Source organism: Notamacropus eugenii, chromosome 6 (genome assembly GCF_028372415.1).
Source record: "Notamacropus eugenii isolate mMacEug1 chromosome 6, mMacEug1.pri_v2, whole genome shotgun sequence".
NCBI lineage: Eukaryota > Metazoa > Chordata > Mammalia > Diprotodontia > Macropodidae > Notamacropus > Notamacropus eugenii.
Window position 1 is genome coordinate 374568300 of NC_092877.1, and position 72089 is coordinate 374640388.

A 72089-nucleotide genomic window follows, 5' to 3' on the forward strand; every position below is an offset into this window, starting at 1 on the left:
GGACAGATCATCTGGAAGGACACAGAAGGCTAGGCTTCCTTATCTCTCTTGCTCATCCAGCCATTCCCCTTAATCCTTTCTGAACTGCAAAGATGAATAAGCTTAAGCACTGTCTCCTTGTCTGCAGGAAACAGTCCACAAACCAGCTGAAAAGGATGCCTTCTAGGATATGACTAGACTTGGAACTGGGCATCCAAGACCCTTGTTTGCCCTCCTCCTAAGAGCAGGCTACAGCCTGGTGAGGCTATTGAGTTTTGGAGAATTAGAAAGTCAAAGCAAAGTGTTTGTGGATACTTGGATTGAAGGAGGCAAGCAGGCAGAGCAGCCAGGATGAAGGGATTTCAGGTACTGTTTCATGCCTGCGTTTTCTCTCCTTCTTAACATTCCCAATCCTCTTCTGTTCTGTGTTCCTTCTTTTCATCATTACTATCCTCTCAGGCTATCTCCGGCATCCATGCTCTCATCTTCATCCATTCTTAACTAGAATCAGCAAGTTAGAGGGTGGTGCCAAGATGGCAGAGTAGAGTAGAAAGTAGAGTAGAAAGATGCATATACTGTAGCTCTTCCCCTACAGCCTGTAAAATACCTGTAAAGAATGACTCTCAACAAATTTTAGAGCAGCAGAAGCCACAGAATGATGGAGTGGAGGAGACTTACAGCCCAGGGTGACCTGGAAGGGCAATGGGAAAGGTCTATTGCACCAGACTTTGACAAGAGCCCAGCCCAGCCTTGACCATGCAGGTCAGGAAAGACTGGAGCAGGTCTCTGGGGCGGAATCCCCAGAAGCAACAGCAGGCTTTGCAGATCCCTCAACCTACAGGTGCCAAAGATCAGTGAGAGGGCTTTTTCAGCTGGTGAAGAAGGAAGGATCCAGCTCCAGGCATGGTGGCAGGCCTCATAGTAAAGCCCCCTGGGGGAATTGAGTAACTGATCTTAATATCACAGTGAGTGGCAGCCCTTCCCCCGACTAAGCACCTGGGGGAATTGAGCAGCTGATCTGAACTTCAGCCCTGATTGCAGGCATGGCAGAACTGGAGGTGAGGCTATTGTAGAGAGGAAATTCTAGTACTCACAGATTCTGGGCACAAAACTTTCTGGTTGCTCCCAGATCAGTGTGCAGTCTCCATTGTACTACCTTGGAGACACATTACAGGTCGTCAGAGTATACCCTACTCTTGACAAAGAACCCAAAAGTCAAGTAACTAGTTGGGAAAATGCCCCAAAAAGGGGAAAAAAATAAGACTACAGAAGATTACTTATAGAAGGTTACTTTCTTGGTGAACAAGTATCTTCTCTCATCCTTTCACAGGAGGAAGAACAATGCTTACCACCAGGGAAAGACATAAAAGTCAAGGCTTCTGTATCCCAAACATCCAAAATAAGTATTCAATGGTCTCAGGCCTTGGAAGAGCTCAGAAAGGATTTTGAAAACCAAGTTACAGAGGTGAAGGAAAAATTGGGAAGAGAAATGAGAGAGATGCAAGAAAATCATAAAAAGCCAGTCAACAGCTTGCTAAAGGAGACCCCAAAAAAATGCTGAAGAAAATAACACCTTTAAAAATAGGCTAACTCAATTGGCAAAAGAGGTTCAAAAAGCCAATGAGGAGAAGAATGCTCTAAAAAGCAGAATTAACCAAATGGAAAAGGAGGTTCAAAAACTCACTGAAGAAAATAGTTCTTTCAAAATTAGAATGGAACAGATGGAGGCTAATGACTTTATGAGAAACCAAGAAATCACAAAACAAAACCAAAAGAATGAAAAAATGGAAGATGATGTAAAATACCTTATTGGAGAAACAACTGACCTGGAAAATAGATCCAGGAGAGACAATTTAAAAATTATGGAACTACCTGAAAGACATGATCAAAAAATTAGCCTAGACATCATCTTTCATGAAATTATCAAGGAAAACTGCCCTGAGATTCTAGAACCAGAGGGCAAAATAAGTATTCAAGGAATCCACTGATCACTGCCTGAAAGAGATCCAAAAAGAGAAACTCCTAGGAACATTGTAGCCAAATTACAGAGTTACCAGGTCAAGGAAAAAATATTGCAAGCAGCTAGAAAGAAACAATTTGAGTATTATGGAAATACAATCAGGATAACACAAAATTTAGCATCTTCTATATTAAGGGATCAAAGTGCGTGGAATGATATTCCAGAAGTCAAAAGAACTAGGACTAAAACCAAGAATCACCTACCCAGCAAAACTGAGTATAATACTTCAGGGGAAGAAATGGCCTTTCAGTGAAATAGCATTCTTGATGAAGCATTCTTGATGAAAAGACCAGAGCTGAAAAGAAAATTTGACTTTCAAACACAAGAATCAAGAGAAGTATGAAAAGGTTAACAGGAAAGAGAAATCATATTACTAAAGTTGAACTGTTTACATTCCTATGTGGAAAGATAATATTTGTAACTCTTGAAACTTTTCTCAGTATCTGGGTAGTTGGTGGCATTATACACACATACACACATAGAAAGAGAGGGACAGAGACAGAGCACAAGGTGAATTGAATAGGAAGGGATCATATAAAAAAATAAAATGAAGGGGTGAGAGAGGAATATATTGGGAGGAGAAAGGGAGAAATGGAATGGGGCAAATTATCTCTCATAGAAGAGGCAAGTAAAAACCTTTTCAATGGAGGGAAAAAGGGTGAGGTGAGAGGAAAAAAGTGAAGCTTACTCTCATCACATTTGGCTCAAGGATGGAATAACATTCATACTCAATTTGGTATGAAAACCTATCTTACAATACAGGAAAGCAGGGGAGAAGGGGATAAGCAGGGTGGGGGGAATGATGGAAGGGAGGGCAAATGGGAGGAGGGAGAAATTAGAAGTAAACACTCTTGGGGAGGGCCAAGGTCAAAAGAGAGAATAGAAGAAATGGGAGGCAGGATAGGATGGAGGGAAATATAGTTAGTCTTACACAACATGACTATTATGGAAGTCATTTGCAAAACTACACATATATAGCCTATATTGAATTGCTTGTCTTCTCAGTGGGGATGGGTGGGGAGGGAGGAAGGAATAGAAGATGGAGCTCAAAGTTTTAGGAACAAATGTTGAGTATTGTTCCTGCATGCAACTGAGAAATAAGAAATACAGGTAATGGGGTATAGAAATTTATCTTGCCTTACAGGACAAAAGAGAAGATGGGGATAAGGGAAGGGGGAGATGTTAGAAGGGAGAGCAGATTGGTGGAAGGGGTAATCAGAATGCTTGGTGTTTTAGGCAGGGAAGGGAGAGATGAGGAGAAAATTTGGAACTCAAAGTTTTCTGTAAATGAATGTTGAAAACTTAAAATAAATAAGTAAATTTTAAAAAAACCCAAAATAAATAAAAAACAAAAACAAAAAAAATCAGCAAATTAACCCAGACCATTTGGTTTTATTGAATTCTTCTTCCTTTTATTTTTCTTATATTTCTCCATTGGACCTTCCATCTCAACTAGGAAGATTTTTCAACTGAATGTTTCTTTTTCCTTCTTGGAATCAGGAAGGGACTTAAGGTTGAAGGAAACTACTCCCCTCCCCCCTCCAAACACACAAAAGTGCAAGAACACACACACACATACACACACAAACACACAGACACACAGAAGGAGGCATGCAAAAGGTGAGGTCTGGGTAGCATTTCTGTGCAGTAAGACCACATTCAGAAGATACCAGGCTTTTCAAGGTTCATCTCCACATCCTCCTTCATTCTCTGAACCAGAAAACCCAGATTCCTTTGTGGCATTGAAGTCTTCTCTTTATTTTCCTTCTCTCCTCTCCCTCCTTTCTACCTCTTTCCCTCATCCCATCCTGAATGGTCTTCCTTCCTCCCTGATTGATTGCTGTGTTAGATTTCCCAGCCACCCAAAGTGGGAAAAGTTTCCCTACTGGCACTGGGAATTGACCTTCTTCCCCTATCAAGACATTCTTCAATCTCCTTTTCTTTCTTTCTCTAGTTCTTGTGTGCCACTCCTCACCAGGTCCCAGCCAGGCCTGGCAAAGATTTCAGTGGGTATGTGACTGTTTGGCCCCATATGTTGTGGCACATCCTTATATAGATGGGTTTTGGAAGTTAGGGAACAGCCTGCCCACCCAAGGTCTATCCCTGGCCTTCAGGGCTCCTTCTTGTCCTTCAGCTTTCATTTCTATCCAGAGGTCAGTAACAGTAGTAGCAGCAGCAGCAGCAGCTGCAGTTGCAGCAGTAGCAAGTCAGTTCTCTGTTGCCTCTCCTTACTCTCTGCCTACCGTGTGTGTGTGTGTGTGTGTGTGTGTGTGTGTGTGTGTGTGTGTGTGTGTGTGGTTGTAAGGGTATCAACATGTCTGGTGGGTGGGAAAGCCTTTTTTTTCCTTTGTTTCTTTCTTTCCTTCCTTCTGGCTCATTCCTTCCAGAATCCTTTTCTTTCACCCTTCCTTTCTCTTTCCTCATCTTTGTCCCATCCTGGTGAAGGAGGAGCAGGTTAGCCAGGGGACTGTTAAGTCATTAATTCCCCCAAGGGGCTTCTTGACTTTCTGTTCTTCTGAGTGCCCCAGTACTATTCCACGAGTCCAACCTAGGCCTGGGAATGTTGGTCTATGTGACAAGGAGGGGAAGACAGGGCCAGTTGCTTGGAAGAAATGGCTAGAAAGAGGATTGGTTGAGTGACTTTGGGCCTCAAGACATGGTGGCTGGCAGGCCTATGTCTTGCTTCTCTTTTGAGCTCTGCCTCAGCCCTCCCAGGAGAGCGAGCAGTAGGCCAGCTGAGTTGGGGGCTGGGTTTGAGGCTTTTTTTAGGTCTGCCTAAACATTCTCAGGTGCTGGGAGCTGCATGTTTTAGGGTGGATAGCAGCAGCCTATCTTCTATATACAATTCCAGCTCAGCCTCATGTCCTGGAGGAAAGGGATGTTCATACTTAGATCTGGTTTGAGGTTCCCTAGCTTAGGTCAGGGGCAGTGGTTTAGTGACTACAGGGTTGGGGACAGGATGGAGGGAGCGAATTAGGGAGCTGGACAAATGAAACAATCTATTAAAAGAGGGGATAAATGATAAAGGAATTGCCCTTTTCCAGATGGGACTTGGCTGGAATGGAGCTCCCTTCAAAGAGAAGGATGTCTTTCTCAGGTAGTAACTCTTCTAAATCAGAACAATCAGCAGGATTCTGACCCAACTGGCGAGACAACTGCACTGGACTTGGGAGGGCAGACCATAGTGGAAAGGGGCCTAACTTGGGGGGGTCTCCTGGAGGCTGGAAATGGGGGCTGAGAGAAAGTAAGTTGTGGAACTGCATGTCTTCCAAGTGGGTGACTTCCATACTCTTTCTCCCTGTTTCCCCTTGGTACAAATGAGAAGAAAGGAAAAATCTTTAGCAGTCTAGACACCAACATGGTCACCCAAGTCCAGGCCTGATGACCGACATGTGATGAACTCTCTGCTTTCCCATGCCCTTCTTTTTCTCTCTCCCTCCAGACCCACAAATTGAAGATGGGATGTCTCACCTTTGTGGCCACACTTGAGTTCATTGAGACCATCCACAGTGAAGTTCAGCATGACCTAGAAAGCTAATCCTGCTCATCCAGACTGCTGTTGACTTTCACAGATTCCAGCCTGTGTCCCATGCCATCCCCTGACATGAAAAAGAAAAAAAATATGACAGAAAAAAGGGATCCAAAGACAGAGAAGAGATGAATAGATACAAGCAAAAAGAGCAGAGGAGGAGGGCTATTCTTCGAACTGTTATCCTTACTAAGGTAGCCAAAAAGAAAGGTTGGGGCTGCATTGTGTAGGAAAAGGTGATTTTAAGAAAGAAAATGGGTTAGGAAAGAGATTAAAGGGAAAAGTATCTCATGAAAAAAGGGCATTAAAGAAAGAACAAATACAAAGGAAGCAGGTGGGAGTGGAGGGCTACTTATATTGGAACCCAATTTTTACAGGACTTGAAGAGGGAGCTCTGTATACACTTCAAGAGTTTGAGTAAAGTTTAGAACTTGTAGAGATGGGAGAAAACTGGGGTATAGGGTAAGGTAGCAAGTTTTAGAAGGTTATCTAGATTTAGATTGGAGAGTGAATACAAGAGGTAAGGACTTTTAGAGGTGTAGTTAAAATTAGAAATTTGTCCCAGGTAAGGGGAGAAGATAAGGTAATCCCATGAGGTAGGGTGAGAAGGAAAATAGTGAGTAAATATAAGATGGATTTTAATTCACAAGCAGCGATTATTACTCTGAATGTAAATAAGAAAAACCTAATAAAATTCATTTGGAAAATGAAAGAGGTAAGGATATGAAAGGAAAGAATGAACAAAAATGCAAGGGAAGGAGACTGAGCAGTACTACATCTTGAAGTGTATGACAAGGTAGTAATTACTTGAACAAGAGAAAGAGAGGATCACTGGAGGGAAAGCGGATCAGTCTGATTCTATTAAATGAAAGATGTTTCACACTTGGCATATGCAATGTAGTCCAGATGAGAAGAGAATCAAGGAATCATTTGTCTTTCTCGTTCTGGTCCCCCTCATCCATCCTGCTCCTTCCCTTCTTCCTTTTCTTCCTCCTCCACCCTTGATAAGGTGGACTTCCATTTAGCTCCATTTCTTTTCTGTCTTTTGAATATGTGGGGGGAGGGGAGGAAGAGAGGGAGGGGGAGGATTTAGATCCAAATGGAAAAGTAGAAAGAACAAGTCACTTTTTCTTTTCCACGTTGGGGGTGGAGAGTCTCAAGGATTGGGCAAAGTCCCCTGAGGAGCTGTGGGAGGACTGCTTTGCGTCTGTTGGCTCTTTTGTTTTTCTTTTTCATTTTTTGAATTCATTTGAAATTTTAATATAAAATTAGAGAAAAAATGTACATGTACACAGCAGAACATAAAGGATACTCAACTTAAATCAATGCATTTCCATTTTCATTCATGAAATAGTACACAATGCAGAGTTAGTAATCATGATTTCTAACAAAGTTAAAGCTAAAATAGATTTAATCAAAAGAGAAAAATAGGGAAACTACACTATATGTCAACAATATTAATCCATATTATTTTAGGTTATTTCAAATAACTAGACAGTATAAAGTTGGAATACAGCTGTCTTGTAGGAAATGATTAGTTGGCAGACTTAGAAAATATCAAAATATCCAGACTTTTGAAGGAAGATGTTAACCACCCTCAGAGAAACAGGACTAACAAATATAGTAGAGTCTTTCATAGATGCATATGCATGCATATGTCTATATATGAGTAAGATTAGAGATATCTAAGTATATGCACATATGTATGTGTATATATACATATATATATATATCTTTGGTGTGTGTATGTATATATATATGCACATATATACATATATATATATATATGAATGATTGTATGTAACTGTGTGTATATGACTGTGTGTGTGCTTAATTTGAACCTTCTTAGCAATGGGAGGGTTAGAGGCAAAAAAGAACAAAGTAGAAAGTGCACAGTAGAAAACAGGAAAACTTACAAGGAAGCAAAGGAAAGATGTACAGCTCAGAACACAAGGTGACGTATTAATTATATCGGCTTTTTTGAAGTGGAAATTTATTGCATTGTGTTTTGAATCCTCCCTTATGTTCTGCTATACACATTTTTTTTCTTATTTTGTATTTGTTTTAATATATAAATCTATATTGTTTCTTTTTTCCTTACTTATTGCATATGTAAGTTTTAGTGTTTAAGATTAATGTATTCTTAAAAGAGTTTAAACATCATATTTCAAGAAACTGTCAAGGAAAACTGCCCTAATGTACTAGAATCACAGAACAGAATGAAAATTGAAACAATCCACCAATCACCTCCTGAAATTCCAAAATGAAAACACATAAGAAAATTATTGTTATATTCCAGAGCTTGCAGTCAATGAGAAAATTTTGCCAGCAGCTCAAAATAAACAATTGAAATATCATAGAGTTACTGTCAGGATTGCACAAGACTTACCAGATTCCACATGAAAGGATCTACAGTTTTAGGATGATAGTCCAGAAGGTCAAAGGAGCTAGGGTTACAATTGTGCATACTCAGCGACCCTGAGTATAGGTACCAGAACCATATTTTTGTTGTAAATATCACATTGTAAGTCTCCTTTCTCATCTATTTAAAGAAATTAAATTTAAATAATAAATTAATTTTAAAATTAATTAAATTGGCAACATTCATTGGAATGAGTTACTTTCACTGGGATTATCTCAGAGGAAAAAAACATATGTACTCAGATGGGTATAGAAATCTCTTATCCTACAAGGAATGAAAAGGGTAGGGGAATAATAAAATGGGATGGGGTGGTTAGAAGGGAGGGTGGTTTGGGGGAGGCAGTATACAGAGGCAGAACCCTTGCGAGGAGGAAAAGGATGAAAGAGAGAATGATAAACAGAAATAGTTTGAAGGGAAATATACAGTAAGCATACCTGTGAATGTGAATTACATGAACTTACCTATAAAATGGATAGCAGAGTAGATTCAAAACCCAATTCACCAATCAATTAATTAATTAAATTTAAAGAAATGGTCTCTATAGTATTGGAATCAATTGTCCTTTAAGTGTTTGGTGCAGTTCAATTTGGAGTCTGTCTGATCCTGGTTAGTTTTTCTTACTAAGTTCATTTATGGTTTGTTCAATTGCTCTTTTCAAGATAAGATTACTTGTTCTGTTTCCTCTGGGCAACTTATATTTTTGTAAATATTCATCTATTTCACTAAGGTTGCTAGATTTATTGTAATAGCACTGAGCAAAATGGATCCTAAAATTATTTTATTTTTCTATTCTTTGTGAATATTCTATTCCTTGGAATAATTTTTCTTATTCTTTTCTATTTCTATTTTCTCCTTTTATTTTTGATATTACTAGTTTGGTATTGTTTTAAATCAAATTCACCAACAGTTTATTTTATTGTTTTCTCCATAAAACTAACCCTTAGTTTTATTATCAAAATGGTTTTCTTACTTTTGATTTGATTAATTTCTCCTTTGATTTTTCAGGATTTCCATTTTGGTGTTTAATTGGGGGTCCTTTATTTCTTCTGTTTCTAGCTTTTTTTACTTGCATGACCCATTCATTGATGTGCTCTTTCTCTATTTTATTGATGTAAAGATCTAGAGATAGGAATATTTCCGTAATCACTACTTGACTGAATCCCACAGGTTTGGTCATGTATTCTTATTATTGTCATTTTCTTTAATGAAATTATTATTGCTAAGAATCATTCTTTGAACCACTGATTCCTTAAAGTTAGATTATTTACATAATTAATTTTTAATCTGTGTTTCCATGGCCATTTAGGGGTGATTGAATGTGATTTTTATTGAACTATGTTGTGAAAAGGATGCCTTTAATCTTTCTGTATTTGGTTGTGAGATTTTCATGCCCTAATAAATGCTCATCATTTGTGACGGTTACACATACCTCTGAGAAAAAGATATATTCCATCCTATTCACATTCAATTTTCTCCAAAGGGGTATCATGTGGAACTTTTCTAAAATTCTATTTTATCTCTTGACTTTCTAATTTCTTCCTATTTTAAATTTCCCTTTAAGTATTTGGATGCCATATTATATGGTGCATATTTTTAGAATTGAAATTACTTCATTGTGTATAGTGCCTTTGAGCAAAATGTAGTTTCTCTCATCTCTTTTTATTAGTTCTGTTTTAGCTTTGGCTCTGAAATAATAAATACTACCCCTTCTTTTTTTTAACTTCATCTGAAGCATGTGGATTCTGCTCCAGCCTCTTCCCATTACACTGTGTGCCTCTGTGCTTCAACTGTGTTTTGTAAAGATATTGATGAATTGGGTTTTGAATCTACTCTGCTATCCATTTTATGGGTAAGTTCATGTAATTCACATTCACAGGTATGCTTACTGTATATTTCCTTTCATCCTATTTCTCTTTATCATTCTCCCTTCTTTCATCCTTTTCTTCCTCATAAGTGTTCTGCTTCTGTCTACTGCCTCCCCCAAACCACCCTCCCTTCTAACCCCCCCCCCCCCATTTTGTTATTCCTCTACCCTTTTCATTCCTTGTAGGATAAGAGATTTCTATATGCATCTGAGTACATATGTTTTTTCCTCTGAGATAATTCCAATAAAAGTAACCCATTCCAATGAGTGTTGCCCATTATACCCCTCCCAGCTTTCCCTGCACCAAGAAAGCTAATCTTATCATATGTTTCATGAGATAATTTACCCCATTCAACTTTCCCAACTTCTCCTAGTTCACCCCACTTTCTCACTCCTAAATTTTTTAAAATCATGCCATTTGAGTCAAATCATATTTCTGCCCTCTTCATATATTCCTCCTAACTGTTCTAATATGGATACAGTTGTTAGCAATTCCATATAGCCACCTCCCTTACCCCAGCTTCAAGTGATCTCTAGGAAAGAACTAGTTTTTGCATTCTGCACTGCATTTTCTTCTGGGTGGAGTATTTCTCATTCACAGTTTGGAATTCTGTTTATGTATTTCACTCTACCCTATTTGCCATTCTCTCTTTCTTTCTATCCCTGTCTCTCTCTCTCTCATTCTCTTCCAGATGCACCCCTGACCCTTTCTGAAGTGCACAAGTGAGTAAAGTGAGACCTTGTCTCCTTGTCTCCAAGAAGCCAATGCACATACCAGTTTTGAAGGATGCCTTCTAGGAAATATCTAGACTTAGAACTGTCAATCCATGATGGTTGTTTGCCTCAGAGTAGGCAAGACCCTGGCATGGTAACCGATTTTGTGAAGAATGGCTTGCCAAAGGAAAGGGTTTGTGGATCCCTACATGGAGGCAGGCAGGTAAGCAGGGCAGCCAGGATGAAGGGACTTCAGGTCCTGTTTCATGATTGCTTTTTCTCTCCCTCTTCACACTGCCAATCCTCCTCTGCTCTATGTTCATTTCTTCTGTCATCACTGTCCTCTCAGGCTATATCCAGTGTCCACCCTCTCATCCCCATTTCGAGAATAGGCCACAGAACCCAGATCATTTAGTTTCATTGAATTCTTCTTCCTTTTACTTTTCTCCTCTTTTCCCCTTCCACCCTCTTCACCTCCCCTCTAAGATTTTAAAATTGCTTCTTTCTTTTTCCCTGAACCAATTATGAACATACTTAAGGCTGAAGGAACCTCTTCATCTCCCTCCTCCAAACACACACAGGTGCACTCACACACACACACTAACATACATATATACACACACTGAGAAGGAGTCATGCTTCAGATGAGGCCTGGGTAATATCTCTGTCCACTGAGATAACATCCAGAGGATATCAGGCTCTTCAAGGTTCATCTCTACCTCCTCACTCATTCTTTGAACCAGGAAGCCTGATTCCTTTGTGGCACTGAAGTCTTCCCTTTGTTTTCCTTCTCTCCCCTCCCTCCCTTCTCCCTATTTCACTCATGCCATCTTGGATGGTCTGCCTACTTCCCTCACTGAATGCCCAGCCACCCTTGCCAGCCACTCAGCATTGGAAAACTTTCCCTTCTGAATATAAATGAGAAAACCATAATAAAATTCCCCTGGAAACAGAGTCAAGCATATGAAAGGAAACAATGAATACAAATGGAAGGGAAGGAAATTGAACAGTACCAGATCTTAAACTGTAGAATAAGGTAGTAATTATCCAAATGGTCTGGTCCTGGCTAACAAAAAGAAAGGTGGATCAGTGGAATACAGAAGACATACAATTGACAACAGCCAAGTCAATATCACAACCACACTTAGGGTTAGAATCAGATGGATTCTAACAAATTTGACAAGTGTTAAACACCTAAGATTTGGGGAAAAGCACTCATTATTTGATTTAAGAAATTGTGGGGAAAACTGGAAAGCAGTATGGCAGCAACTGGGTAGATATTACTATCTTAGATCGTCTATCAAGATAAGGTCCAAAAGGAAATGTGATCTAGAAATACAGGGAGAATTTAGAAGAAAATTAGGAGAACACAGAAGATCGCACCTGTCAGATGTAGGTGGTAGGTGATGGTAGGTGAACAATTTAGGAAGAAAGAGAGAAAAACCAAAGTGAGGTGTAAAGGGGATGATTTTCATTGCATGAAATGAAAAAGTTTTTTGTTGTTTTTTTTTTTGTGGCTAAGAGAAGAAGCAGAAAATGGAGAAAAAATTTCACAGGCAATTGAATAAATAAAGGTCTCTTACCTAAAGTATATATGGAAAGGAATGTAGTGAAATCGCTAATAGGACACTTTCCCTATTGGTAAATAGCCAAAGGATATGAAGGGATAGTTTAATGAGAAGGCAACTTTTCTAAGGTAGAAATATGTTTTGCCTGACCTACCAGGAAGGATGGATTCTGTGAATTCTGGAAAGGAGAGAAAGAGGATGGCAAAAAGGAGAATATTTAATACCTAAGTTCCCCTTTTCCTCCTCTTTCATTTTTTCTCCACCACTTGTACTATTTCTCTGACATTTTTTGACCCCTTGCATAGAAGAGAACTTTTAACAGTCATTTATTTGAAGTCCCAGCTTGATTCTCTCCCTCCATCGATCCAAATCTCCCTTTCTTCTCCCTGAAGACCATATGCAGTTTGATGCCAGTTTCGTATTAGTAACTGAGATCCTCCCTCCCCCAAGAAAAGGCCAAAAGCAAAAATATAAGATTTAAGAACAGCAAGCAAGAAACCCACGGGGTGGGGCAGAGGCGAGAGGACAAGACTGAAAAAATAGTATTATTCCATTTACCTTTGGCTCCCCTGATTTATTTGTCTGGAGGTGACTGACAGTCTCCATCATTTCTCGAACCTTTCTCGTCGTTGTTTCCTCCTTTGTATTCCGTATCACATTCTCTGCTTTCATGCTCTTTCTGCCTCGACCTTATTACCCATTTCCTTGAAGAAATTGGATGCTAGGCCATTATGCTGGTCTTTTTGACTGCAGTTGAAGCAGAAGAGAATCTGCTCCAGCATCTTGGTGGTCCCTCCGGCTTTCAAGTGTCTCTCTGAACCAACAGTCCTACGCTCTGCGGTCCATTTTGTTTTCCTGGGGGGGGTGTCTCTCCTCATTAAGAAGCTCCGTATTTCACTCATAGCTTTTGTCAGATTCTCTCTCTGTTGGTCTCTCGCAGTCTCTCTGCCTCCATGTTGGTATCCTCCCTCCCTTCCACTTCTCCCTCTTGCAAAGTCGATCGAGCTTACGACCACTGCAGGTGCTTAAGAGACTTTCATTCACACTTTCTTACAAACCCGCTGTCTCCTGCGGCCGTCGCCGCCCACTCCGCCTTGGTCCCCCTGCCCTCCTTCCCAACCTGTCCATTTTTCTCTGCTTCCTACACACTCGGCGAGGTTCTAGTGTTTCCTGCCCTCTATTGACCCGCTGGTCCCTACCGCTGTCCTTGGCATTCTGTTTCTCAGTGCCCCCATTGCCAGCAAGGGCGAGAACTTTGCCTTCCCCAACACTACTTCAGGCAAATATCACCCTTTTGTACCAACAAGACACTGGCCAAGTCGAGGGGCTGAAATGGGAAACGGCGCCGGGTAAGGAATACTCCAGTTAAGCATGACCCCAGCAAGGTGAAGGGGAAGACACCGATCCATCGTTTTAAGAGTTAGGGAGCAGGCAAGGATTCCGCCAAGCAGATCCCCCTCCCCCTTCGAGAAAGTGCTACCGGCTGGGAGTTCCGGAAGACAGTGCCATGAGTTGGATTCATTTCTGGGGTATATCCTTGGGGGCGGGGGAGCCACTGACAAAAAATCCTGTGAGCATGGATACATGGACACACCCCACCTCTTTCTTCATACTGTCCTCTCTGGGCTTCTTCCCCTTCTGGGCATCACTACTCTCTGCTCCCAACCTCCCACTGCCCATAACTCTGTCCCGACCTGGAACACCTCCTGCTATGACTAGAGACAGCAAATTCTGGTTACCAGCTCAAGTACCCCTTCTTTCAAAGTCTCTCTCTCTGACTCTGTGTGTGTTTGATGTTGATTTCCCACTGTTTCTTCATCTCTCCCTACCCTCTCCACCCTCATCCCTGCAGTGCTCTCTTCTTAAGTGTTTTGCTTATGACAACCGCTGGTCCTCAAGAGACTTTCTCATTTTCAATCACTTTCCGAATGCCAGCAGCTGAATGGGAAAACACCGAGTCACCGTTTCAAGCGCGGGCGGGTAGCCTAGGACTGCCCCAAGAAGGACCCCTGAGAGAGAGCAACCCCCTCGGAGCCCCACAAGGCGGCGTTGCTGGGTCGCTTTTTGAGATTCTGTGCCAGAGACTAAAGGCAGCATTGCACCTCTCCTAACAGAAGCCAAGATCTTCATGTTCCCAGTCACAGGGAAAATCCCGTGCAGACTCCGAAAGTCTCCAATTCACCCTAAACCCACGTCCACTGATTTGCCACAGGACGCTCTTTGCTCTGACTCGCATAGAGCCCACATCCTTGCCCTGCGTTGAACCTCTCGGATCTCCATACAACCCCCACACCCACCCCTGCCATCCCCATTCCACTGTTTCATTCTTGATAATTGCATTCAGGGGGACTGGAATAGACAGGCGCAGAGAACTGACAACAAATCTTTTTTGCCTTGCGTACATGGCATTTGCCGGGCCGAACCCGGATCCCCAGACTCCTGTAGCCAGGAAGGCATATTAGCCACACAGATTCTCGGTGGGGTTTGTTCCTTCCTTCTCCTTGTGCACCAAACCCGTAGGGAGATGAGGACATGACTTACAATTGAATCGGATTTGAGTGAGGAAGGGTTGTGTAATGTCGTCAGACTCACTTTGTTCCCCAGAGCCACCTGGGTTTAGAGGCCATATATCGTCAGGAAGACCTGAGATGGCCCAGCAGGCAGTGGGAGACCTGGGCCTTTTTGAAGCTAAGGTCCTTCCAAGTTCTCTCTTGGAGTGAGGTAATGCCCATACGCTGAGTCCACCTTTAAGAAATGAGTCCAGGGATGGCCCCTTTCATTAATAATAATAATAATCTACCTGGGAGGGAAAGACGCTCAGGTAGCTGGCCCAGAGATAAGTAGCTACTATTAACATTCACTCTGGGCCAGAGGGGGTGGTTTAAGGATCCTCTAAGGCCAGGAAAGGAATTTAGCAAAAGGCACCTCACTGATCCAGGAACAAGAAAAGTGTTGACCACCAAACAAGAGAAAGAGAGGATGACAGGAATGAAAACCAGATCCTTCTCATCCTATGAAAAGGAAGAGGTTTTGCACTTCCCAGATGCAATGGAGTCACCATAAGAACAGAGTCAAGTAATCTTTTGTCTTTCTAGTTCTGGTCACCCTCCCTCCCTCATCCCTGAAAAAAAAAAAAAGACTGAAGTGCTCTTATGTTTATCTCCTCCTCTCCTGCCTTCTGAACAGGGGGAGGGGAGACAGGAATGGAGAGAGGGCAAGGATTTGGAGCCAACATGTAAAGTAGAATGAACAAGTCACTTTTTCCTTTCCACATCGGGGGTGAAGAGTCACACTTTGGTCAAGGAAGTGTGACTCATCTCGCCAATAAGTGTAGGGGGCAAGATTTGAATTCATGTCTTTATGACTCCAAGTCCAACACTCCATCTACTCCTCCATCCTTTGTTTCAAGACAGTGAGAAAAGAGGTGATATTCTCACTGTATTCCATGCTGGTCAAACCACTTTGGCATATTGTGTTAGGTTCTGGACACAACACTTTAAGGACATTGAGAAGTAGTAGAATGTCTGGAGGAAGGAAACCAGGACAGCAAAGGCTTTTGAGTCCACATATGAGTTGAAGGAGCTGGAAATGTTAAGACTGGAGAAGATCAAGAGGGTCATGATAATCATCTTAAAAGTATTAGAAGGGTTGATTTGTGCAAGAGGGATCAATCTTCTGTTTGGCCAAAGAGGACTGAACCAGGAGCAATGTGTAGATATTTAAAAGAGATCAATTTAAGTTTGCTACTAAGAAAAACTTTCCAACAATGAGACCCATTCAAAAGTGGAATACATTGCCCCTGATAGTAGTGGGTTCATTAGAGGTCTTTAATCAAATGTTCAATGACCTTTTGTCACATATGTGACTGTGGGGATTCCTTTCAGGTACATGATGGACTAGATGTCTACTGAGATCTCTCCCAACCCTAAAATTTTTTAATTCTGTAATCTTTGTCTGTACCCATATTCACATAATATCTGTAACAATTAATACAAATTTTTGTATTTATATGTAGCCAAATGTATATGTATCTAGCTTTATCATCTGCCTGTCAGGCTATCTGTCAATCCATCTAACTGTCTGTCTATGTATCTATCTATCTGTCTGTCTATCCATCCATCCATCTCCATCTCTTTGTGTATAGACATCTAGTGACCCCAAGTACATATTTATGTACACACACCCCCCCCCCCCCTCAAACATTCAGAGTAAAGACAATGAACATTGCTTTTCCTCACTCACATAGTCCTTTCCCAGAGGTTCAGATGGTAGTACTGAAAACTTTAAAATCGATTTCTTCCTTCTCCCTCCTCTAGAAAATGGAAAATTTGAAGCCAGGAGCTTCAATATCAAAGATGTTTCCCTTCCCAAGAGTAGAGGACATGAACCGAAAGCTCTCAGAAACGCAAGAGGACCTGGAGAGTTGACTACTGGCTCCTCAGTCCCTGGGACATCACAAAGAGATCCTTGGAGTGAATGGGTGCCAGAAAGGACTGGGAGGGCTGAGAAACATGGGGGATACAGATATTTAAAGTCTAAATGCTTGGAAGGGCACAGGAGTTCGTTAGGATGGTGGTCCTTCCATGGTGTTGATTATAATCAATAGTGCTATCATACCCTCTATAATTTTTGTCCATATCATTGTGTAAGGGTCTTCCTCAGTGTCCTGGACTCCTTTAGAGAACCTCCTTCAGAGTGTAGTTGTGTGGATAAAATGTGATCATATATGAAAAGTTTAAAGCTCCATATAAATAATTGTTATTGGCACCACTATTATTATTCATGTTATTCCTTGTTCTCGGTACATTACTGACCTATCTACTTTTCTGGTCAACCATATTTGCCTTTAACAATGTACCAGATAATGTAGAGCAGACCTAGACTTAGAATCCAGAATGCTTGGATTCAAATATCATCTCTGACATTTACTAAATGGGTGATTTCAAGTTGTCTCTTTCCCTTGAAGGATACTTCAGTTTCCTTATTTAGTACTTCTTTCATGGGGTTGTTGTGAAGATCAAATTAGACAAATAAAGTAAAATACTCAGGTAACTTAATAACTCTGGAAATGCCAGGCATTGTTTCCATTGGCCCCCTTTCTCAATTATCCTGGTAAATTTGCTGCACCATATAGTTGTGCTCACAGTGGGACTTTCCATTGCCCTTTGGATCAATTGCAACTCAATTTTTTAGGGAATTTTGTATATCCTTTTACATCATCAGGAGAATATCAATGTTAAATGATGGTTATGTGTTATGTTATTGTTATGTTGTTGTTCAATTGTATCCAAATTTTTGTGACCTATTGGGGGTTTTCTTGGCTAAGATACTGAAGTGGACTGCCATATCCTTCTCTGGCTCATTTTACATATGAGGAAATTGATGCAAAGAGTTAAGTGACTTTCCCAGGATCACACGGCTAGTAAGTGTCTGAAGTCATATTTGAACTCAGGAAGAGGAATCTTCTTGACTCCAGTCCTGGCACTCTATCCACTGTGCCACCTAGCTGCCCAAGTGTGTTCATCCTTTGCTGCTGAAGACGACCATGCCATCAGAGAAATAATGACATGACCTGCACTTGACTATTTTGAGTGAGGGAGGGCTGTGCAGGTCACCAGCCTCACTTCTCCTCCAAAGCCATCTGAATCCAGTAACCAGATATTCATCAAGATGACTGGAGATGACCCAAGATGAGGCAATTGGGGTTAAGTGACTTGCCCAAGCTCATACAGCTAGTGTCAAGTGTCTGAGGTGAGATTTGAACTCAAGTCCTCCTGACTCCTGCACTGGTGCTCTATCCACTGCACTACCTAGCTGCCCCTTTTCTTCTAGTAGTTTCTTACTAAATAACATCTTTTTTTTTGTATTAAGAATATAAACTCGTTAAGGACAGGGATGCTTTGGAGTTGTCCATGACTAGTCTCCTTGTCCTTCAAATGACTTTGTGTTTATCTGCAGTAAATTGGATGGTCTCTGGAAAGAGGGGCTGCTTTTCTGTTGTACATCTCCTTCACCTAAATCAGTGCTGTGTATACAAGTCACTTAGATATCTGCTGACTTGAATTGATATGGGGGTGTTTCTGTCAGAAAAGAGGTTGGCTGAGACATCAAGAATCATACAACAATTATAGGGGCGCATTTCTATGAATTGACTTCATGTGCCATAATTCATAGAGGCTGCTCTCTCAGTACCAAACACAATGGGAACTTGTGGAAATCCTGCCCTACACAAGAATGAGAAGGATCCCAGGCAGTATCTAATTATTTTTCTTTCTCCCCTTTTATTCTGTTCCCAGAATTGATACATCAGTACTTCACGGCATCAAAACAATTGGTAACTGGACCAACTTTCCATCTGTGGGTGGGTGTGTAAGGAACTCTAACTAGCCCAAAGTTCAGTGAGAGACTGTTACGCACTAATTTCTGAACCACTAGATCCTTGTTTACTTGTTCATTGGGGTTTGGAGGAGGGCAGATCATGGTGATCAAGGTTGAGACATAAGTGTATGTGAGGATAGAGAGTCAGCTATGTCTACACGACCTGCTCCATCAGAATCTACCCATCTACTCCCTGATTTGTAGGAGTCCTGAACATGTCAGGGAAGTCTGTGGTCACTGGAAGCAGGAAATGAGACAGTAGATGGGACAGAGATTTGGAAAAGGAGTCCCAATGTGCAGGACACAGCGAAGGATGAGCTAGAATTTCTCAAGGATAATTAGCCTTTAGTTGGGACTGCAGAGCAGGTATACACAGGAAAGGACAGGAGACATTAAAGCCAAGCTGAAGAAACAGACAAAGCAAGAACAAGATCATAGGATCATAGAAAGACTTGGAAGGGACCTCAGAAGCCATCTAGATGAGCCCGACCTGCCCTTTTCACAGATGAGGAAAACTGAGACTCAAGGACTTAAATGACTGTTCAGGAACTAAAGTGGGACAGTCACAATGTGAAAATGATTCTTTTGACTAGAAGTAATAAATAGAAGGGACAGGGCACAAAATGGGTAGGAGCACTATGGGTTCTTTTTAAGGGGTGAAGACTGATCCAAGTCAGAGAAAAGGGGGTATATGTGTGAAGACAGGAGGGGAATAGCAAACTACCCTCTTTCCTTGATATAACCACCCCAGCTTTCCAGCCTCTTATGAGTAGGTTCACCATACATATTTCAGGACACTTGGGGCTGAATCCCTCAAGAGAACATGGATGTGTGCTTTCTAATGTTCTTCCCAAGACAGGAAACCAATTCCTACTATGGTTTCAGCTTGAAGTGCCCCCCCCCCCCCCATTCTTTAGTTCCTAGTGGTGGTAGTGGTCCCTGCTAAAATTTGGTAAGAAACATGGAAACAGTTTGCTGTTTGTTCTTTGTTCATAAATTAGTGAAATTAAGAAAGCCATTGGACCCACTAACCAGATACAAATAAAGAACACACTTTATCCCAGAGGGACTTGGCCTTTGGAATCAGACCTTTAATCATAGAATACAGCTTAGTGGTGGCCAGAATGTCTCTTCTCAGAGTCCATGTCCTGCTGTTGTTGGGAACAGTGTAATATCGGGAGGCAGCTGTCCATGGTCCTGATGCTTTGGGAGGGAACAGTGCACTCCAGCTAGGGTGTAGACTCTTCTTCTTCCTTCCTTCCTTTCTTCCTTTTCTTTCTTCTTTCCTTCCTTTCTCTTTCTCCCTTCCTTCTTTTCTGTCTTCTGTCTTTTCTGTTTTTCTTGTCTTTCCCAAAACCTTAAACCCAGTGCACTATGAAGCCCATAGATTGGACAAAAATAGGTCCCTGCCCAAACTCCATTTAATGTGTTTTCTGGACCCTCCTGGCTTCAGAGTGATTATCAGTAGTAACTGTTGCTCTTTCCCTCCCAACTTGACTTACTTAAATGTTTTCCTTTTGCTCATTAAAGGGGACATTCCCTGATTACTTCTTAAAGAGGCCTATTCACTGAATGGGTGTCACCTTACTCTAAGTGAATATCTGAAGAGGCCTTAGCTGAAAAAGGGCAATGTCTCCCACTGCATCCTGGGCCATCTCCAGTCATCCTGATGAGTATCTGGTCACTGAATTCAGATGACTCAGGAGGAAAAAGTGAGGCTGGGGACCTTGCACAGCCCTCCCTCACTCAAAACAAAGTCAAGTGTAAGTCATGTCATCAATTCTCTGATGTCATGGTCTTCTTCGAAAATGAAGGACAAACACAAGACTGAATCATCTTATAGCATGCGCTAATTAGCCAAAAACCTATTTGATAGTATTTTGTTTGAATTTTTGAATCAATGTTCATTAATTATATTACAGTTTTCTTTTTATGTTTTATCTTTCCCTGGCTTAGGTATTAGGACTTCATATCATAATGAGACTTTATTTCTCAATCCTTAAGAATAATTTGCGATATATTGCAATTAACTGTCCTTTAAAAGTTTGATGGAATTCTCCTGTGAATTCATAAAAGACCAAAAGTTTTTTTTTTTCTTTTGATAGTTCCTTTATAGCTGTATCTATTTCCATATGTGAGACTGGGTTATTTAAGCTTACTATTTGGTCTATGATAGGTTGGGCATTTTTACATTTTGAAGGTATTCTTCTACTTCTTTGATATTATTGGTTTTGTTAGTACATAACTCTTGACACATTTCTGATTAGTGTTTTTATTTGTTTTGGTTTTGCTGTGATTTAATCTTGTTCATTTGCTATTTTATGGGTTTGATTTCTACTTTTTTTCTTTATAATCAGATTAGGCAAGAGTTTTATCAGTTTTATTAGTCTTTTCAAAGAACTAGCTTTTAGTTTTTGTTTATAACTTCTACTTTTTGTTTCAAATTTATTCATTTCCTCTCTAAATTTTAATATCTGTTTTGTGCTTATTTTAGGTTCATTTAACTGTTTTTCTAATTTAAAAATGCATATTCATTTCATAAATTCCTTATTTGTTTTTGTTGATGTATATTTGTAAGGACATAATTTTTCCTCTGAGGATTGTTTTAGCTTCATATTACAAATTTTGGCATATTGTTTCTTCATTACTTCTTACACAATTATTCACTTTTCTATGATTTTTTTGACCCACCATTATTTAGGATTTTATTGTTAAGTCTTCATTTTGGTTTTTGTCTTTTGTTTTCGTTTCTAATTTTATTGTCTTATGTTCTATAGAAAAAAATTAACTATTTTTGTCCATTTACATTTGTTTTTATGTCTTTGCTCTCATACATGGTTAGGAAAAAGCTACCACATGGTGTTCAGAAATATCTGTGTTCTTTTGTTCTCCATGTTAGAAGATGCTGTGTTTTAACTCTAGTTTCTACAGCAATTTGTTTAGTGTCATATTTTCTCATTTGTCTTTCTGTGAAATCTGTTGAAAACTGAGAGGGACATTGAAGTTCCTTGTTGGTTTTGTATCACTGTATGTCTTTTTGTAACTCAGTTAATTTTTCTTTTATACACTGACTGACTAAGGACATTTGGAGAATATAAGTTTAATATTGATATTGGTTTATTGACTTCAGTTCCTTTCAGTATAATGTAGTTTCTTTACTTATCTCTATTTTGAGTTTTGTTTTTTTGCTTATTTTTCTAGTTGCATAATTGCAATTCATTCACTTGTTATTCTCCTCTAGTTCCTCTTTTAAAATTGCTACATTTTTACTTTTTAGGTATGTTTCATACAAGCAACAGTTTGTGGGGTATTCAATATGCCCCACAATCTAATATAAGAACATTGGATATTTATATCCAATATGCCTACCCTACTTACCTAGTAGGAAAACTTTATCTTAATAGATTGTTTATTCCATTAACATTTAATGTAATAAAATTATGTCTATATGTTCCTCTGTTTGTCTCTAACATTGTTTTTTTTAAAGATTATTGTTCATCTTCTAACATTACTGTGTTTATTTTGCTTAATCTACTTTTATTAAGATTTAGTAAAGCTTAATTACTTAATCTACTTTAACAGAGGTTATTTGGTATTCATTTCTCTAGTTTTGGAGTTTTGCTTAATTTATTAAATGTCCCTTCTTTCTTACATTTATTTATTTAATCAGTCACTCAACAAGTATTAATTAATCACCTACTCTGTGGCAGGCACTGTGCTAAGCACTAGGGATACCTAGAAAGATAAAATCCAGTTTCTGCCCTTAAGGAGCTCACAGTCTAATGGGACGGACAACATAGAAACAATTATGTATTATATCCATCCATACATGTATGACTGTGACTCTAACCCTAACCCTTCAACTACACACACACACACACACCTACACCCATACCCACACCCCCCCACACACACACATATACACACACGTATAAAAGTTTACTTTTCCCCAATTACATATTAAAACAATTTTTAAACATTAAAAAAAAAGTTTTGAGTTCCAAATTCTCTCCCTCCCTCCCCACTTCCCTCCCTGAGATGATAAGCAATCAGATATAGTTTATACATGTGCAATCATGTACAACATTTCTGTATTAGTCATTTTGTACATACAGGATAAATTGGAAATAATCAACAAAAGGATGACATTAGAATGAAGATATAGAAAGGGAGATTTTAATTGTGACTTGAAGAAATCCAGGCCATAGATATGAGGAGGGAGAGCATTCCAGGGATGTGGGACAGCCAATGAAAATGCCCAGTTTTGAGATAAACTATCTTGTTTGAGAAATATCAAGGAAGGAAGCCAGAGTCACTGGAAGGAAAAGTGTGTGTAAAGTGAAAGAAAACTGGAAAGATGGGGAGACAGGTGGTTATGAAAGATTTTGAATGACAAACAGGGGATTCTAAATTTGATACTGTAGGTGATAGGGGACTGCTGAAGTTTATTGAGTAGGTAAACTTTATCTTTGACTCCTTTAAATTGCAGGTTCCCTAAGAACTATTGCCTGCTGAAAGGTGTAATAATAAACTTTTTTGCCTAGTTGACCTGATTGCTTGAGGCCAATGAATTCTTTCCAGATTAGGTTGCCAGAGATCTCTAGTGGTTCCTGCACCTTTCCTGACCCTCATCAAAACAACTTACTTTACATGGTTGTAAAGTAAATTTAACAAATTTTAACTAAGTACTTCCTGTATACAGTACATTATACAAGGTAGAAGGGTGGAGAAAACATTTAGACAAGACACCATCCCCGCTTTCATATTGTAGACTTACATAGTCTAGGAATAAGACATGCATAGGTAACTGTAATGCAAAATATTACATAGTAAGTGCATCAAAGAGGTTCAATGTGCTATGTGACAGGAAGAAGGATGGGGATCAGGAAATGCTTTGTGGAAGTGGAAGAATATGAGTTAGACTTTTAAAGAATGGGGAGAAATTCAATAGATGAAGGAGACCAAGAAGGACATTCCAGAAAGAGAGGAAAAAATGAAAGTAAGAGTGAACTGAGTGTATTCTGGAGAGGGAAAGTTTGCCTGAAGCCTAGAGTATATGGAAGGTCATAATATGAGATAATGTTAGGATATAGTTTACCATGCAACTTATTCTGGCAGGCCTTGAATGCCAACCAAGGGGGTATGAACTCTAGTTGATGGGCAGTAAGAAGCCTTTTCCTAAATCCCCTCAATTCTTATACCTTCCCTCTGTTGATTATTTCAAATTCATTTGGCATATTATATAGCTTGATTGAGCATAAGTGTTTGTGTCCTATCACCACCATTAGATAGTAAGCTCTTTAAGGACAGGATTATCTTTAACCTTTGAATGTATCCCTAGCACTTAGCACAGCACGAGGCACACAGTAGGCACTTAATAAATACTTATTGATTGATATTAAAAAGGTCTAAAAGACTCCAAGTGGTCCCTGGACCATACTTTGAGAACCATTAATAGGAATTCCATCTACTGTCAACCTGAAAGTTTGGTTAAAAAAACAAATAGACTGTATAGATATTGTTTATTCCCTTAAAGTTAGTGGTTACATGATCATGGAGCCAGAAAAACTTCTAATACAACAATGACCAGGCTCAAATCTGCTTAGGACAATCCAAAAGTCCGTGTCCTTAAGATTTATGGTCTCATGAGTGATTAACTATAATACAAGAAAGGAATTTCTTAATTGGATAGGTTGTAAATACAATAAGATAAGAGAGTTGAGAAGGTGTTGATTGAAATTATAACTCAGAGTTTTCTTTATCACTAATATGTCATAATATAGTATATGTCCACAAGATAAAAAAAAATTCCTGTTATTCAGGATAGTGTCGAGAGTTAAGGGTCTCACAAGGAAGGCTAAATCAGCCCCATATGGCTTTGTTTACATAGGAAAAGATATTCTCTGAGTTTACTTCAGAGAACAAAGAGATTGTCAGGTCCAGGCTCTTCATCAAGCCATCTAACCCTTATTAAAAGTCCAAAATTTATATTAAAGGATTATCACTATCAAGGTAGGTCAGCACCTTCTCTGCAACTCAAGGATCTTACTGACCTTGCCTAGACCACTGAGAAATTAAATCACGTCAAATCAATAAGCATTTATTAGATTCCTATTACATGCCAGGCATTGTGCTAAATACTACAGATACAAAGAAAGGCAAAAACGGTTTCTGTCTTCAAGAAGATCACAATATAATGGAGAAGACAACATGAAACTAACTACATACAAACAGGATCTATGCCAGAAAATTGGAGATAAACTCAGAAGGAAGGGAGAAGGATGGTAAGTTCAGATTTGATATGTTTAATTTAAGATGTCTACGGAGTTGGAGATGTCCAAGCTAAGTGACCTGCCCAGGGACACAGAGCCACCTGTATCAGAGGCAGGACTGGGACTCAGGTGTTTCTGGCTTGCAGGTTAGCTCTCTATCCACTGTTAAAGGAAAATCCCTCCTCTAGCTATTGAACGTGAGAAAATGCCTCAACAGAACCTGAAACCTCACTCTGCTAAACATTCCCATATGAAGTCTAAGTGGCTGACACCCTAACTCAGCTGCCAAGGGGCGGGGCTGGTGAGGGAGCACCTGGGGCACCTGCCCCCGGAACCTGCGGGATCTTGGGGTCCCCATGGCCCTGGGGGAGCTGCGGGGAGCCTGGGCCAGCTGAGAGCCTTTCTAGCGAGGCAGCCTCCTCTTCTGCCAGCGCAGGGTGGGGGGCATGGAGGAAGCACCTCCTGAACGTGGAAGGACTTAGAGAAGAAAAGGTCATCCACTCTCCTCGGGAAAGTTTGGAGGTATTTAACTGAAACAAGGCCACGAGGAACCTTGGTCTGCTGGGGAATACACAAAATACACCCAGATGAAGTAAGAACATTGTACCTGACGGAGGCAGGAGAACTAAGGAGAACGGGGATGGCGGCAGCTGAGCCCAGCTTTGCCGAAGAGCAATATTCTCAAAAGGCAGGAAGGAGGAGGGCAGGCACGGCGACAGCCTGTTCAAAGGCATGGAGACGGGAGATGCACCTCCACAGCCCCCAAGGCTGATTCCCAGCTCTCCCCTTCCCTCCCCTGGCGGGAGGCCCCTCTGGTGTGGCCCGTTCCGTCAGGACAGTGCTTGTGGAGCCTGGACAGCGGACAGGGCGGAAGGGATCGGGTCGGAGTCGGGAGCCGGAGTTCGGGGGAACGAGGAGGGCGCCCCCGACGCCCCTGGGGCGCTCGGCACTCACCTGCTGCCGGCAAACACCTGGCCGAGCCGGCGCCGCCACGTGCAGAGATGAGTCCGGAAGAGCGGAGTACCGGAAAGGAGAGCAATCAGCGACGCCGACGCGATTGGTGGAATGACAGAAATATGCAAATGAGCCTCCATGCTTTGTGAGGGCATATGAAGCCACCGAAGGGAACCTGGGAAACTCAGCAGGAAGTTCGACATCGTGCGTTCAACAGACTTCCGGCCCAGCGCCCGTCTAAGGGCCTTACCTTGGACAGTACGTTCAATGCTACGGGAGTAAACCGGGAATGTGGCGCCCGCGCCCGCGCCCGCACACGCACGTACACTCACGCGCACAGCGCACGCACGTACACTCACGCGCACAGCGCACCCACGTACACTCACGCGCACAGCGCACGCACGTACACACGCGCACAGCACTCGCACGCACACACTCAGAGCGCCCGCGCACGCACAGCGCATGCGCACCACGTTCCCTCTGCTTTATTAACCCTTTCTAAAGTCTCCATCAACCCAACCCAGGTCGCGGGCTTCTTCATCGCGTCTTCCTCTTTACAGTCAGAAGAACCTTTGATCCTGCACATTTAGATCCACCCCTTGGATGATTCTCTGAAGAGAAAAGGTGATGTTTCCTGTTGATGCAGCAGACGCTTCCCAACAAACAATCCAGCGATGAAGCTTCTCCCCGTAAACACTGGAGGCAGGCCGCCCCCCTCCTCCCTTCCTTATCTAACCCTTTGAGGAATGCTAGCCATGGCTTTGTCCTCCCTCTTCAGAGAGGACCACAATGACGTCACCAAGATACAGTGGCTGATCGGACCAAGGGGCGCTGGGAATGCTCTGCCACAGGTGGGGCACAGTCTGTGTGGGTATTTGGGGCGGATACTTCACATTTGCGCATCCTGCGTTTACTTTGTGCTGTCTCAATTCTTCTTCTCTCAAACAGCACAGCACAGCACTCTTTCTGATGTGGGCACACCATGCTGAGCGGTCCTGTGCCAGCATCTCCCATGTTGCACAGTCAAATCCAAAGTTCTTGAGAGAGACCTTGAGAGTGTCCTTTTATCACTTCTTCTGTCCACCATGTGATCGCCTGCCCCATGCAAGTTCTCCATAAAATAGTCTTTTTGGCAAGCGTACATTTTGCATTTGAACAACGTGGCCAGCCCATCAGAGTTGCACTCTGAAGCATAGTTTGAATACTTGGCAGTTCAACTCAAGCAAGGACTTCAGTGTCTGGTACCTTATCCTGCCTGGTGATCCTCAGAATCTTCCTAAGACAGTTCAAATGGAAGTGATTCAGTGTCGTGGCATGGCACTGGTAGACTGTCCATGTTTCGCAAGCATATAACAATGAGGTCAGCACAACAGCTCTGTAGACCTTCAGTTTGGTAGTCAGTCTAATACCTCTTCTCTCCCAAACTTTTCTTTGGAGCCTTCCAAACAGTGAACTAGCTCAGACAATGTGTGCATCAACCTCATTGTCAATGTGTACATTCCTAGAAAGTACACTACCAAGGTAAGTGAACTTATCCACAGCCTTCAAAACTTCTCCATTTGTTGTAACTGATGGTTCCATGTATGGATAGTGTGGTGGCGGCTCATGGAGCACCTGTGTTTTCTTGGTGTTAATTATTAGGCCAAAATTAGCACAGGAAGCAGAGAATTGATCCATATTTTGTTGTACTTCAGCTTCAGAGGCTGCATTGAGTACACAATCATTTGCAAACAGAAAATCATGCACCAATACTCCCTCCACTTTGATCTTGGTTTGTAGCCTTTTCAAATTGAAGAACTTGCCATCAGTAAGGTAGCTGACCTTGATGCAGTGTTCATCCTTGTCAACATGGCTGAAAGCATCATGCTTTTAAAAAGCATGGGAGCAAGCACACAGCCCTGTTTCACTCCATTGGTAACTGAGAAGGCATGAGAGCATTGTTCATTATCCAGAACCTGGGCAAACATGCCATCATGAAATTGACGTAAAATATTGATGAACTTCTTTGAGCAACCAAATTTTGACATAATTTTCCATAAGCCCTCACAACTAACAGTGTCATAGGCCTTGGTCAGATCTACAAACATTGTGTACAGACCTATTCTGCTCCTGGCATTTCTCCTGGAATTGTTGGGCAGCAAACACCGTATCAACTGTTCCTCAGCCCTTTCTGAAGACACACTGGCTGTCATGCATATAATCATCTTCCAGTTGAAGGATCAGCCTATTAAGGAGGACTCTACAAGAACTTTGCCTGCAATGACTAAGAGAGAGAGATCCCCCTGTGATTGTTGTAGGACCATCTATTCCCTTTACCTTATAGAGATGGACAATTGTAGCATCCTTGAACTCCTGGGGATAACCTGCTCTTGCCATATAACTTGGAAAATTTCAGTCAGCTTTTGTATGAGCAATGGTCCCTTTACCTTGCAGATCTCAGCTGGAATAGAATCAGCACCAGGTGCTTTGCCACACAAAAGGAGCCTAATGGACCTCAAAACCTATTCTTCAGTTGGAAGTTCAGCTAAGGAGGGATTGACTTCAACATGAGGTTGAATGCCAGTGGCCTCAGCATTGATTGATGATTGTCTATTGAGAACACTATGGAAGTGTTCAGCCCATCTCTCTAGGATCGTGTCCTTATTACTAATCTATGCCGCTTCATCAGCACTGAGTAGTCGTGAGGCAACATAGGTTTTTGGTCCATAAATAGCTTTCAGGGAATCATAAGAGCCTTTGGATTTTTACTATCAGCATAAAACTGAATTTCATCTGCCTTCTTACTGAACCAGGAATCCTGCATCTCACTAAGCTTTGCTTGTACTTTGTTTTTGATGGAATTAAATGCTACCTTCTTAGAGGTGGATGAACTATCCTGCTAGTAAATCCTATGGAGTTCTCATCTTTCATTTAGCAGCTTCTGAATTTCCCCATCATTTTCATCAAACCAGCCTTGGTGTTTGTGAGTGTTCTGACCCAGATGAGCAAATGCAGTGCTGTACACTAAATCTCTGAACACTACCCACTCCTTTGCTATTGCACTGTTGCCACTGTGTGTTGGCTCAACTTTCCCTCCAAGTTAGCAACAAACTGTTCATGCTCAGAGAAGAGCTCTAATTTGTTGATATTAATTTTTCTGGTACTCATTTTGCCTTGCGGGCGACGCTTCTAATGAATGCAAATATTTAACTTGGAAAGAATAAGTCTATGATCAGTCCAGCAGTCTGCACCACACATTCCTTTGTTACTGTCACATCTTGTCTGTCTCCTCTCCTTACAATCCCATAATCTATTAGATACCAGTGTTTGCTGCGAGGGTGCATCCATGAAGTTTTCTTGCATTTAGGTAAATGGAAGACAGTGTTGGTGATGGGAAGGTCATGCAATGCACAAGTCTTCTGCAGCAAATGACCATTGCTGTTGCTGTTTTCAACTCTATTGCTCCCTAGGACTCCCTGCCAACTCTGGTAGTCTGAGCCTACTCAAGCATTAAAGTCACCCAGAATTACAAGCTTGTCCTCTTTTGGCACATTGACGATAAGGTTCTCTAGGTCTTCATAAAATTTTTCTTTGACTTCATCAGGGTTTGTCATGGTGGGAACACAGGCACTGATGATAGTGGCATGGTATTTTCCTGCAAGTTTTTCCTACTCCTCCCTTCATTATTTAACGTAGTTTTAGGAATGCTACCAATAGCTATAAGACGCAAAAAAATTAAAGACATAAAGAAAGGCAAAAAGGAGAAAACTGTCTCTATCTTTTGATAAAATTATGATTTGCCTAGAAAATGCTAAGGAGTCAGCAAAAAAGCTATTTGAAAATAGCTTCATCAAAAATTGCAGGCTATAAAATAACCAACAAAAATCAATGACATTTATAAATAATAATAATCTCCAATCTAAGAAGCAAAAACTGAAAAGGAAATCCAACACAAAATAAATACAAAATGCACAAAATATTTGAAAGTCAATCTTCCAAAGTTCACTCAATTTTAGTACATTTGTACTAACACACACACGCACACACACACACACACACGATGTATATATTCATTTACAAAACACTCCATAAGGAAAGTGATGAACAATTTAAATAACTGGAAGAATATTCAGTGTTCATAAGTTGAATAATGTAATAAAAATGACCACATTATGAAAATTAATTTACAAATTTAATGCTAATCTACAGATTTGATCAACTAAAAAAGGGATACTTTACAGAGAGATAAAATAATGACAGTTAATCTGTTGAAAAAAAGATCTAGAATAGTAATGGAATAATTTAAAATGTAAGAATGAAAGAGGGAGAGAGCATTTTCAGACCTCAAATTATGTTATAAAACAACATTCACTAAAAATATTTGGCAATGGTTAAAAAATAGAAAAAAGTATGTCAATTATTCTATATGGAACAGAACAGGCTAGAAAAGGAAGAATAAAAATGAATCAAAATAAATCAAAATCACTAACCCAGTGATCAATATACTTGAAAACAAATTACCTAGGAAAGAACTCCCTATTTAATAAGAACTCCTAGGAAAACTGGAAAGCTGTGTGGCAGAAATTAGTCATACTCATATCTTACATCATATTCCACAATAAATTGAAACTGCAAATATGACCTGAATATTAAATACCAGACAAAAATTAAAAGACAAGCAGATCACATATATGTTACAACAACGAATAAGAGATAAATTCTTAACATAACAAGAGCATGGAGACAATTACAAGAGATAAAATAGGTAAGTTTGATTACATGAAATTGAAAACTTTTGCATAATAAAATTAGCCCATCTAGGATAAGACGAAAAATGGACACCTGGGGAAAATCTTTGTATCAGGTAGTCTGATTAAAGTTAGATATACAAGATATGTTAGACAACTAAAAGAATTAAATAAGACCAGAAGCCTCTTAATTAGAACAGTGGTCAAAAGATAACAGACAAGCAATTCCCCAAAGAAGAAATAACAACCAGGTGGGAAGACACTCCAAATCACTTCAGAGAAATGCACATCAAAACAATAGCCAATGTTGGAGCAATTTGGTGAAGTTAGATATGCTAATTCATTGTTGGTGAAGCTATTAATTGGATCAACAATCTCCGAAAGCAGTTTGGAGTTATGCATAAAATAAAATGTTCTTACCTTTTGACTGGAAGATTCTACTGCTAGGAAATGTCCCAAAGTCAGTGAGAAAAAGAAAGGGTCTATCTATATGCATCAAAATATTTATAGCAGCATTTTTGTGCCAGCAAAGAAATAGAAACAAAGTGGATGTCTGCCAGTTGGGGAATATTGCTGTCTCTCTGCAGATGACATATAACTCTTGGTACATAACAGGCACTTAATAAATGTTTACTGACTGACTTTTATGTTTGATTGAAGTATAAAATAAACAAAAAGAATAGTAAAATCTAGATGTGAACATCAATCCTTTTGGAAAGAGAGGGAGGGAAAGGAGAAAGTAAATCCTTCTACATTTCCCTCAATTTGCTTTGTTCTTCCCCAGTTTCTAAAATCATATTTGATAAATTCAGTGTAAATTGTTTGTTGCCCAAATGTGTGGGATACAGTAACCCTTACTCAAATTAAATTCAGAAGCTTCTCAAACTAGAAGGCAAAAAGGAATTTATTGCAATCTCATGAGAAGGGGCACTTCCACAAGACCATGGGTGGTGTCAGCAAGGGAGTGCACCTGAGCAGAGCAGAGTACAGCACTATATAGTCCCTAACATGGAAGCCCACTAGCCTCTCTTTCCATTGGCTGGGAAACCAGACATGCAGTGTAACCACAGGAATCTACCCCAGAAACAAAGAACATGGAAAGGATCATTGCTCACCAATGAGGGTTTTTGTTACCAAATATGGAATTTAAGGGAAGGATGCTGATGTAACATTAAGAGGTGGTGAGGGAGAAGTGAAGGGCGGGGTACACCAGGTTGCCTGACCAGAACTTTGGTGGTTCTCCTCCATCCTGAAGCATTTTATTTGCCTGAGGGAGATAGTTATTTTAGCTTTGGCAGGAAGGGTTTTTGGGGAATTCATGCCTGAAGGGTCTTTACTTAACCTGATTTCACTCACCAAAGTAGAGGTGTAGCTCTGGGGTTAGTCTGTCACCTTTACTGTACAGTCTCTTTTTTCAGTCCCTTCAGAGGTTCCCAAAGAGGGCAATACCATCTACTGGGGACATGGAAATGAGGTGGAGAGAAGGGCAGTGGTGTGCTAGCCTCAGGTGCAATAAGGGATCATTGAATAAAAATAAAGGGGCAGTGGAAGTGCAAGGGTAAGGGCTCTGAGTACCCTGTTGAATTCTTGAATCTTCCCAGTTGATCAGGCATTTGTTTGAGGCTATAAACCTTTCATTATCACTATGCCCATTCTCTGTTACCCTTAATCCAGCCAAGCCCACTATTGGGTTACTTCCCACCCTTGATCCTACCAAAACCCCATTCTCTTGGTTCTTAGTCTCCAACCTCTAGTCACCCTGGCTTACTGGCCACTCCCATCAAGATGTTTCCAAGACCCCCTTTATCTCATCACCCCAGGGACTACTTGGCCATCCCTAGATCCTTACCACAGTCTTGCACGTTGTCTGCAAGTTCATTCTGCAAGTTCATTCATTTCTGCATTGGCAGAAATATGTGTGTCAGATTTGTTTGCAATACAATACTATATGGTTATATAATGCAATATTGCATCATCAAAATTTCAATACAGGAAAACCCCCACAAATTTACAATAAACTGTTAAATTTAAGTGTGTCTTTTAAAAAAATACATTTTTTTTGAAATGGTGCACATTTTTTAAAAAAAAGCCATTAAAGCATTAAAGAAATTAGATTACCAATGGGGCACTGAGTAATTTTGTTTTTTGTTTTTTTTAAAAGGGGGAGGTAGGCCAAATAAGTTTGGGAACCTCTGCCATAGATGTTAAGGGGATTGCTATCCTCACCATTGCTGTGGTTGCTCAGCTAATTAAGTTCCTGGGCAAGGGTGAAGGATGTTGCCATCAACTGCTGCCACCACGCAGCCCATCTCAAAAACTGAAACTAAATCTCATGTCTAGTCACCTCAGCTCAAAGCTTTTCCTCAAAGTTCTAGGGTTTTTTGGCATATAGTTGAAACAAAACCTTTTGAATTTCCATCATTCATTTCTCTATGTCCCTCAGACATTCCTACTACAGGGAACAAATAGAAATTTCTTCCTCCTCACTCAAGTCTCTCCTTTTTCGTATCCATCATTCAAATTCTATTGAGGTTTGAGAGGTGCTGGGAGACTCCAAAATACCAACATGCCAAGTCCTGCTCTAATAAATTCAACATAAGCCTTCTTAAAGCCAAAGAAAAACAAAGCTCATTAAAGATTCACTATACTGGGTTGACTCTTAAGGAACCTAAGCATTTGGTAATGCTTGTGTTCACAAGCCACCCAGATAGAATCTCAGCTACACAGAGTCCAAGCTGGATTGAATCTGAAGGCCTTCATGGAGGCAAGATGGAACTTAAGTACAGAAAAGACTGAGGGAAGCATCCAGGGTCGACAGGTAGTCTGGGGTCCAAGGGATGGTCTTGATAGATCAAACCCAGAGAGGATCCTGATGGGAGGGGCTGTAATAGGATCAAAGGGAAGAATATCAAAAGAATGCTAAATAGAAGATAGGGAGTATCTGGACTAGGAGAAATGGAAGGAGAATCCAAGGAGCCCCTCATCCCCCCCCAAGGCCAGACTTTCCAGGACCCTTCTGATAAATGTGACAAAAGTCCTCCTGATCCAAGGGGAAAAGGTCTTGGCTTAGGCTCATACCCCATCATTCCCCCCTCAAACAGATTAGACCCAAATTCTTTTGTGGTAAGGGACGAAGGTCTCATCTTCTAAAATTGCTTCCTGCTGCAAGAGGTGTAGAACTGTCCCTGCCTCTCTGGGTCCTGTTCAAGGGCTCAGACTTCAGAACCTGGACGGTGCCAGGTGCAGTGGGCTGCAGACCTTGGATTCCATCGGAGGTTGGTACATAGCCTGGGCTGTCATCTGGAAGTTGATGGCTTGCACCCTGAAAAAGACAAGTCTGGCAAGAAATTTAAGAAAAGAATAAGAATAGGGGCAAGTGTAGAAAGAAGTCAGGATCCCCATGAAGGTGATGATTTGGGGGCACTAAGCTATTATGGCCTGATTTTGGGGGCCCCAAGGATCAGAATGGTTGCACATTAAATTCCCAGTTGAGACGGGTAGATTTAAGAGATCAATAAGAGTATTGCAACTAGAAGGATCTGGGGCATTGTGCCTTAAATCTACTAAAAGAGTAGGGAGAAGGATTCGGTCAAAAGTGCAAGTAGGAAAGGCTCCCTTGGAACAATTGGTACAGCTGGCCAACGTAAAGTTCCAGATACACTTGTAAGCAAGGTGTTGAGATGGAAAAAGTGGCACATAGAGGGGTGGCTAACATAAAAGGGGTGGCATAGACCTTCCTAGTCATATTGGGGAGGGAAATTTTCACAAAAGTCGACTTCCCCCCCTGCCTAATGAGTTTGCCAGTTTTACCAAGGCATGTATACTCCCATTTTGGAGGCCAAATGTATTTAAAGTATCAGGGAGGAGGAGAAAAAGGGTTAACACTATCATTGTAGATTCGAAAGGAAACAGTTTCACGAGAGAGAGAGAAGTAAAAAAGAAAAAAATATTTTCCCTGGAGGCAATTAATGACTTATGGCAAGGCCAAAACATAGAAGGGCAAGTTTGATAGGGGACTATTTTTCTGTCAGATATCCCATTTCTTTCCAAATTGCTCTATGGGCATACAGAACAAGGAAAACATATTTTGAGTAAATAAAAACATCAACTGGCTTAGGGTCAGGTACTAAGGAATGGATTAAGACTCCCAAAGCCTGTCCTCTCCTTTTATCAAAATACAGAATGAAAGGTTTTCCCAGATTGGGTAGGGCTAGTGCTGGGGTGGTGGTCAAATTAACTGTCAGAGTCTCAAAAGCTTTAGCCTGGTCTGAGTCAGTGACCTGAGTAGGGTCATAAAGGGGTTTAGCAATAAAACCAAAATTAGGAATCCAGAGTCTACAAAATCCAGTCATGCCTAAAAACATTTGAACTTGTTTCTTAGTGGCTGGAACAGGGATAGACAGGATTGTCCTTTTTCTATCAGAGGTTAGGGAATGAGAGGTGGGCATGAGTTCATGGCCCAGATACTTTATGGACTTTATTCAAAGAGACCCTATAGCCTCAAATACCCAAGAAATTAAGGGCTTCTGTGGCAGCAGCCAAAGAACCCTCCTGGGTGGGTCTACAAATGAGAATATCATGCGCATACTGAATTAACCTACTACCTGCTAGTGTCAGGTCATTTAAATCCCTTCTGGAAGCCTGGCCAAATAAATGAAACCCTTGGGGCAAGACTGTCCATGTTAACTGACATGGACTTGATTCCCCAAGAAGAGTACATGCAAAGGCAAAAATAAATTGCGAGTATTCTCCATTAGACTTTTTTTGCAGGAAGGATTGCAGTGTTGCATGAAGATGAACAAAGGATAAGGATTTTATACTTAAGGAATTTTTCAATTAAAGGTTGTAGTCCTTCCCAGGCCTCAGCTTTAATCAGATATTGGCCGTGAAGAGGGAACACTTTAGGGTCTGGGAGGCTAACAAGGCTGGGGTGGCAGAAGTAGCTTCCCCTGGAATTCCCAGATCCCAAACAATTGGCTCAACTGTCTCCCAAACTTTCAAGCAAGCATGGGGAGATTTAGTGAACAGAGGGAAAAGGGAGATGGGAGGATTAATTAGAGAAAATTGGTTCCCCAATTTCACCATCAGGTCCCTTTCCAGGAAGGGGGCAGGGCTAGAGGAGGGCATAAGGAAGGAGTATTTAAACAACAGATCCTCAAGTAGGCTGGGGAGGGTCTATGTCTGGAGACATTCCTTAGTTTCCCCTTCAATGCCTATGACCTCAGGGGTCAAGGGGTGGGTAGGGTCAGAGTAACTGGTTAAAGCAGAGAACTTAGCCATGTTAAAGTAGGCAGCCTTACCTTCAGCCTTCATTTTGTCCCAGGGTTTGGTGAGAGAGGTGGAAAAAGTGGGAGCACTGCCAGCACCCAGACTTTCCTGTTGTTCCAAGTCTTGAGAAGACTGGGGGGGCAGCTACACCACTTTTCCAACTTCAGGGACAATTTTTCCTCCAATGTTCCCTCCTGGTCACATGGGCACGGTTCCACAGGCATTGGTTCCTGGGACTTCCTCTGGAGGGGCGCCCTGGAGGGGCATTCCTTGGACCAGTGACCCACTTTGTGGAATCAAAAGCATGTTTCCTCACTGCCCAAGTAGCTGGGCTTCCTCCAAGGGGGTACCCTGGAGGGGTACTTCCTGGGTCTTTTCCTGGCCATGGCAGCAGCCAAGAATTGAGCATGCTCCCTGTCTCTGGCCCTTCCCCTGTGTTCTCTTTCCTCTGCTGCAAAGAAGTTTCTGTTATTAAAGTAATCTCCAGTAATTGGGCCTGTGGTGTTTGGGGTCCCATTGCCAATTTCTGCAGTTTCCTCCTAATATTTGGGGCAGACTGATTAATAAAATACGTGCTAAGAATTGCTGTCCCTTCTATGGAGTCAGGATCCAAATTTGTATGCTTTTTAATAGCTTCTACTAGCCAGTCTTGAAAAAGGGCATGGTTTTCCTTTTCTCCCCGAGTAATTTCCCTAACTTTTAAAAAATTTACTTGTTTTTGAAATGCAGTTTTTAGGCCTTTCTAATAGGCCTAAATACAGTCTCTTTTTCCTCTGTGCTCACTCTTTTGATAATCCCATCCTGATTCACTAGTTGGAACAGCAGCTGCTCCTGGGGGGTATTTTATGGGATCATTGCAAGCCATATGATCCCTAAACTTCTGGCCATTTTCCAAATTCTCTCCTTCTCCTCAATGGTATAGTAGGCAGAGAAAAGAATATGCAGATCCTTCCAAGAAAGTTCAAATAGTAGGGATATATCCCTAAAACCCTCAGTAAACCTAGTGGGGTCTTCTAAGTATCTCCCCAGTTTCTCCTTGAGAATGAGATCTGAGATGGAGAATGGAACATGAGGTACTGTGGGGGCAGGGGCTTGGTTAGAGAGATAGGAAGTCCCATTTTCCTTGAGGAAGAAGCTGGAGAATGCTGACTGAACTGGATTGGGGTGCAACATCAAGGGATCAGGCTGGCAGGGGGAAAGATCAGTTGGCACCTGAGGAAGTAAAGGGGTTAGAGGGGGAGATGCCTCAGAGACTATCATGGGAGTAAGACCTGAGGCCTGAGTGAATGTTGCCCCAGGGAGAGGGGCTGCAGAGGGAGGCACCTCAACAAAACTGGTGACTGGGAACTAAGCAGGGGTCACTGAGGGGGCATGGGCCATGGGAGGAGATACAGGATAGGAGACATGGAAGGTAAATGAGGCAGGAATGGGGGGGGGCTGTTGGGGTAGAGGAAAAGGGAAGGGAAACCAAGGGAAGGAACGGGTGGCCAAGGAGGAGGAGGCAAGGAAGTGACAGGAGGGCCTGAGGGAGATTGGGGTGGGATACGAATTGGGATGCTGGGAACAGAGATAGGGAAGGAGGTGAGGCTGAGGCCCCAATGTCCAATTCACTCCCATTGCCTTTTTGTGGGGCAGCTCTAGCTATAAACATCTTATAATCTTTTCTAAGAATGGAGTTCTAAGAGAGCTTGATGAAGGCCTTTATGTAGGATATTTCTATCCACTCTTCCTTTTGGCAACAATATAATTCTAACTGCAAAAGAGTATTACACTGGAAGGTCCCAAATATGAGCCATACTTCATGGTCCTCCAGGTGATACTGAGGCCAAACTATGTTGCAAAAGAACACCAACTTTTTCTTTTTAAGTTCTTTAGAGAAGCTAAATTTTCCCCAACTTTGTAAGCGACAACCCAAAGGGGAATTTTTGGGGACTGAAGAGGATTGACCTATTACAGGCCTGGGGCTGAAGGTCCCTCCCTCAGTAAAGGATGACATAAGAGTAAGCCTTGAAAAGAACAAGAGGAAAGAAAAAAAAAGAGTAAGTGACATTTCCCTAATTCCCTAGCACCTAGGGAATTCAGAGATTTGGGCACACACTTGCTGATCTACGCTTTGGAGGGTGTGCCCAGGTCCATGGCCTCAAACACAGCCACTGGACCAACAAACTGAGAACATTCCCTAATTCCCTAGCACCCAGGGAATTCAGAGAGTTGGTCACATACTTCCTGATACTGGGATCTGAGATCAGGTTTGAAAAACCCTTCCAAGGTGCTTGGAATATGAGAAGGGGATAGGGAGAGGGGGAGGCTTACACACCTTGCAGACATGGCAGAACTTGAGATTAGCAGTTCTTCCTGGTCAGGGAACCAAAGTGTTGAGGTTTGAAGGGTACTGGGAGACCCCAAAATACCAACAAACTGGATCCTGATCAAATGAATTCAACACAAGCCTTCTTAAAGCCAAAGAAAAACAAAGCTTATTAAAGATTCACCATACTAAATAGAAGATAGGGAGTATCTGTCCTGGAAGAAATGGAAGGGGAATCCAAGGAGCCCCTCATCCCCCCCAAGGCCAGACTTTCCAGGACCCTTCTGATAAACGTGACAAAAGTCCTCCTTCTCCAAGCGGAAAAGGTCTTAGCTTGGGCTTATACCCCATCAAATTCTGTTTAGCATTGAAAACTCTTCAAAACCTGCTCTCTTCCTACTTTTCCAATATTAGACACTACTTCCCTCAACTTATTCTACATTCTAACCATATTGGCCTATTTTCTTGTCTTCACACATATGTCTGTGTCTCCTGTCTTTTTCTTTGCCATAACTGTCCTCCATGCCTGAAATTTACCTCATCTCCTCACCTGCTAGATATACTGCTTTCCTTTAAGACCCAACTCAGTTGTCACCTTCTACGTGAAGTCTTTGATACTCCAGAGACTAGCACTTTCCTACACACACTGTTGTTTGTTTATTTTGAATAGTTTTCCATATACTTATATACATTGACATTATCTCCCCTATTTGAATGTAAGCTCCTGGAGGTCAGGGGCTATTTTGTTTTCATATTCATTTTTCCAGTCACTAATTTATAAATTATGGTTAAATGAATTTTTTAAGTTCTCATTCTCCATGAACTTAGTCCCAAATTTGGATTTTCATGCACTACTGATGAAGTGGATAGAGCATTGTGCTTGGAATCAGGAAAATTCATCTTCATGAGTTCAAATCCAGCCTCAGATAATTCCTAGCTTTGTAACTACTGAGGTCTGAAATACTGACATGCCAGGTCCTGCTTGAATGAATTTGACCCAAGCCTTCTTAAAGCCAAAGAAAATAAAGTTTATTAGAGATTCACCCTATTGAGTTGACTCTTAAGCAGTCTAAGCATTTGTAACGCTTGTTACAAGTGGGCCAGATAGAATCTCAGCTAGGCAGAGTCAGAGCTAGATTAAATCTGAGCCCCTTAAGTATTGAGGTTGGCCTATTCTATTTTAAAAGAGCAACCAACCTATTTTAAAGTGTTCAGACATTACTAGAAATAAACATTAACACTGCAGTTTCTAGTGCACAAGGCCCCTTGATACCTCTGCTTCAGAAGAAATATTTTAGGGCCATACTCACCGAAAGAGAAGAATCATGACTTTCCTTTTGACATTTTAACATCTCAGTGAGGTTCACTACATTAGCAAGGCACTAACAAAAGTAGTTTGTTTCATCTGTTTGCCTTCCATTATCAAACTGGAAGATTCTGGTACAAATACTGAAAAAAAAATGGGAGTTTAGTTGCTAATTATGAGAGTTGGACTTGTATAGAGCCATCCAGATAATTACCTTGTCCATTTCTAAAGCTTAGAAAAACTGGGGTAATCAAGCTTTGTCCGTTCAGAATCTTTTGTCTGATTGGTTGTGTGATCTGTTTGTGCTAACTGAGAATGAGTCGACACCTGTTAATAGCTCGTTTAGGAAGCCTCACTCAGGCCCAGTTTCATATCCTTGCAAAAAACAAATGAAAGAATAATTTTTGTGGGAACCACCATGAGGTTTCTTCTTCTTTGTCCCTATCCTCTTACATTTAGAAGGTTCAGGTCCAGTATTCTGTTATTTTAAATTCGGTTTTGTTTTCACTGTATGTGGAAAAGCTTGAATAAATGTCACTGTTTTTCTTGAATACATGTTATGGTGGTTTTCCAGTTATGTTATCTATTCTAGATCGCATTATTCCTTTGTTTTATGTTTTGTTAAGGTACTTTCTTTTTTCATTTACCACAATAGGTGAAATGACCAACAAGAAATTAACTCAAGTAGGCTTACCACAGGATGTATGTGACTGGCTAAGTAGACATCAGGTAAAATTTTATTTAGTTTTTTAAGATTAAAAAAATTATAAATATATATTAAATATTTTAAAGCAAACAAGCACAATTTTTTTAAAGACATTAGGAGATAATTAACTTTTGAAAAGAGTTTGCCATACTATACTTTTAAATAAGATTTATTTGGGTACATTTAAAACAGTGCATGGCAAATTGATTTTGTACACACTTTTGTACACACTTCTTTCTGAAATACATTCTTTTAGGAAAACACTGTGTAAAAAGAATATACTTCAGATTCATCTCTGAGACACATTTGCTCTGTTAGCAACTCTCCCTTCGCAATTCTCCTCTACTTATGCTACCGTTATCTGTTCAGTTACTTAGGCAAGAAAATTAATCATCCTCAACTTTGTCCTCTACCTCACTCCATCACATCCAATCAGTGCAAAGTTTTATTCTAACTCCACAGACTCTCTTCTGTCCATTTTCCTTCTCTCCATTTACCCTGCCTCCACCCTAATTCATTCACTCTTGACTGCTTTCCTGGACCACAGTATAGCTCAACTGGTCTTCTAGCCTTTTATTCTTTACATAGCTGAAAAAAAAATCTGTTTAATGTTCAAGTCTGGCTATGTCAACCCCTCCGCTTAAAATCTTTCAGAAGCTGCTGATGGCCATTTCTTGTTGCTTAGTCATTTCTGATTCTTCAGGACCCTATTTGGGGTTTTCTTGCCAAACATAACTGAAATGGTTTGCCATTTTCATCACGAGTTCGTTTTACAGATGATGAAACTGAGGCAAACATGGTTAAGTTACTTACTTGCCTAGGCTGTTACTTACTTGACTAGAGTCACATCTCAAGCACATCTGAGGGAGGACTTGAACTCATGAAGATGAGTGTTCCTGATTCTAAGCCCAGTGCTCCATCCAGTGTGCCACCTAGCTGCTCCTTATTGGCTCTAGGCAGGATAAAATACAAACACCTCCTCAGCCTGTCATTAGGCAGCTAGGTAACACACCAGGATAGGATCTTGGACTTCAAATCAGGAAGATTAATCTTCCTGAGCTCAAATCTGATCTCAGAAACTTTAACAGCTGTGTGATCCTTTAACTTAAGATTTTCATGCCCTAATGAATGGTCATCATTTCTGAAGTTGACATGTACACCTGAGAAAAAGAGGTGTACTCCATCCTATTTCCATTCAATTTTCTCCAAAGGTCTATCATGTCAAACTTTTCTAAAACTATATTTTATCTCCTGATCGATTTCTTCCCTATTAATTTCAATTTTCCTTTAAGTATTTTGATGTTTTATTATGTGGTGCATATATTTAATATTGATATTACTTCATTGTCTGTAGCACCTACTAACAAAAGGTAGTTTCCCTCATTTCTTTAATTAGGTATAATTTTGCTTTTGTTTTGAAATAATAAACACTATCCTTGCTTATTTTTAAACTTAAACTGAAACACAGTGGATTCTGTTCCAATCTCTTACCATTACTCTGTGTGCCTCTCTGCTTCAAGTATGTTTCTTGTAAATATATTGCTGAATTTTGGATTTTGTTCCAATGTCCATTTTATGGGTGAGTTCATCTAATCCACATTCACAGGTATTATGAACACTGTATATTTCTATTTATCCTCTTTTTTTCTGTTTATCATTTTCTCTCCTTTCTTCCTTTTCTTCCTCACAAGTGTTTTGCATCTGTCTACTGCCTCCCTGGGCCCACTCTCCCTTCTATCAGCGCTCCCCTCCCCCTGATATACGCCTACCCTCCTAATTCCTTGTAGGATAAGAGATTTCTACATCCATTGAATATTTATGTTATTTCATCTGAGGCAATTCCAATGAGAGTAACGTGTTGCCCATTACTCCCCTCCCAGCTTCCCCTGCACCATGACAGCTCTTCCTTTCATCCCTTTTCTATGAGATCATTTACCTCACCCCAAATCCACTTTGCCCTTCTCCCAGTGCAGCCCTCTTTCTCACTCCTGAATTTTTTTGAAATCATCCCATCAAAGTCAACTCTTATTTGTTCCCTCTTTGTATACTTCACCTAACTGTTTTAATAATGATAAGGTTGGTAGGACTTTCACATATCCTTCTCTGTTTCAAGGTCTTCTCTATCCTCCAGACACAATCAAACCTTAGCCCCTTGTCTCTGAAGGAAAGGGATGTTCATACATATATCTGGTTTGAGGTCCCCTTGTATAGACCAGGGGCAGTGGTGTTAGGGCCTGCAGGGCCAGGGGAAGGATATTATTCATTTTTTATTTGTGGGCTATGGAAATGAAACAAGTGATTAAAAGAGAGAGGAGTGAGAATAAAGAAATTGTCTTTTTCCAACTGGGGCTTGTCTGGAATGGGGGTCCCTTCAAAAGAAAGCATGACTTATTAAAGGAGTCACTCCTCTAAACCAGAACAGTCAGCAGGATCCCGCCCCAATTGGGGAGGCATTTGTATTGGCCTTGGGAGGGCAGGCCTAGGAAAGGGGGCCTAGGTTGGAGGGGTATTAAAGCCCTTGGGGGTTTCCCTGAGCCTGCAAGTGGGGAAGGGGTGAAAGCAAGCTGTGGAACTGCAGATCTTTCAGGTGGGCGAGCTGCATCTTCTTTTCCTCCCCCCTTGCCCCTTGGTACAGATGGGTAGATAGGAAAATTCTGCCCACAGCTGAAGGGGAAGACAAACCGACTGTTTCAAGTGCTAGGGAGCAGGCAGGGACTGCTCCAAGAAGGCCCTGGGGGAGAGGGCATTGCGCTGGGCACAAGGCAGCGCCATCACTTGGATTCATTTCTTGTGTATTTCATTGGACAGGGGGGAATCAGAAGGCAAAGAATCGTCCGGACCTGGATACACCACCCCACCGCTGTCTTCAGGTATTCTTATCTGGGCTTCTTCCTCTTCTGGGCATCGCTGGTCACTGCTCCCCCACCCACTTCCCTGAGCTCTATCCTGACTTAGAACACATTCTGCTATGACTAGACCAAGGAAATACTTGGGCACCAACCAGCTCCAGGATTCCTTCTATCGTCTCTCTCTCACTCTCTGCTCTCTTTCAATATCTGTGTTTTTCTCTCTGCACTCTCCTTTTCAATGTGTGAATGTGGGTTTGCCTTTCTCTCTTATGTATTACTCCCCATCCCTCCAGCAGTTTTCTCTTTTTAAGTGTGTTTTGCTTATGACCACCTCTGGTCCTCAAGAGACCTGCTCACTTCCAATCGCTTTCGATCTCCCAGCCCCTGAACGGGAGCAAAGCGAGCATACTTTTCAATAGCTAGGGGCAAGACAGGGACAGCATCAAAAAAGCAACCTGAGAGACGGTAACTCTCTGAGAACCCCACAAGGTGGCGTTGTTGGGTCGCTTTTTGCGAGTGTGGCACAGACTAAATGTGATGTTACACGTCTCTAAACAGAAGCCAAGGTCTTCATGTTCCCAGCCCATGCAGATTCCAAGAGCCTCCGATTCACCCTATTCCCACATTTTCTCCTGGACTCTCATTGCTGTGGCTGCAGTAAAGCCCATAATTTCCGGGGTCCCCCTAGCTCCACCCCACGCCTTGCATTCATTTCTTCAATATTTCATTGCGGGTTGGGGGAGTGGATGAGAAAGAATCTTTTGGGCAAAGATAAATGTACCAACTCCAGTCCTTTCTGCAGACAGCCCTATCTGGGCTTCTTCCACTTGTGGGCATCACTGCGCCCTGCTCCGCCCTCCAACTTCCACAGCTATATTCTGGTCTAGAACACCTCGTCCTATGACTAGAGCAAGCAAATCCTTTGGCACCACCTACAGTTCCCATGCTTTCAAAGTCTCTCTCTCAGTCTCTATCGCTCCCTTTCTCTCTTTGTATGTTTTTCTATCTCCCTTTCTCTCTTTATTTCTGTGTGTTTGTGTGTGTTTCCCTCTCTATCTCTTCGTCCGTCTCTCCAATCCCCCCGCCCCCGCCCCACCGCAGTCGAAAAATTTCAAAGTTTTTTTCGTCATGACCACCTTTCCTTCACTCTCTCACTTTCCCACTACCCACAGCTGAAGGGGAGGAAACCAAACGACCTTTTCAAGCGCTAGGGGGCATGCCAGAATTTCCCCAAGAAGTCCTAGGAGAAAGGGCATTCCTCTGGGAGCCCCATAAGGCGGCGCCATCACTTTGATTCACTTCTTGAGTACTTCATTGGGTGACAGGGGAGCAGATGACAAAGAATCCTCTGGTCATGGACACACCATCCCAACTCTTTCTTCAGGCAGTCCTGTCTGGGCTTTTTCCACTTCTGACCATCACTGCTCCTTTCTCCCACCCTCCCACTGCCCATAACTCTGTCTTGACCTGGAACACCTCCAGCAAAAAATCCTTTGTCATCACTTTCTTTCTAAGTCACTCTCTCTCCCTCTCCCTCTCCCTCTGTGTGTGTGAGTTTTCCTCTTTCTTTTCCTTTCTTTCCCCCACCCTTTTCGCAGTCTTGCCTTAACTGTGTTTTCCTTCTGTACACCTGTGGTCCTCAAGACACCTCCTCACTTCCAATCACTTTCTGACTACCAGCAGCTGAACGCGAGCAAAGCAAGCACCCGTTTCAGGCGCTAGGGGAAAGACGAGGCCTGCCCCAAGAAAGCAATCTGAGAGACGGTAACCCTCTGACAGACCCACAAGGTGGCGTTGCTGGGTCACTTTTTGCGAGTGTGGCACAGACAAAATCCGATGTTACACCTCCCCAAACACAAGCCAAGATCTTCATGTTCCCAGCACAGGTAATAGCCCATGCAGATTCCAAGAGCCTCCGATTCACCTTATTCCCACATTTGCTCCTGGACTCTCATTGCTGTGGTTCCGGTAGAGCTCAAAACTTCTGGGGTCCCCCTAGCTCCACCCCATACCTTGCATTCATTTCTTCAATATTTCATTGCGGGTTGGGGGAGTGGATGAGAAAGAATTTTTTGAACATAGATACATATACCCACTCCAGTCCTTTCTGCAGACAGCCCTATTTGGGCTTCTTCCACTTGTGGGCATCACTGCGCCCTGCTCCCCCCACCCCCTCCCACTTCCACAGCTATATTCTGGTCTAGAACAACTCATCCTATGACTAAAGCAAACAAATCCTTTGGCACCACCTACAGTACACATGCTTTCAAAAGTCTCCCTCTCTCTCTCAATATCTGTCGCTCCCTTCCTCTCGCTTTGTCTCTGTCTTTCTATCTCCCTTTGTCTTTTTTTGTCTCTGTGTTTGTATTTCCCCTTCTATCTCTTTGTCTGTGGCTCGAACCCCACACCACAGCCTTGTCTTTTAGTCTTTTTTGGTCATGATCACAGCTTTTCCTCAAGAGATCTTGACTCCCCCACTTTCCGACTGCCCGCAACTGAAGGGAAAATACCAAACGAACGTTTGAAGTGCAAGGGGGCAGGCAAGGATTGCCCTAAGAAGTGCCCCTGAGGGAGCATATTCTGCTAGGTGCTTCAGAAGGTGGAGCTGTCACTTGGATTCATTTCTTGAGTATTTAATTGGGCGAGGGGGGAGCAGTAGACAAAGAATCGTCTGGACATGGATTGACCAGCTCACTTCCTTCTTCAGGCAGTCCCATCTGGACTTCTTCCACTTCCAGGCATACCTGCTCACTGCTCCCACCCTCAGTCTTCCCACAGCTCTATCCTGACCTAGAACATGTCCTGTTATGACTAGAGCAATCAAGTACTTGGGTACCACTTCCAGGACCCCTTTTTCAAAGTCTTTGTCTCTCAGTCTCTCCTCTCTTTCAGTGTTCTGTGTTCTTTCTGTCTCTGTCCCTCGCTGTCTCTCTCTCTGTGTCTGTCTCTTTGTCTAACAGTCTCTGTGTCTCTCTATTTGTGTCTCTCATTCTGAGTCTCTGTCTTTGTCTCTCAGTCTCTCTATCTCTGTATCTCTTTCTCTGTCTCTCTGTCTCTGTCTTTCTTTGCATGTCTCTATCTCTGCCTCTCTTTGTCTCTGTTACTGTCTCTGTGTCTCTGCCTGTCTTTCTCTGTCTCCATCTCTCTCTCTCTCTCTCTCTCTCTCTCTCTCTCTCTCTCTCTCTCTCTCTCTCTCTCTCTCTCTCTCTCTCTCAAAAGGAGATGATTTGGATGTTTAATTCCATTATAGAGTGTTGCCAGTTATAGAAACCAAGATACTGAAAGCGACCAATTGTCCTGGATAACATAGAAGGAAAGTTAGTTTTCTGTGTATTCAAAAGTTCTGCTAATTTACTTAAGAACATTTACAAGACTTTTAGACACTCCTAAAGGTATACAGAACACTTTACATCAGAATTTCCTGAATTCTGTTCAATCTTCTCTATTTATAGGTGGTCCCCATTGGGTATAGATGAACCTAAAGTCTTGAAGGTTACACATAAAGGTTCTGCATAAAGATGGATGTTGATCATTGTGTAAAATGGAATTCAGATTCAGGATGTCTACTATACAAAATCTATTGTTTTTTAATGAAGTGACAATTGACTTGGAGTGAGTGATTTTGTTGAAATAAATCACATGCTTATGTCTTGCCTGCTTTTCCATCCTTGGTAACATCTTAATTCTCAACTGAGACCAAATTACCTTTTAGCCCTTTAGAATAGGGGTTGGAGGCTGGAAAATTCTAGTCAGAACGATAGTGAGTTCCAATAAGTCATAATAATTGCATTCAGGATCTCTGTTGATAATTGACGTTCGTTGTCAAAGGCTGCAGAAAGCTCAAGAAGGATGATGAATATATAAAGGAGATAAGATTTTGCAATAAAATGATCATGGGTAACTTTGACGAACAGTTTTGGATGAATGATGTGGTCAGAGACTAAACTGTAGAGAGTTTTTGAATAAGAGAGTAAGGGGAAAGGGAGTGGATTGTGGATTTTCTTCTCAAATAATTTAGCCACAAAAGTTAGGAGAAATATGAAGAATTCAAATGAGTGACTGAGTGTTGTGGCAGAGGAAGGGGATACATGGGCATACTTGTAAATAATAGGGAAGCAGCTAGTAGACAAGGAGAGATTAAAGATAAGTGAGAGAAGAGAGATGACAGAGGGGACAATCTGCTCTTCTTGTTCCAGAGTGGCTGTAGAAATTCACAGCTCCACCAACAATGCATTAGTATGCCTCCATAATTTCCACAATCCCTCCATAATTGAGTATTCATAACTTTTGTACCTTTGCCAATTTGCTGGATGTGAAGTGAAACCTCAGGTTTGTTTTAATTTGGATGTCTCTCATTAATATGTCTTATATTGTTTCATATTGTCATTCAGAGTTTAAAACATTCTTTTTCGTTCATATACTTTGATCACTTATAGTGGCTTTTGCTTTTATATATTTCTGTTGCTTGTCTCTAAATCTTGGAAATTAAAGACCTATCAGAGATATTTTATAGGGAAATACCCTGCTCCCTAGTTGACTTATTCCTTATTCTTTTCTCATACTAGATGCATTAATTTTGTTTGAGTAAAATCTATCAATTCCATATAGTCAAATTATTTTTTCATAATACTTATACATACATATTTGTACCTTGTTTTGGTCAGAACTTCTCTTCTGCACATAGCTATAAAAGTCATATGGCATACCTTTCTATTTTTTATAGTATGATTGTTTATATTCAGATTACACAGTCATTTCAAATTTGTTATGGAATATAGTGTATGATTCTTGCTATAAAGTTAATTTCTGCCAGAGTCCTTTCTCTTTTTCTTTGTACTTCTTATCAAATAAGGGATTCTTTACTAAGTAATTAATGTTTTATGGTTTGAATATAAAATTGTTTCTGATTCTCCCTTCTCTAATCTCTTCCATTAATCTACTTTTTCTATTTTGTTTTAAAAAACCAGAACCAAATGGTTTGGATGATTGCTGTTTTATAGTATAGTTTGAAGCCAAGAAGTGTGATTCCTCCTCCATTCCTATCTCCTTTCACTACTTTCCTTACTCTTTTAGATTTTGTATTTCTTCAAATGAATTTTGCCATTTTATCTAGTATTATAAAGTATCTCTTTGATATTTTGAATGGCATAGATTTACAGCCATGAGTACAGAATACTTTTCAAGGTATTTAACTCATCCTATATTTCTTTAAGGAACATATTGTAATTGAATCTGCACAAGTATTTTGTGTGTTATAGCACACCGACTTCCAAATATTTTATGCATTCTGTGATTATTTTGAATGGTAGTTCCTTTTCTATTATTACCTCTTAGATTAAAACAAAAACATATATATATGTATATACATATATGTGTGTGTATTATATATATATATATAGTATAATTGTTCTTCCTGGGAAAGGTCTATGTTTTTAAATAACAATAAAAATTGGAACAGGTAACATTTACATTGTGTTGTAAGGTTTTCAAAATACTTTATATCTATTGTATCTCATCTGAGCTTCCTAACAACCCCATGAAGTAGATATTATGATGATACTCATTTTACAGATTAGGAAATCAAGGCTCACAGGGGTGAAGGGACTTGCTGGAAAATGTCCAAGGCAGGATTTTGAATCAGGATTTCCAGACTCCAATATCATGATATTTGAAAAATCAAAATTATAGGTGGCCCAAAGGGTAATGGAAAGATGCATACATACATAAATTGAATGTAGCATCATTCCATTGATATGTTTTTTCTTGGTATCCCCAATGTTTAGAACACCAGGTTTTCTTCAGCTCTCTTTGCCCATTGGCAGTTAGAACAACAAAAACATGAAGAGTCAAAGCCTTCAGCTTGGTCTTGAGTATGGCCCATTGGACAGCAGTTATAGAGTTCTCAATGATGGAGAGCAGGAGACAGGGTAGCAGAACCACAGGACTCCAGAGCTCCTGGGAGTTTTTTTCCTCTAGTCTCTCCTGTGTTTCATCTGTCCATCTGTGCTCTGGGCTGTTCTGCAAGTTGCCGTAGTTTGGGGGCACAAAGAACATTGAAGAGGTGGAGAGTGGTGGTGCATTGTTCTAAGTCTAGTGACAACTATCCTCAACCATCTTTTCAGCATTTTTCTTATTTTCTCAGATGTGCTTGTGCTGGGAGCTGGGAGACCCCATATATCACAACAGTGCACTGCTCTCCTACAAATATTTCACTTGGTATTTTGTTTCCCCAAGATATTAGAGATTCTCTGAGCAAAAAATAAAAGATGAGCCTAGGAAAATTCTAACCAAGATTTCCTGAGAGGCCCTAAAGCAAGCTGTCTTCATCTGAGAGAGGTCAATGTAATGGTTAGAAATATTAGCAACAGCTCTAGTCATCTTGTCCCTACAGGTCAATGGCACTATATGTTTGATTGAGGCAATATTAGCCAGAGTAAACACCTATGAATGCTCATACCCAGCAGGTAGTATGAAACAGAGCAAAAAACAAAGACTTTCCATCCTCAAATTGGAATCCACCCACCTTGCTCCCTGGTCCCTTGCTTGACTATTCAGAACTCATGTACTTGCACTCTATGTCAACCTGGTTTACCTCCCTCTCCAGTCCCTGACTGCCCTTTAGCTGATGGATTACTCAGCTGAACTGAAGTCATTTTGCATTTTCTGGACCTTAGGTCTATCACTGTCAGTTTTTATTGTTGCTTTATTACTATGTCAAGGTTGACTTTGGTGGATCCTAAATGATTTGTTTGTGTGCAGTCTTAAGCTGTCAGAGGAAATTGAAATTAAATTATTTCTTCTAGTGAAATCTGACATTTTTTTATTGCACTCAAGTTTATATGGCGCACATGTACATTTCTAATGAACCTGACAAATTGAGATAGGTAATGTAAGTGTTATCCCCATTTTACAAATAAGTAAACTGAGGTTCAGAAAGATTAAATTATTTCCTGCTGTCTCCAATGTGTTAAGTGTCAGGGGGGCAGGAAAACAGATTAGGGGTCTACCATCATAGCCCAGGCTAGAGATCATGAGTAGCATATCTAGGTTTGTGGTTCTATGTAGAGAGAAAAGGGGAAAGATATGAGAAATGTTGAGAAGGACTGGGTTATAAGGGCATGAAGGAACAGTAAAGGGTGAATGATGGCTGAAGTGTAAATCTGAGGAGAGAAGTTTTGGAAATGTTGAGGTGAATGTGCCATTGGAACATCCAGGTGGAGACAAGCAACAGAAAACTGGCGATGTGGAATGAAACTCCAGAGAAATAAGAGGACTGAGTACTACCTCATTTTGTCTCTCTAATGATGGGGAGAAACAGAAACATACATATGGTAAAATATTAGCCAGATAGTGAAAGACTTATATTTTACTTTCTCATCCCAGACTCCAAATTTAGAAATCATGCTTACCTAACACATTGGTTAATTAGTCTTAGAGCAAAATCTTGCCACATAATGACCTTGGGAACAATATTTGGTATATATGTGTGTGTGTGTGATTATATGTATATGTATATATATATCTATATGTATAGGTGTGTATGTGTATGTATATATGTAATGTATATATAATATGCACATGTTTGTGTGTTATAAATTATATATGTAAATATGTATGTGAATATATAAATATGTGTATGAATTCTATATGTATGTATGTTGTGCATACATGCTATGTTATGGGTATGTATGTAGCCTTACATGAAACTGCCACCAAAAGGTTAACTGAAACCTCTGAGATCAAGGCCTAGGGCAATTAGATGAATTGCCTTGCCCAGGGTCACACAACTAGTTAGAGACAGTGATCCCTGGAGTTCTTTTTTTTTTTTAATTAATTAATTTTCAGTATTCAATATTCCCTTCCACAAGATTTTGAGATCCAAATTTTCTCCCCATCTCTCCCCTTCACCCACTCCAAGACAGCATGCATTCTGATTACCCTTTCCTTCAATCTGCCCTCCCTTCAATCACACCCCTCCTTTCTTTTATCCCCTTCCCCACTATTTTCTTGTAGAGCAAGATAGCTTTGTATACCCCATTACCTATGTATCTTATTTCCCAGTTGCATATAAAAAACAATTTTTAACATTACTTTTTAAAACTTTGAGTTTCAACTTGTCTCTCTCTCCCCCATTGAGAAGACAAACAATTAGATATAGGTTATACATGTGTAGCCATGCAAAATACTTCCATAACAGTCATGTTGTGAAAGACTAACTATATTTCATTCCATCCTAACCTGCGCCCCCATTTATTCTATTCTCTCCTTTGACCCTGTCCCTCCTCAAAAGTGTTTACCTCTAATTACCCCTTCTTTGCATTTGCCTTCCATCCTATCATCCCCCTTTTCCCTTACCCCGTACTTTCCTGTAGTGTAAGATAGATTTTCATACCAACTTGAGTGTGCATGTTATTGCCTTCTTAATCAAAACTTGATGAGAGTAAGGTTGATTCTTTCCCTCTCACCTTCCCCTATTTCCCCCCACTGAAAAAGCTTTTTCTTGCTTCTTTTATGTGAGAGATAATTTATCCCATTCTATTTTTCCCTTTCTCCCTATATATTCCTCTCTCATCCTTTAATTTTTTTAGATATCACCCCTTCATATTCATCTCACCCTGTGCCATCTGTATATATATATATATATATATATATATATATATATATATATATAATCCCTCCAACTACCCTCATGCTGATAAAAGTCTCAAGAGTTGCATATATCATCTTTCCAAATAGGAATATAAACAATTCAACTTTAGTAAGTCCCTTATGATTTCTCTTTCCTGTTTAAATTTTCATGCTTTTCTTGATTCTTTTGTTTGAAAGTCAAATTTTCTATTCAGATCTTGTCTTTCATCAAGAATTCTATTTCATTGAATGACTAATTTTTTCCCCTGAAGTATTTATGCTCAGCTTTGCTGGGTAGATGATTCTTGATTTTATTCCTAGCTCCTTTGACCTCTGTAATATCATATTCCAAGCCCTTCAATCCTTTAATGAAGAAGCTGCTAGATTTTGTGTTATCCTGATTGCGTTTCCATAATACTTTAATTATTACTTTCTGGCTGCTTGCAATATTTTCTCCTTGACTTGGGAGCTATGGAATTTGGCTACAATATTCCTAGGAATTTTCCTTTTGGGATCTCTTTCAGGAGGTGATAGGTGAATTCTTTCAAAATCTACTTTACCCCCTGTTTCTAGAGTATTAGGTCAGTTTTCCTTGATAACTTCTTGAAAGATGATGTCTAGGTTCTTTTTTGATCATACCTTTAAGGTAGTCCCATAACTTTTAAGTTGTCTCTCCTGGATCTTCCAGATTTTCCAGGTCAGTTGTTTTTCCAATGAGATATTTCACATTGTCTTCTATTTTTTCATTCCTTTGGTTTTGTTTTATAATTTCTTGCTTTTTTATAAAGTCATTAACTTCCATCTGCTCCATTTTAATCTTTAAGGAATTATTTTCTTTAGTGAGTTTTTGGACTTCCTTTTCTTTCTGTCCAATTTTGCTTCTCAAGACATTCTTCTCCTCATTGCCTTTTTGGATCTCTTTTGCCTTTTGGATTAGTCTATTTTTTAAGATGTTATTTTCTTCAGCATTTTTGGGTCTACTTTACCAAGTAGCTGACTCATTTTTCATGATATTATTGCATCACTCTCATTTCTCTTCCCAATTTTCTCTCTACTTCCCTTTCTTGAGTTTCAAAAATCCTCTTTTTAACTCTTCCATGGCCTGAGACCAATTTATATTTTTCTTGGAGACTTCGGGTGTAAGAAATTTGACTTTGTTGTCTTCTTCTGTTTCTATATTTTGATCTCCTTGTCACCAAAGTAAGATTCTGTAGTCTGACTCTTTTTCTGATTTTTGCTCATCTTCCTAGCCATTTAATTGACTTTTGTACTCTTTGTCAAAGTAGTTCTCTGCATCCAGTGGGGTTGGGGGTATACTGTCAACTGTCCAATCCCCCCACAATTTGTGGGCCTAGACCTCCAGAAACAGCAACTATCTCTACTCCTGCTACAGCTGCCCCAGGCTCCTCTTTCCCCTCTGCCATCCTGGGGCTGGGGCTGGATCACTGGTCTGACAAGGGTTTTTCCACTGACTGTCCAATTTGCCCTAGGATTTGGGGATTATGGAATCTGGAAACCACCACAGGTGCCAGTGATTCAGTCCCCCCCAAGGCCTTCTCAGGTCTGGTCTGTGCTGATGCAGTCCACGCTGGACTATGCTTTGTTCCCAGTATAATGTGATAGATGCTTCCCATTTACCTTCCATGCTGTCTTGGCCTGGAGGTTTGCTTCAGTCCATCATTCTGTGGGTTCTGCAACTCCAGAATTTATTTAGAGTAATTTTTTACAAGTATTTGGCTAGGCTAGGGGGGAGAGCTCCCTGCTTTTTCTTCACTATCATGGCTTCACCACCTTAGGGTTCTTTCTAGTTCTGATTTCCAGTCCATGTCTATCAGAGGTGGATGGATTTCCACTATTCTAAGAACTGCCATCTAATACCAAAAATCCCACTTTGGCTTTGGAAGATCCATTGACTGACCACTTCTCTCACTTTCCTCTTGAGAAACTGTGTGTAATTGATGGAGGGCTAGATTTCAGAATCAGAATAGTGGAGTTCCAGTCCTACCCAGGACACTTCCTAGTCTCTGACCCTGGAAGAATCACTTGACCTTTCTGAGCCTATTTGTACATCTGTAACATTGGGCCTACTTCACAGGGTTACTGTGAGGACACATTGGATCATAAATAGAAAGCCTATGTAAACCCTAATAAAATTTGACCTATTATTGCCTCCTTCATAGACTTGGCAGATGATGACTGGCAGTGCTTTTAGCTCAGAGGACTTCTATGCATGTAAATGGTTGGTATTTTCCCCAGGTCCTCTCTCCTGCTTTTCTGTGACTCTTCTCTACTGCTCTATCACTCTCCTCATTTTTCCGAACTCCTGCACAATGACCTGACTAGTCACAGCGCTCTGTGGTTTGCTGCATCTTTGCATCTCCTTTGACCTCAATGCCTTCTCTTCAGTCTTGTTGACTTTGGCCTTCTCCACATGGTGCTGTAGTGCTAGAGAGAGTTGTAATTTATTGAATTCTAGGCAACACGTGATTTATGAGGTTTCCCTCTAGTTTCAGGATTAACTAATCATTTATTTAACAAGATGAGAAACCCACAAAATTCACAACATTAAATGGATTATAAATGGACCCATCTTTTCTTTGTTTCAATATACCCTGTAACAGAGTAAAAATGAAGTGAAATCAAGATAAACTAATCCACCCCCATGTGCCACAGATGACATTGTAACAATTACAATTTTTTTTCCATTCAGTGCATAGAGAAATGCAAGTCTTGAACAATGTCTGTGCCTAAGAATTATGAAACAATTAGGAGTCTCTCAGATGATTTGTGATTATAGTATGGCTAAAACTTCAAGATGCATCAATGAACTTGGGTATGCCTCCCAAAATCTCCTTAATAAGAACAAACTACAACTCAACTTTCAATCAATCATTCCATAAGCATTTATGAAGTGATTACTGCATATGAAGCACTGGGCTAGGGGCTAGGGATGCCATCAAGTACAGTCATGGACTATGATTAAGGTACCTATCATTCCAGGCATCCTTGATCTTTTCAGTACATTCACTCCCTCTGTTGGTATAGATCAAAATCCCTATTTTTTTCAAACTTTGATTCTAATACTTTTTGATTTATTGATGGATTGGCTTCCTAAGTCCTTCATCTAGAATATGCCTACATATGTATGCAATATGTGTGGATATCTGTAAATATTGGTATACATACATATATACACATACAATGATGGGCAACTCTTTTTAGTTCTTTAAGTAGTTCATAGATAGCCCAGCAACATTTGGTCTTCTTCTATGACAGTGGAGTACGTTTTGGTGAATATATGCTCCTATTCTTTTAAAGGTTCAATGAGTAGAGCACTCAGTTTGGAATCAGGAAGATTCCTCTTCATTCCTCTGAGTTCAAATTTGACCTCAGATGCTTACTAGCTGTGTGACATGGTTTGCCTCAGTTTTCCTCATTTGTAAAATGAACTGGAGAAAATAATGGCAAACCACACCAGTAACTTTGCCAATAAAATCTCACATGGGGTGACAGAGAGTCAGACATAACCAAAAGGAGTGAACAACAACTTTTATAGGCTTCACAAGATGCTGATATTCAAAGGATCATTGAACAAAGTATTTTTTTTCTGTAGTTGCATCTTTCCAAGAACTTTATGTAACTCAAACATATACATAAAGACACCTTCTTTAAAAAGCACTTTTAAGACTGTTTTGCACTATCATATCCAATGCTTTTATTTGTAATCATTAAATAAATACAGTGGGATATTGTATTTTCCATATCTCTGAAGAACTAATGACTTGCCCAGTGTCACAGCTAGTAACTGTCTGATGCTGGATTTGAACTTAGGTCTTCATGATTCCAAGTCTGGCACTCTAAGTACTGTACCATGTAGCTGCCCCGTGAAGCATGGAGAGATTAAGTGATTTGGACAGAGTCATAGAACCATTATGCAATAGCTGTAGGTTTTGAACATCTTTCTGGCTCTGAGGCTAACTCCACTGTGCCACACTGTCTCTCTGTACTTAGAAGGTGTACAGATATGTGTGTTCTTAGTAGGTAAATGTCTCTTAATTGAATTAATGTTCCCTGAGTGGACTTACCTTTGCAAACATTGCTTCCTCTCCTAGGGATTGATTCAAAAAATTAGTTTATCCTAACCACAACCAGAGTCTCAATACTGCAGACCAAAGCAAGCCAAAGAAAAACTAACTTAATAGGTGCTTACAATGGGCAGAGCACTGTGCTTGGGATGCTCCTTCTTCTTCCTCACATTGGGTGATCACCTACCATCGCCCTGTTTGACTCCCCCCCCTTCAAAAATGGGTTGATAAACATTTGTTCTTGCAAAGACTCAGAATGACATTAATGTATATCCTATGTTCTGTTATTACACCACAGGTACAAGGGATGACTTGAAACAATGGTCATTTCAAACCAAACTCACCATACATGTAGTACGTGTCTTTCAGAGGAAAGAAGCCCATTTTCAGCTTGCTGTTTCTTGTAGCTAGGGGAGTGATTTTGTTCTCAACTTATTTAATGAGAGCATTTCTGGTCTAAAGAACATTAATAGTTTTCAAGCCAATTTTGTGACACAATAGGAAATCATCATTTGGGGCTAGCATGCTTTGAGAAGGCTTGAATTTTGTTTCTGAATAGCATGGAGACATCCCTAAGCATTAAGATTGTGATGCAGCCCTTTCAAACTTGAAACAAAGGCAAATCATGCCAGTTGTACTCAATTTGGAATCTGTGCCTCACCTCACAGTGCACTGAGCCATCACCACATGGCAACAGAGTATAGAGCTCCTGGGTGAATTGTCTGATTTGGGGGGTCCTAATGTTTAGAGATTATTTTAATGTGACAACTTACAATGCAGAGGAAAGATGTGTTTTACTAAAAATTTGGCATCATGGAAAAAACACTATATGCTGGGTTAAAATCCCAAATCTATTTGTGAGTTCAGATAGGTCAATTAATTACCAACCATTTATTACTTACTATGTGCCAGGCACTGTGCTAGCCAGTGGGGAGACAAAAAAAGGCAATAAAAATCTGTACTATCATAGAGCTAAACAATCTGGTGGGGGAAAAGACAGGCAAACAACTATGTGCAAACAAGAGGTAGACAGGATGAATAGATGAGGAAAGTCACTCAGATGAAGGGTAGGTATTTCAATATCCTGGGTTTTGGTTCCCTTAATATGTGTGGGTGGATCAAACTGAGTAGTCTCTAAGGTACATTTCTAAAAATGTGATGCTATGAATTCTCATTTCTGGAAAAGTCACTTAATTTTTCTGAGTCTAGATTTCCTGGATAAATTAGGGATATGATCCTGGGCCTACCTATCTCATAGGGATATTGAGAGGAAAATGTGTTGTAACTACAAAATGTTTTTTTAAAGTGATGAGATATAACAAAACAAATACCCATCTTCATCATCATTATCATCATCAAACATTATTTAAGCCCCTAATAGGTGACTAGCACTATACTGTGCTGAGTACACACAAATAGCCAAAACCGCTGTCCTTGTCCTCAGGGAGCTGATATGAAGTCTAATGGGGGATTTGGAGAGACAAGGACATACAAACAAGCTAGAGATAGGATAAACTGGAGATAATCCCAGAGGGAGGGCCCTAGCAGTAAGAGGGCCTGAGAAATGTTTCTTTCAGAAGATGGGACTCTAGCTGAAAATTAAAGAAAGCCAGAGAAGTCAGAAAGTGGAGACCCAGAGGGAGTTCCAGGCATGGGGGAGAATCAGTAAAAAGTCAAAGAGTCAAAAAAGGAGGGAATGATAGCGGGAAGATCCTAGCACTGGAAAAGGAAAGGCCTTTTATGGAAGATGGAATTTGAGCCTTTTCAGGGAAATGATGGTGTTCAGGAGGTGGAGATGAGGAAGGAGAGCATTCCAGGTAGGGGGCAGAGCCAAGGCAGAGGCAAAGAGGAAGGGGATTGAAAGTCCTGTGTGAGGCAAAATAAAGAGGTCATTGTGCTGGATCAGAGTTAACAGAAGAGATTAAACTGTGAGAGGCCTGTAGGAAAAGGTCCGGTAATGAAGAACATTAAGAGTCAAACAGTGGATTTTATTTTTGATCCTGCAGATAACAGGAGGCCAGTGGAGTTTAAGGAGGTGGGGGACTACTCCAGCAGAACTTTGTATATATTGTCAAACACAATTATGGCCCTTGCTTATTTATTTTTGCTGTTGTTTTGTGGGAGGGGACAAGTTAGCGTGCACGCGCACATGTGTGTATGTGTATGTGTGTATGCCTATGTGTGTGTATATATATGAACAGACATATACTCACCCACATATATACATATACACATATATATATACATATACATACATACATATACACATATGTATGAACGTGTGTTTGTATCTATGTGTTTCATCTCTGCATATTTGTATTGGTGAGTAGAATGACTATAATATTAAAAAAAGCATCAAGAAAACTTATTTTCACAGTTCTACCTAAATTAATTTACTTATTTAGTTCTATAACAACCAAACTACCAGAAAATTATTTTCCATTGCTAGAAAAAATAATATCAAAATTCATCTGGAAGAAAAAAAGGTCCAAAATACCAAGGGAATTAATGAAAAGAAATGCTGCAGAAGGTGGCCTAGCCCTACCAGATCTCAAACTGTATTATACAGCAGAAATCATCAAAACCACTTGGCACTGGCTAAGAAATAGAGGGGTAGACAAGTGGAATAGGTTAGGTACTCAAGATGCAGCAGCCAATGAATTTAGCAATCTACTGTTTGATAAACCCAAGGACCCCAGCTTCTGGGATAAGAACTCACTGTTTCACAAAAACTGTTGGGAAAACTGGATAACAGTGTGGCAGAAACTGGGCAGAGACCAAAGCCTGACATCGTATACAAGAATAAATTCCAAATGGATACAGATCTAGGTATGAAGGATGATACTAAAAACAAATTAGGGGAGCAGGAATAGTGTATTTGTCAGATTTATGGAGAAATTTATGACCAAACAAGAGATAGAGAACATTATGAAGTACAAAATTTTGATTACATTAAATTGAAAAGTTTTTGCACAAACCCAATGCAACCAAGATTAGGAGGGAAGTAGAAAACTGGAAAAGAAGTTTTGCAACTATCGTCTGTGATAAAGACCTCATTTCTAAAATATATAGAGAACTGAGTCAAATTTACAAGAATATAAGTCATTCTCCAATTGATAAATGGTCAAAAGATATGAACAGGCAATTTTCAGAGAAAGAAATGAAAGCTAGCTCTAGTTATATAAAAAAATACTCTAAATCACTATTGATTAGAGAGATGCAAATCGAAACAACTCTGAGGTACCACATCACGCCTATCAGATTGGCTAACATGATAAAACAGGAAGATGATAAATGTTGGAGAAGTTGTGGGAGAATTGGAATACTAATTCATCGTTGGTGGAGCTGTGAGCTGATCCAACCATTCTGGAGAGAAATTTGGAACTATGGCCAAAGGGCTACAAAAATATGCATACCCTTTGACCCAACAATATAGCTTCTGGGACTGTATCCCAAAGAGATCATAAAAATGGGAAAGAGTCCCACACATACAAAAATATTTAAAGTAGCTCTCTTTGTGGTGGCCCAAAACTGGAAATCAAGGGGATACCCATCAATTGGGGAATGGCTGAAGAAGTTGTAGTATATGAATGTAATGGAATACCATTGTGCTATAATAAATGATTAACAGGAGGACTTCAGAGATAACTGGAAGGACTTCTATAAATTGATGCTGAGTGAAAGTAGCAGAACCAGGAGAACATTGTACACAATAACAGCCATAGTGTGCAAAGACTGTTTCTGATAGACCTAGCCCGTCATAGAAATGCAAGGACCTAAAACATTCCCAAAGGACTCTTGAGGCAAAATGCCATCCACATCCAGAAAAAGAACTATGGAATCAAACACAGAATGAAACAGACTATTCTGTCTTGTGTTATGTTTTGTTCTGTTTTGGTTGATCTCATAGTTTCTCCCATTCATTTTAATTCTTCTATGCAACATAACTAATGTGAAAATGTGTTTAATAGGAATGAATGTGTAGAACCCATATAAGATTTCGTGCTGTCTCAGAGAGGGAGAGGTGAGGAATGGGGACAAAATTTAAGACTTATGGAAGTGATTGTAGAAAACTGAAAACAGATAAATTATTAAAAAAAAACAAAAAACCTTATTTTCATGAACAAAATAAGATATAAGAGAGCTGGCACTATTATTCTTACAAAACTCCACCCAGGCTGGGCCATAGAGATTATACACACTGCTGGCTCTGCATCTGTATATACAGAATACATTCAGGTTTCCCATCTCATATGTATGTGAAGCTCATTACAACAGTTCATTTTGAGACAGACTTGGAGGTTACAAGGTAAACCAAACCTCCCTCTATTCTCCCTCTTCCTAAGTCCTGCCAATAGTATATAACCAGTTTCAGAAAACAAAACAGAACAAAGCAAACAAAGCAAAACATAACAAAATATATATGATGATGCTTTTAGCCCCCATCCCCATCATTCAGAGTTATCACAAGTTCTTCTGTTTTCATGGTTTTTGGAAGTCAAAAAATGATGTTGGGAGCCAATGGTAAAATAGTGACTGAGCCAAGTTTGTAAAATTACGTAGTGGTTTAATACAAATGATCCCAAGACTTTTTTAAAATTATATTTTACTTTCCCCTAATTACTTGTAAAAAATTTTGAACATTCTTTTTTGAAAAATTTGAGTTCCAAATTCTCTCCCTCTCTCTCTTCTCTCCCTGTTCCCTGAGAGGGTAAGCAATCTGACAGAAATTATACATGGATCACAAAACTCCTAAAAGTTGACCAACTTTTGATGACTGCTGGTAGTGACCATTGTAGATGGTCACCAACCATAATTCCTGACATCTTTATTTTCTCTCCTCTACTTTCTCTCCTATTTCTCTCTGACCAAGTAGTCATAGAATCTATGTTTATACTGCAGGGAGACTTTTAGAACTGAAAGAGGCCTTAGGAGTCATTTGTTCCAAACTCTTCCATTAACAGATGAGGAAGTGGAGGACCAGAGAGTTAAAGGGACTTGCCCTCAGCTTCACAGCTGGTGTCCAAGCAGGGATCTGACATATCACAGTGGGAAGGGTCTTGGTTGGGGAGTCAGAAGACCCAAGTTCAAATCCTTCCTCTGACTCTTACAACCTGTGTGACCTTGGTCATCATTTGACCTCTTTGGACCTTCTTCAGTTTCTTCATCTTGAAAATGAGAAAATTGGAAAAGATGGCTTCTGAGGCACCTTCTGGTTCAAGACCTAGGATCCTGGGCCTGATCCATGGGCTTCATAGTAAGGGACAGAGCTGCAGAAGGAACCCTGCTCTTCTCTGCTTTAACCATACCTTTTGAAATAGCAATAGATTCATTAAAAATAATTTTAAAAACACATAATATTATTTGGTGCTATTGTATTGACTCAGTTATCTAGATTGATCTTTCAAATGTTAGTGCAGTGTAACTTTGTGGCTAGTTTTATGCAGCACCTACTCAATGGATGCAGATGATTTATGCTATAGTATCTTCCCCACCACAGGCTCCATTTCTTAGCTCTAATTCCCACTAGAAAGTTGAGTGCCCAGAGGGGGATTAACTGCTTCTTCCCTTAGGATTCCAGAAATCACCTCCAGATGTTAGGGTTTGGACTAGTATTACATATGAGTGTGTTTCTTTATATATGTGTATATGTATGCATATGTATGTATATGTATGTATATATATATACATACACATATACAGGTATACATACATAAATATGTATGCACACACATATATAATAACATATACACACACACACACACACACACACACACACACACACACACACTCCAAGTGCTGTGCACTGGATAGTATTAAAAAATGACTCCCAGTGGTTCCTTCCTCGTTTGCTGCCAGGAAGGAAAAACACAACTGAACAGGTCTTCTGAGTCTGATCCTTCAGGCTCTTCAGGTAACTTCTTATGACCATAAAGCCCCCCACCCTATCCCTCCCAGGCCATCATAGCACATTCAACATCCATTTGTTGGATTCCACCCAGCCCAGGATTATTGCACATGCTCACTTTAGTCCACCTGGAAAGGCAAATTTGAGCATCCTCTAAGGATTGGTCTCTTTTTTCTACTTTGGTGAGCTTTCCAGGAAGTTCAAGATATGGAATTAATTTCTCCTTATCCCACCCTTCATATTTCAAGATAATGCAATAGAAAGAGTTTGGAGTTACAGAGCTAAGTTAAAACCCAGATTCTGTCACTTACTAAGGGTGTGACTTCAGTTGCCTCAAGTATAAAACTGGGGGACTGGTTGGTCTAGAGCACTTACAGGTCCCTTTTGACTCAGGGTCTATGGTAGCAGGAGCCTATATTCTTCCATATGCAAAGGCCAATCAAAATAAAGTCAGAAGATGTCACCTTTACCCAACCATGGAGTCATCAACGTTACTAATTTCAGCCTCACTTGGGCCTCCATTTGGGAGCCAACAGTAAGCCCATGAAGGAGCTTATTAGAAAAAAAGGAATTGGAGTTGATTAATTTCACCTTAACATTGATTGACTAAGACAGGGAATTTTTGCTAACATTTATACTGCAGCAAAGTCCAATTATGGAATATTTTGCTAAGAGAGGGACTAGGCTGACATAAAACATAGAGTGAAATTTTAAAGGTAGCTTAAGTACCTACCTCCAATTGCTTGGTAATTGCTTTCTCATTTTGCTTGGAGTTCTGGTTACATAAGTATAGGCCCTCAAGTAAAAGTTCAGTAAAAGCCATATAGCAAAGGAAAAGATGGTAAAAAACCCCATCCAGATGAATGAGCTTCCTTTTTGGCTGTGTCTGCATAAACAACCTACCTTGACTCTTTTGACTAACCTGACCAGTCAAATCAGGCTCCAGAAAAGAGTGCCATCTTGGTTCCTTTTGGTTAGAAAATCAGTTTTTGCAGTGTTCTTGTAGCTGTTTGGAGCTTAAGATGGTCTGCTTATTTCCTCCCTGCGGGATTGCAAAATAATATAACTCGCCATCAAAGCTACTGCCAAGCTAATGTTTCTCTCTGCATGTTTTTTTTTTCCCCAGGAATTAAGGGATTAAATAACAATAGCTTGAGATGAGCAGGGCTAGCTACCAGAGGACACTTTTCCTTACTTAGAATATTAAACTTCTAACTTGAAAGGGATCTGGGTAATCAAAAGAAAAAAGAAAAACAAGAAAAGGAAAGAAAAGAAAGGACAAAAAAGAAAGCTCAGCAGCACCAGGAGGGAAGGGAGAAGAGAAGTGGGGGAGCTTTACATTCTAAGGCAAAAGGTCAATTAGCAATATTTTAATTATGACCCTGAGTTCATACTTGGTAATAGCTATTCCAGTTGGTTTCTATCATATGGATATTTGAGCAGAATGTATTGGTAGGAAAGGAGTGAGGGAGAAGAATGAAGCCAGCCATGGAGGCACTTTAGGTTCAGTTGAGAAAGGATGGTTTTGGACCTCATCTGGGAGGAGACAATCCAGGGTAGAAGACACTCCATGGGATGAAGATGAGGGAAAACAATAGGTTATGTCATGGAGGCACCATGGAAGCTCCATGGAGGCACCACTTGAAGCTGGTCAAGTCTTCCTAGATGATGACTTCATGGATTTATGGGGGCCAAATCATGACTCGGTGGCCAGTGTTTTGGGAACAAGCTTACAGTCTAATGCAGGACTTTCAGAACTTGTATTCTGGAAGAGACTTGAAGAATCAAGAGTCTGCCTCCCTGTCATGAGCAATATAAAGCTCTTTAAAGGACTTTGAAGGAGAATCTGGACAACAATAACTTCAGATTGAAATTTTTGTTCCCACCAATTTCAGAGAGAATACAAAGTAAGGCAAATGGTTTAGGTCATGAACACAGATATTTCTGCTTTTATTTTAAGCAATGAAACTGTGGCTTGTTATTAGAGAAAGGAATAAAGGAGTTCTTTCCAGGATCATTTCTGGTACTAGTATATGATATGAGTTAAAGAGGAAAATTAGAAGTGTCATTCTAATGCAAACTCGTAAGAAAACTCACTTTTATTTTCCTTTGCACTATTGTGAGTATACGTCAGTCAGTCTGTCTTTTTGTCTCTCTCTCTCTGTGGGTGTGTGTGTTCTGTCTATCTATCTATCATGTAGGTAGCAGGGATGAGAATGATGAGTTTGGAATTGGGGAGCACCAGGATCAAATTTTGTTCCTGACATTTACTAGCTAGATCATTCTGAGCAATCCATTTAATCCTAATCTACTTTAGATAATACCCCAAAACTTACCTACTAAATGATAGATAGGTTGCAATCTGCTTTTCTGTAGAGAATTCTTACAACTCCATTATATTCTTGTATGTAACTAATGCCATAATACACTTTTCCATGTGTAACATTTATGTTTTGGCCAAATTCTATCAGAGTTCTCAGGTGTGCTGAGGGAGTTGAGATCTCTCTTCTCTTTGCCACTAACTTGGGTCCCCACCAACTGGGTTTTCCCATTTGTTAGGATCTAGTAACTAACAACCTAGTTTCTTTTAACACTGATTAAGTTTTAAAAATGGATAGTTACCTCACAGATATAGAAAGTACAAACATATAAATATTTTCCTTGATACCTCAAAGGCACCACTTTAGTCTTGAGTGTGGGGGGGTGGTGTTAAGCTCACAATTTAGCTCAGTTCCTACATAGTACTGATTCCAGAAAGTTCATGTCCAAAGGTGGTGTCCCTGCCAAATGAGTCTTTCCTTTGGACTGGTGCCACAAAGGCCAGTTGCAATGATTGCTCCTTGTTCCTTAGGGTATCAATTTTGTGCTGGCTACAAACCTCAGATGGAATTCTAAATTCCAAATTCCCATGGTTCACTTTTCTGGCATTTGAAACTTTCCAGGTTGGAGTTTCTATACTATCACCTAGAAAAGAAGAGAATAAAAGAGAAGACCAATGACCCGGGCCCATTTCTTGAGGTCATGTAACCTCAGATGAGGAAGGAGAGCAGCAAATGTTCCCCCTCACTTTATGGTCTCACTAGATATCGGAAGTGAAAGGGTCATTTTGATCCCCCACATGCTAATGAAGCAAAGGGATGGCTGGAGCTGACAGGTCATTTTGGAGAGGCCAGCTGTCAATGGAAAAAGTTTCTTCCAGCGCTATCGTAAGACAATAGAACATTTTATAGAATGTCCACGCATTCTTTTATTCCACAAACTCTTAGAATTCTTCTGGAAACTGGTTTCTGGTATCCTACACATGGTGAGGCCATCTTAATAAGGTGATGAGATCTGCATATGTGTAAGACTCTCATTACACATGGAGAAGTGAAGATTTGTGCCTTGGGAATTAAAGTGTGTTTTAGCTGTAAAATCTTTAAATATTCAGTATACTCCTAGTTTGGAAAAATAAAAATAAAATAAAAAATTCATAAGCCTTTACATTTTAAGTCTCCACTCAAATTTGATTCTCTCATACTTTTATATTATTATAATATTTCTAATTATTTCAATTCCTAAATCAATATGAGAGATGGTATTACATAACAGATAGAAATTACATAGCTTGAAGTCATGTACACTGACCACTGATGCATACTGGACATATGACCCTGAGCTATTGTCATATATCGCCTCTTGTTACTCTAGGAAGCTCTCCAGAATGCTACACTGGAGAAGGTCCTGACCTGTTATAGTACAGGGAATTTCTTCACCTGAGAACTCACTTTTCCATTGAAACAATAGGTGCAGCTTCTGGTCCTATCAAAGGAAATCATTAAACTGATATTGCTAATTATCATCTAAGCTTTGCTTATTAGAAAATGTTCTAAATCCTTCCTGGTACCAAATCCAAAAATGTTTTATGACCAACGAACATATGTGCCCAGAATAACGTTATCTACTATAAGGGGTACTCAGAAAGGTAAGCAATGCTCCTTGCCCAGTCCAATGAATCTGTGATATCATCCCTGAGAATCTCCCCATCAGTGACAAAGATCACCATTCATCCATGTCTGTTCACATCATGTGATTCTTTTCTGTGTCTTGAGCTCAACACAAGGCATCTCACCAATGTTCTTATGGTGCCTTATTCACTCTTTCCATTGGGAGGATAGCCAATGGATTTTATGAGGTGTCCGTTGGTGTTGGTATGAAGAGAAAGTGATCACCTTTGAAACAAAGCACTATTTGTCTCTGCAGCACTGGGTATAATAGCAATAAAAAACAAAGAAGTGAGACCTTAGAGAAGGATTCATGACTGGCTGGTCCCAGTGAATCTATGGTTTTTTTGTAGCTAGAAAGGAGGTCAGAGGACATTGAAGTTAGTGAGTACAGACAGAACAGAGGTCAAGAGTTTGGAGTCAGCATGATATAGGGGCATGAAGAAGAGAGTGATGCAAAATAAGAAGAAAGTTGGTGTAAGAGGGGAAGGGGGAATGCAGTCATATTAGGCAGGGCTTCAGTGCCAAAGCAATATGGAATAAGGAAGCATTCAATGTCTTTGCACAGTGCAGTGCCATGGTGAAAGTGAGGTTTAATAGGATAAGGCTGACTAGAGCATGCACAGTGGATTGGGGTGGGAGTGATGAGAGAGCCTGAAATCTGTGGGATGAGCTGGAAGGTTGTTGCCATGACTCAAATGGGAGGTGAAGAGGGTCTGGACCAAGATCGAAATATTTTATTTCCAGTGTTTTGTAATTATAATCAATCAATCCACAAGCGTCCATTAAGCATTAACTATGTTTCTGGTACTGGGCTTATCTCAGAGGATTAAAAAAAATAAAATGAAAAAGTCAAAGCAGTTTCTCCCCTGCAGGGATTTCTATCGTATTAACAAATACTATATAAACGTGAGCTGCCATTATAGGGGGCTAGCTGTAGGAATTCAATTGAATTCATTAGGTTTTTATTTGGTGCCTGCTCTACACAAGATACCATGCTAAGCCCTGAAGATAGGAATCCAAAATCCAAACAGGTCTTGCCAGCAAGAAGCTTATCTCTTTCTTGGGGGATCCAACACATAAACAGACAGAAGGCAATTTGAGGAAGGAAACAGGACTCACAAGTTGGAGCGGGGAGGGGAATAGGAGAAGGCTTTGTTGGGCTTGAGCTTGGGCTTGAAGGAAGAGGAGGAACATTTTGGGAGGCAGAAGTGTGGAGGGAATAACTTCTGGGTGGCCCAACTGATATATATATATGTAAATTTTTTCCAACAGAATTATAGTCCAATCAAGAGATGGAAGAGTAAAAAGTTCAAGGGTAATTTAGTAGGTCAGTTTTGCTGGAATATAGTGAGTATGAAGCGAAGCTGGAGATCCTTGAATAATAGGCTGAGGTGTTACATAATTGATCATACAAGCAATAGGGAGCCATGGAAGACATTTGAACAGCAGGACAATGTTGTCAGAACAGTGCCTTGATATTATTTTGACTATTTGCTGGAGGATAGAGCAGAGAGAAGAGACACTCAAAGCAGCAAAATATGTTATCAGTTTGGGGGGTTTCTGTAATAACTTGTTATACTTAGGAAGTACCCTTTCTAAAAAGTAATTAACTTGCAATTGAGGCCATAATAGATGGGGGCTTCTCTGTGATGGTACTAGAAACCCAGACCAGGGGTGGGGAACGTGCAGCCCTATAGGTCCATTCAGTCAAAGGGTCACACTTGAGGATCTAAAGGGCTGCACGTGGCCTCGAGGATGCAAGGTCCCCACCCCTGGCCTAGGCTGTCAGGAATACCAGCAGCATCCCAAGGGGAGTAGTAGTAACTGCTCTCTTGGACTCTCTAGTTTGCAATGTGAGTAGTGGTTGAGGAAGAGGCTACAGAAGTTTAATATAATTGTCTTGTAATTTCTTACCTTTGTCTTCTCCCCCCCTCATATGTGTTTCTGACTTGATTGGCAGTAAAATTCCTTAGAAAACCTTGGCATATTATGGTTAACTTTAGCCCTGCCACCACCCTGGTATAGACCCTCATCATCTTTCACCTGAACTATTACCATACCCTGTTGGTTAGTCCCCCTTCCTCAAGCCTCTCCCCATTCCAATCTGTCCCCCACTCTGCTATCAAAGTGATCTTCCTAAAGATCAGGGCTGACAGTGTCTTCCTGTCCTCCTCATTTAATCAGTTCTAGATTGCCCAGCAGTTTCAGCATCAAATAGAAAACATTTCTCTCTCCAAGCTCTTCATGATCTGGTTCCTTCTCATTTTCCCAGTCTCCTAGCTCCTTACTTTCCCCAGAGAGAGACCGTCCAACAACACTGGCTTGTTGCTTTTCATCATACACATCACTCAACTCTGAACATTTTCACAGGTACCCCCCATTCTTGGAATCTTCTCCCTCCTCCAATTTACCTCCCAGCTTCTTTGTTTTCTTTCAAGGTCCAGCTGAAATCTTGATTCCTGTATGAGGTCTTTTGTAGGCCTCCTTAATCTTAGTGCCTTCCATTTGTGTTTACTGTCATTACTCCCTATTGATCCTTTAGATGTATCTTGTTTGTATCTACTTATTGGTAAGCCATCTCTGTTAGACTGTGAGCTTTTTCAGAATGGGCTGTTTGTGCCTTTCTTTGTACACCTAGTTACTAGCACAATGTTTGGCACATAGTAGGCACTTACTAATTGCTAGTTGACTGAATAACTGACAGCAAACTAGGAGTTGCAATTTGACTTTTTAGAGGATCAGGGATAGGAGAAAAAACAGAGATAGATGTAGTCAATGATTATTGCCCCATTCCTGAAACCTGGCAGAAAATTGGGGTTCTTAGTGACAGATTTAGGAAGTACAAAAAGGTTTCCCTAACACCTTCATATAGCTTCTCACACAATTTGTACAGAGTTCAACAGGTTTTTTTTCTAGGTGAAAGAGACTAGAGACACATAGAGACTAGTGATCTTTTCTATTCTGGTGAGAGGAAAGACAGGTCAAGTCATGGTTACTAGGATCCCAGAGCTTGGATTGACCCCATTGAGATTTAGGGGTGGTTGCCCCCCCTTCTTGCCAGCTCCTGTGAGAAGGGTAATTAAGGAATGCTGTAGGAGATTGTCCTCCAGTTATTAGCAATCTTCTTCTGAAACTAGACTAGAAAAATTAAAATTATTAATCCCTTCTTAAGTGTCTTTCCTGTCTGACCAGATCAAGAGTGAACCTATGCTAGCAGCCCTCCTGTGTGCTGTGTTTATCTAGGGATATCAGAGTCTAGTCATTTTGCAGATGAGGAAACTGAGGCAAGTGATTTGCCCAGTGTCACACAGCTAGGAAGTGTTGAAGACTAGATTTGAACTCAGATCTTCCTGATTCTAGGCTAGGCACCTCTTTATCTATAGGTTCTGCCCTCTCACCTCATCCATAGTTAAGCATCCAGGTTAGTATAACACATAATGTATTCATTCTTCAGGGCAACAATCTCTAAAGCCATCCTGATTGTGGCTGAATGGTGCCCAAGTCAGTGGAGGCAAACCATTATCAATGTTGCTACATCTTTATAATCCTCCTCATCCAGCTTAGCTGTGATAAGCTTCCCAGTGTGGCTGCTTGACTGGACACAGGTGTGTTGTACTGGTCTTTGAAAAACTTAACCTGTTGTCAGAAATCTTAGGCAGTGTGAAGCTGTGGCTGGAAAATGACAATGCATCTCAGCCTCAGGCCTTCTTATAAAGAAGAGCAGTCGGCCTGGATGCTAAGGGAAGATCAAGGAATGTAGGTGAAGAGTTGGAGGAGCACTAAGAGAACTCTCATTTTACAGATAAAGAACCTGGGGACCACAGAGAAGTGCCCCAACAGCTCCCAAGTTGTGAATAATTGAACTAGAATTTGAATCCACGTCCTCAGGTTCCACACTGTCACATACCCCAAAGCATCAAAGCTTCTAATGTCATTGACATCTAGCAACCAGTCACTATGAATTACCTGCTACCCACCACTTTGAAAGATCACAAATAAATGTGAAAGGTTTTTCTGGGGTATCAGCCCAGGGCAGAGAACACAGAAGGGTAGAAATAAGTGTAAGTCCCCTTTCTCTGATCATCCTTTAGAAAGTGTAAGATCAAAGAAAAAAGTCTGAGCAGCAGGTTCATGATGAGGGCATAGAAGGCAATCCAACAGTAGGAGAGTTTTTCCACCTCTTTTTATGGGAGCCAAAGAGCCATATTGCAGAGAGACAGGAAGAGAAGGGATCATGAACGTATAGGCCTGAGATCCTGGTGGGCAAAGAAATAAAGAAGATAGTATGTGTCTACATTCACATTCGATGGTCAAAACACCCCTTGACCCAGGTTGCCTCTAACTTTCAACTCAACTGCCCCCATTCAGCAGCCCAGCTGGAGCCATTTAGATGACTATGGATAGTCAGTTTTACTCTTGGGTAGCTACATGACCTTATGGAAACCCAGCCACTATCATGAATCTCAGTTCCCCAGTGTTTGTGATTGAATTTATAAAGCCAAGGGGTTGAATTCATGATCTCTAAGGTCCCTTTTAGTTCTAAAATTCTATGATCTAAGTAATCAGCAATGGACTGCCAAACTTCTGTGATTGGAGGAATTTTGGGCAGGACTTCAAGTCATGGTCCCAGAAATTACATCATCCAACCTCCACTGGATCTTAAAGGTTTTTGGTCTTCCAGAGTCCCTTAATAAGTTGGGAGAGGAAAAAAAAGTAATATAGCAAAAAGAATGTGTGTGGGGGAACCAGAACAGAATCTTTTAAGCCCCAATCTTTCTATTACAAATACCCTTGGGAGAGGGAGTAACAAATGAGGTCACTATTGATAACTAGTTGAGATCACTGCTGGCATGTAAGGAATACAAGATGAGTACTTGGGAGAAGGGGTGAAATTTAGGAAGAGACAGGCACTGAAAGGAAGGAAGGATGGTGGAAGAGCAGCCAAAGCCACCACCACCTATTTCAGAGTGTTGCCTGGTTCTAGTCATATACTGAAGTTTCTGTTATTCATAGCACATGTCATATGCTGGTTCATGTGAAAGAAAGTTGGATTGTAATACTTAGAATCTTAGCTGTGGCGTGTATGGAAATGGAGAGATATATATGCCATATCTTAGTATATTGCCCCCAGACAGCTAAGAGTGATCAGAAGTCACTCAGAAAAAGAAAGAAGGAGTGAATTATCAATTAGCCTTGGATAACTCTTTCAAACTCACTGAGATCTGCAAAATCTAAAAATTGGGAGGAGTTTGAACTTAGAATTTCATATGAAACTCAATTTTATATTAATCATATGAATCTGACTTTATTTTAAAATGACTATTTTTTTTGTTTCCTTGTTGAGGAAGAATATGATTACTCCTATCTCCATTTCACAGGACCTCATTCTCTGGTGATGAATATGAATACTAACATGTATTGATTTAATAAGAAAATATTCATGAAAGATTCACTTAGTAGTTCCAATAAGTAAACATATATGGTATCTTTGCAGCTCAATTTATGACACTTTTGAGTTTTGTTCTTCATTCATTTTATTAATAATGAATGTTTTGACCATGAAGGTTTAATTGAATAACATTATCTTTTGAATCTATATTAAAAAAGCTCTCTAAACGTTATTTTGGAATGAAAATACCAGGGACATTCAACCAAATATATTTTAAGATATGATTCAGGAATGTATCTTATGCAACCATTATAATTTTTTTGAAGGGGCTAGTAAAAAAAAAGAACATTTTTTTCCTTTTACATTGCTATTCCTAACATATCAAAATAAAATACTAGAGTATTATTATTATTATTATTATTCATATTTAAGAAATGACTCTGATTACCTCTGATGACCATTAACTCTAATATGGCTGCAATTAGAACAATTTATCAGAATACAGATAGCATCCATAGATTCCTCTAGCTTTTCGCTGGAGGTGTATCATGTTATGGGTAATTTTAAAGCTCCCAAACTACATTGTCAGAAAATCTTTGTGAAATACAAATGGATAAAAGCTTGGCAAGCAGCCATGTGAATGGGTAAGAATAATGAGGTTGACCTCCCTGTAATCACTGAGTATGCAACAACTTAACAGGACAAATGTTTCTTTTTCACCCATTGGCAAAATCTATATTATAGCTGTGTTTCACCTACACACACGTACACACACACACATACACACACACAAAATACAAGTGAAAAGACACCATTCAATTTGTGACTTCATAAAGCATTTTCAGTCTCATTGTTTGCTGACTAAGAAAAATGAAGAACAGTATTTGATATTGAAACAGGTCATCCTACAATCAGCTGGGCAGGGTGAAGAATTTATGGAGATTCTCCTTCAGTTGAGAAGTCAACCATGGTCAAAATTTCCCTGTAGAACATGGGATGATCAGGGAAAGTTTTACCATTATTTGGAGAGATTCCAAGTGGCTACCTGGAAATGAAGAACTGCTGACAAAGCCAGAATCTTAGAGGGAGGATCCAGACACCAGAAATGAAAGAGTCAGATATCTGGTGCAGTTTCTGAAGTAGTTAGGGCTTTTCAGGCACATTGAATGTAGACAAGAAGACATGAGAATTTAACAGGATAGATGATTATTCAATAGTCTGTGCACTCA

At 40.4% G+C, this 72089-nt stretch overlaps 2 long non-coding RNA genes across 2 annotated transcripts; one reads left to right on the forward strand and one right to left on the reverse strand.

Moving 5' to 3' along the window:
* Window positions 1-3371: 3371 nt before the first annotated feature.
* LOC140510246 (uncharacterized) lies at window positions 3372-9878 on the reverse strand. Its single transcript, XR_011969162.1, has 2 exons — window positions 7918-9878; window positions 3372-5598 (listed from the first exon to the last, which is right to left on the reverse strand). It is a non-coding gene; the product is annotated as an uncharacterized lncRNA (long non-coding RNA).
* A 16209-nt stretch (window positions 9879-26087) lies between these two features.
* Window positions 26088-31119, forward strand: LOC140510248 (uncharacterized). The gene is made up of 2 exons (XR_011969163.1): window positions 26088-27221; window positions 28134-31119. It is a non-coding gene; the product is annotated as an uncharacterized lncRNA (long non-coding RNA).
* The last annotated feature ends 40970 nt before the right edge of the window (window positions 31120-72089 follow it).